Below are 72,089 nucleotides of genomic sequence, written 5' to 3'. Positions count from 1 at the left end.
CATTAGAATATTTTTTTCAATTGCTTTTGTTCATATGTTAGATCTTGTTTATTTTGATGCTAGAGTTAGCTTCTTTGAATTTTATAATTCATTTTTCAGTCAAATAAATTAATGCCTAGCATGAATGCAACACCCATAGGTAAAATTAATTAGGAAAAAATTATAAAGCCATTTTTATTCAAAAATGACAAAAAAACTAGATGAAACTTGGAAAATACCAGGAAAAAAATCATTCTTTTTAGTTAGTGAAAATTATTTACATCTCAAAATAAAAATTCTGAGGTGTGACATGGTGGCCATTGGTGACCGTCTGGTCTTCCGGTGTTATGGCTAGGCATGCCCACATCTAGTCTTTTTGCACTTACCAAATGATTCTGTGGTGAAAGATAAAGAGCCCCAAATCAGCTAGTGATGTCGTTTTCTGCGTCCAAAAGTGCAGCTAGTAATTTCTATCGTTGGGGGCTATATATAAATAATTAAATGTATATTTACTTAGCTATTTGGTATTGTTGAAGCTGTTTGCCTAAGGTGTAGACACAAATATATATGCAAGAGATTCACCGTCCAAGGAGTGATCTTAAAGATTAAGATACTTAGTACTAGGTTTAGAGATTGATTAGTTCTAGTTTAGGTTGCTTGGCGTATTGCATTAGGTATTAGCAGGCAAGGTTTGCACACTTCTTTGCTTGCCAATGCTTTCGAGCACCAGGAGCTGTAATATGGGGTTTGTTAATCCTGTGAGACCCTCAAACCGATCAATCCAAGTGTTCGGCTGGCTGACTGGCCAACCAATTCACGAAAGCACTGTTCACATGAACAGTGTTTTCAGACAGAACAGTACTTTCCTCTCACAACTGTTAGACTAATGTAATTAGGCCCATGTTTGGGGATTGTAAATATGCCAACTGTGGTGGGCTTCCAAGCCACCCAAGTGCGTATATATATGTAATCATGTACACACACATTAATATATCAATATTCCCGAACTTGCATTAGTCTAACACTCCCCCGCAGTCTAATCAGGGGCATCGCTAATGGTCAGACTGGACCGAAACTCCTGAAACAGCGAGGTAGGAAGACCCTTGGTGAAGACGTCAGCGTACTGTGATGTCGTGGGAACATGAAGAACCCGTGCATGACCAAGTGCAACCTTCTCTCGAACAAAATGGAGGTCAATCTCCACGTGCTTCGTCCGCTGATGCTGCACTGGATTGCTGGAGAGGTACACTGCGCTGACGTTGTCACAATAGACCAGAGTGGCTCGGCGAGGAGGGCGGTGAAGCTCAAACAGTAGCTGTCGTAGCCATGTAGCTTCAGCAACGCCGTTTGCCACAGCCCGATACTCAGCCTCAGCGCTGGATCGCGAGACTGTATGCTGACGTTTGGACGACCATGACACCAAATTGTCACCTAGGAACACTGCATAACCAGAAGTAGAACGGCGAGTGTCCGGGCATCCAGCCCAATCAGCAGGCTTCCTACCAAAACCCTCGCCCATTCCACTCCTTATTTTTATCTTTTTTCCACCCAGCCATCCTATGAACACCTGAAAGTGTTTGGGTGTGCTTGCTACCCCAATATGTCATCCACCGCCCCCCACAAACTTGCACCTCGTTCATCCCTATGCGTTTTTCTTGGCTACTCCTCGGAACACAAAGGCTATCGGTTGTCTCGAGCTTGAGTCGAATCGCATCATCACCTCCAGACATGTCGTTTTTGATGAATGCTTCTTCCCTTTTGCCGACATGTCTACCACGCCCATGGCATCCTCCGCCTTGGACTTTCTTACTGACGAGCAAGATCTCACCGCTCCAGTTCCTGGAGCTCGCTCTGTGCTTGCAGGTACACCAGCTGTCACGCCGCTTGATGCACCGTCGCCTGGAGTCGGGTCGCCTGGCCACCACGGCCCAGGCTTGACCGGTCCCTCTCCAGCCTCAACGAGCGCTGCTGCCCCCGTACATCGCCTACGGGTTGCTGCCGGCAGCGCTCCATCGACCTTGCGTGACGCCTCGCCCCAGCAAGCCAGTTCCGCTGCCCCTGCACCACATGTGCAGACTGCTGCCAGCGGGACCTCGGCTGCCCCTGCACGCAGTCAGGTGCCCTCCACTGGTCGCACCCTGGCGACGCGACCGATCTCCATCACCCCCACCGACAATGCGCACTCCATGCGCACACGCAGCAAGGCCGGCATCTCACAGCCTGTGGATCGTCTCAACCTCCACGCTGTGCCCCTGTCGCCGTTGCCGTCCTCTGTTCGTGGGGCTCTGTCAGATCCCAATTGGTGTTCTGCTATGCAAGCTGAATATGATGCCTTGATTGCCAATGCAACATGGAATCTGGTACCCCGGCCTCCTGGGATTAATCTTGTCACTGGCAAATGGATTTTTCGCCACAAGCTACTTGCAGATGGTTCCTTGGATCGCTACAAAGCTCGCTGGGTTCTTCGGGGATTCACACAGCGACCAGGTATTGACTATGATGAGACTTTCAGCCCAGTGGTCAAGCCTGCGACTGTCCGAGTGGTTCTCTCTTTGGCTCTCTCTCAGGACTGGCCTATTCATCAGCTGGATGTGAAAAATGCTTTTCTGCATGGGACTCTTACTGAGACAGTATACTGTGTTCAACCCGCCGGTTTTGTGGACTCCTCCCGTCCCGATTACGTCTGTCGGCTCAACAAGTCACTCTATGGTTTGAAGCAGGCTCCGCGTGCTTGGCACCATCGGTTCGCCTCTCATCTCCTCTCGCTTGGATTTGTTGAAGCAAAGTCAGATACATCCCTATTTATATATCGCCGTGGGTCAGAGACCGCTCTACTGTTGCTATATGTCGATGACATCGTCCTCACTGCTTCCTCTGCTAGACTTTTGCAGCATATTATTGGGGCTCTCCAGCATGAGTTTGCTATGACTGACATGGGTCCTCTTCACCATTTTCTGGGCATTTCAGTGACGCGTTCTGCTGGTGGTTTATTCCTCTCTCAGCGACAGTATTCTCAGGACATTTTGGAGCGAGCCGGGATGAGTGAGTGCAAGCCTTGTAGCACTCCTGTTGATGTTCACTCCAAATTATCCGCAGAAGGTCCTCCTGTTGCTGACTCCACCCAGTACCGCAGTCTCGCAGGTGCTCTGCAGTATTTGACGTTTACCCGTCCAGATATTGCTTTCGCAGTTCAGCAAGTATGTCTCTACATGCATGATCCCAGGGAGCCCCACCTTGCAGCTATCAAGCGGATTCTACGGTACTTACGAGGCACTCTATCACTTGGCCTGATCATGCACCGATCATCACCTACAGAGATCGTCGTTTACACAGATGCTGATTGGGCTGGATGCCCGGACACTCGCCGTTCTACTTCTGGTTATGCAGTGTTCCTAGGTGACAATTTGGTGTCATGGTCGTCCAAACGTCAGCATACAGTCTCGCGATCCAGCGCTGAGGCTGAGTATCGGGCTGTGGCAAACGGCGTTGCTGAAGCTACATGGCTACGACAGCTACTGTTTGAGCTTCACCGCCCTCCTCGCCGAGCCACTCTGGTCTATTGTGACAACGTCAGCGCAGTGTACCTCTCCAGCAATCCAGTGCAGCATCAGCGGACGAAGCACGTGGAGATTGACCTCCATTTTGTTCGAGAGAAGGTTGCACTTGGTCATGCACGGGTTCTTCATGTTCCCACGACATCACAGTACGCTGACGTCTTCACCAAGGGTCTTCCTACCTCGCTGTTTCAGGAGTTTCGGTCCAGTCTGACCATTAGCGATGCCCCTGATTAGACTGCGGGGGAGTGTTAGACTAATGTAATTAGGCCCATGTTTGGGGATTGTAAATACGCCAACTGTGGTGGGCTTCCAAGCCACCCAAGTGCGTATATATATGTAATCATGTACACACACATTAATATATCAATATTCCCGAACTTGCAACAACAATCAGCCGGAACAGTATTTTTTCTTATTTTCCTCTCACAACAATGTTGTGAAATGGAGGAGAGGACTTGGCATTTTGGCCGAAGTTTTTTCGAGTTTCGAGTTAGCATTCTGTGGAAGGTACGATGGAGACCCACTTGCATTGGCGATGGCTGTCAGCTGTTGTCGAGTTGCCAAACCAAGAGTTTGCATTGGTCCTTGCAAGGCGCATTAATAAAGACAAGTGAAAAGTATGAACTTTATGATATACCTCGGTTGAAGTCATTATGCGGTAGGTTGCATTCTCTGACCCTTCTTCATATTCCTCGTTAAATACTTTTTTGCACCTTGTTTAAGCGACTTTTCCTTTTCTAGATTCACATGCTTAATTAGTTGATGATCAGATAGGATTAGAACCTAGATGTATTTTTTTTGTACTGTACTGTAACTGTAATCTCCTATAACTAAAAAAGAATAACAAAAGTAACGCTATTTTTTCGTGCGAATTTTTCTCGTGGGTCGTCTTCGCTCCGCCTCCCTACCCTACGATACCCGCCTCCGTCGGTCCGCCCCCTCGCCTTGCGATCGTTCCACCCGGTCCCCATCCCCTCGCGAGATCCCGCCTCGAATCAGCCTTCCTCCCCCAGTCCCCCTAGCCACGCCGCCTCCTCCTCTCCCTACCTGCCGTGATGCCGTTCTGTCGCACTCACGCCGTGGACCTTGCCGTTCGCGCCCGCGGCGTCATCCTTGCCCACGCCGACGCCGACGCCTCCTTTCCCTCCCTGGCTCGCAGCAGCGCTGCCGCCGCAAGGCTGTGACGGGAAGGACCGCCGATGCCCGTGCGTTGGGGGCTCCATGGAGAGATCTCAGGGACGGTGTGAGGTCCGATGATGGTCGCGTCAGCTGGACCACCCGTCGTCCTACGTCGCTCGGCCATGATTACACATCTCTGACGACGAGGGCATCCCTAGGGACTAGGGGCCACCGGCGCATCGCCTTCTCCTCCGACTATCTGCCTGTGCTGAGCTGTGATCTCCGGTAACGCTGGCGCTATGGCCTGCTGCATCCTCGACAATCTGAGACCTAAAGCAAAGTCCAGGCTCAGGTCATGCGTCATCCGATCCATTCTTGAACAAATATTTTTAACATTTCGTACTTTCGGGCTGGGATTGTGTTCTGATTTTACATCACACAACTACCATCTACTACCAATACCCCATGTCGAGCTTTCCCAATTGAACCAGCGTGGACAGCGGCGGGCCCTTTCCTCCATGGAGCGACGGCAGCAGGACCAACGGGTGGGTGGCCAGTGCCAATGCAAGCCAATAAGCCATGATGTGTAGGCTTTGTGATTTCTTCATGATGACCACCAAACGAGTGTAGGTAATGTGCTTGGGAGAATTCTCCTGATTCTTTTTTGTTTGGATTCAGCCATATGCATCATTTGCAGCCAGATGGATTGTCATCATCTCATATGAATTGTACAAGCTGTGTGATAGTATAGTTGGATCTAGGTTCGAAAATTTTGATTGATGCCATATTGTTCTTCAATAGCTTTCTTCAGTTAATACAACTTTTCCCTGAATTCTTGTGGTACTCATTGTGCCCAAGTTGTGATTGTTGTAGGCAAGCAGGACCATCAAAATTGAATATACTGTGTGATTGATGAGTTGAACAGTATAGAACGTAGTTAGAAAACAGTTGATTGGTATACATACTTAGATAGCAAGGTGACTATATTTCTGCCAGACCCTGATAATTTACTGAAGCATCATCATGTTAGTTAAATGCTACAACTTTCAGCATTCCTTGAACCATCGTAGTTTTCTGACACGGGTAAATATCATAATTTTTTTCGTGTAGTTAAAGAATATTTTGACAGTGCTTCATAAATTTCTGAATTTTGATCTTGTTGCTTAATGAGATTGTTTATCCTCCCAATTTACAGAGAGCATTCATTTGTTTGTTTATCATCCAATGACAGAATGTAGACCTCGATGAAATGGCCAGGAAGGGGTGCCCAAGGACAACGTGACCTACGCCACGATCGTCTCTGTGCCGACGAAAGGCCCGTCCTGCTGCTAACCTTGCCGCAACCACGCTACACACGGAGGCCGTTGCTCGCTGCTCCCTGCCATGACGAAACGTGGTGTCAGTGCGGCAAGGAGTGCCAGAGCAATAAGGCCATCACTGGTAACAAGGTACGTTGTGTGTTCTCCTAAGTTAACCTACATGTTCTCTATTCGCAAATTTGCTTATTAGTGTGCGGTTGCAGCGAGCATGCAATGTAATTCCAGATCCCCACAACACAAAAATAGGATAGCGATTCTGTCAGTATGCATGTCTTTGTACCATTGGTTTTAATTCTTGGCTTCTTTCACATGTTCAACTAAGGTGTTCGTATAGCCAATTTCTTTCGAAAGAAATTGAGAACAAATAGTTCTATCCTATAGCAGAGGCCTGTTATTTTGTGACATGTCATATGCTATCAGTATCCCAAAGAAGAAATACATCATCGAATCAGATATTGAACTGCTTGTGCATCCAGTTACGACGTGAAATGCCTATTTCACATCCTTGGCTTGGAGACGATTTGAACTGCTTTGTCATCTTTTATGGAACAACCTATTGTTTGTAGCTCTAAGCATATGAAATCAAGAGTCAAGATGTCGATTGTAGAATCTCCCACAACTAAAAAGCCTAAAGAGGAGACACCGTTTTGGTGCGACAAAAACTTCGCCTCACCTCGTCGGTCTACCCTGCGATCCTTGGCCACTCTCCCCGCTCGATAGAAAAGGAAACCACCATGCTGCGATTCCCGCCCGCTTTCACCGCGCTTTAGAAAAGAAAAGGAAATCGCCGTCCGCGTCGCTCCCCTGGCATTCGTTGGCAGACAGTTTCTCTCCACGCGCTTTAGTGAAGATGTCCCTTTCTTCAGACGAACAAGTAATTTTGAGTATGACACTATTTATTGGTGTGTATGAAAATTGTCCTATGATGGGTTGACTTAATTCTTTTTCTGTGAAACTCAAAAAGACTTATCGGTCTGTATCCAGAAGAAAGCAAAGTCACAAGGTGCTAAGAAATGGCCTTGATATTTCTAGGTACTTCTAGGTTCTGATCCCGACAAGTGCTGAAGAATCCAAATATATATTTTGTTATTATTATGGTATATTATCCTAGATACCGTGTGTGTTTATTATTTTTCATCCAAGCAGATACTTTGCCAACTTATTTGTAGAGATTTGAGATTTCTTTTTACTCTTCTAGGTCCTTTCAATCTGTGATTGGGAGCTTCAGCAAATATAACATGTTTATGGGACTATGGGAGTTTTGACTTTTGAATGCGGCACCAGTCATACTGAATCAGGTCCAGACTCAAAAAACACAGCAGATACTAATTCTTCAGGTCAAGGCACATCCAAAGATTATGAGGGTTCTTTTATAGTTACTAGGCCTGATGGCATGCCAGCACATATTAGGATGCCAGTGTTTGGTTTTGCCTTGTATGTGTTTCCTCACATCTTATTACTTCTCTTCATTATGTCATTCTTCTACTACATAAAATTTTCAGCAGGTTGCATCGTTGCACTCTGCAGGAACCCTCCTAACTGATGGACATCTCAATATGGACATCATATAGCTAATGACAAAGGATAAACTTTTAAAAAAAAAGTACATACTATGTAGCTGTTTAGTCATGAGATAGCTAGCCATGAGATATCATAGCTATTTCTGTTGTTTGGTCAGTCTGAGGTGTACTGAACCCGCATCATAGAGTGCATGACTATCATACATACTTCTATTTTCAATTCTATTTTCCATGTATGATGATAACCTCAGTTGCCAGTTTAGTGCTGATTGAAAAATACTTTGGTGTTGCCCAATTGAATAGAAAACACATATTTGGAGAGAACTTCATATCATTATTAACACGTTAGTTGTGCATAAAACCTAGAATTGTTATGCTTTTTGTTAGCTGAGTTATCATTTTTCTTAGTATGTGCTCATCTTCATCTCACTTTCAACAATCCTCCCTCCAAATGTTTTGATTTTTCAAAAATTTCAGGGGCTATTCCTCTCTGGAAATACTATCAAATTTATTTCAACCGGAAAGATGGTGAAGATTGCATCAGCTATGATCTCCATACAATTTAAGGTGCAACCAATCTCTTTTACTTCAAAAACAAATTGAAAAGAAACAATACTCAGATTATTGTTTGTTAACAATGCAAGATCGAGCCATCAACAAATAGCTGCACAGTGTATTAATCTCAAGAATAATTGTATCTTTGCCTGAAATCTCGGACGTTCGAAATTGTTTCTGATCCTCTGTTTTAAATGAGCTCATTAAGGTTGAAATAAAGTTCAAGATGCACTTGTATATATTCAAGTCATGGTTCAATGCTTTAGAAAATTTATTCTTTTTGTATGACATTATGATTATGTTGTGGCCCTTTTTAAAGGCAATTCATGTCAACTTTTTGAAATTTTATTGGCTGCTATCCTACTACAAGTTGTTTGTATATTTTAACGCAAGAAAAACAGTAGTTATTCTTCCATTGCATGTGAAATATTAGGCATGTGTGTGTCGCACGTGCATGTCTACTTCAAACTTTATATAATTCACTTTGAACTTAATGTGCGAAAGAACTTCAAATGTTTCTCTGTTACTCTACTTCCCAGTCTTCTGTTCTACTATTTCCCAATGATTACACCATTTTGGTTGTTTAATTTGTGTTATCCTAAATGTTATCGTAGCTATTAGAAATAAATGTAACTGAAGCCTATCTGGCTTCCTGTAACTGAAGCCTGTCCGGCTTCCTCTTGTACAACTATATATGAAAGGTTCACCCCTCCCTCCTAGGGAAATGGTAGTTTTTTTTATAACAGGGAAATGGTAGTTGATGTGGGGGTTTTGATTGTCGATGAGGTCGACGAGATCGACGAGATCGGCACGACTATGTCTCTGGACGCCAGGAAGGTCGACGATGGAGTTGGTAGCGAAGACGGTGGCCGCCGAGGAGCAACAGCACGGTAGCCCGCTCCCAAGAATCAAATAGCAGTTAATGTAAAACAATGCTAGGTTAATTGCAAATGAGACACTTCCCACATAAATGAGGTACCAGAGCTAATTTGATATATTGATAAGAGCATTGTTCTCAATACAAAAGTTGGGATCAAAGTGCTTGAATGCTTGCTCTTTCTTCTGAATGATATAGAACTTACTGGACCAATCAAGCAGGTAACAATCTTTCTTCAAGTATGCTGAATAAATTTATTGCCTCACATTTTCTTCACTATTATTGAATCCTTTTGGCAGATGGATTTGTTCCGAGTTTCAAATGTGTATTGACTGCTGAGTGGCCTATTTGGGAAGTATACCAGTTATATTTGCAGTGGTCTGTTCAGGAAGTGTTTTTTTTTTTTCAGTTGGTCTAAGAAAGCAAGGACACCGTTGTTATCTTATCGTGCGATCCGTGTGTTTTTAGTACAAAATGTTAACTATCCCGTAGCAACGCACGGGCACGCTACCTAGTATGTAAAAAAACATATACCTTGACGTTTGGTCTCTATTTATAATGTGTTTTAAAATATGGTTATCATTCCTAGATAAATGGAGTATTTGTGAAACGTTGACTACGAAGAATAATTTTTATCTGGTTCAAAAACATAAAATTTAACTGTGTAGATTTGTTTGATTTGGGAAAACACTTCTGTAACTTTATAGAGCATTGAATTTCAAAGCAGAGTGGTCCAAGTTTAGAGAGCGAGCCATCCAAAGTACAGCATCAAGTATATTGTGCTTACCATAGGGTATATTGACAAAAATATTGAAGTTAATTTGTGTCAGGGACTACTCATGGTTGGACCTTCATATGGGCCGTAGGCTTGGGCCTAATCGAGCAATGGTCTGCTGGACAGCTGGGCGTTATCTACAAGAGGGCCACAGGGGCAGCAGCGAAGGGGCATCGAATCCTCGAATCATTTACCAAACAACTGAATATTTCTCCTAGGCTACTGCTCTTCTTCCTTCCCAACTCTATCTCCCTATGTACCCGGTTTCCCCTTCTCTGCTCCGACCTCTCTTTCCCCTATACTCTGAATGTTGCTAACAATTTGACTGTTAGGAGACCAAACTAATATTATAGAGACATAGACCACGAGTTTGAAAAGGATGTTCGATACTGGTATACTTCTCGACCATAGAGACATAGACCACGTTTAAACCATGTTCGGTGAAAAAGAGAGATGTTGGTATAAAGCAAGGTAAGGTGCGAGGAAAGGAGCAGCAGGCGCTATCAGGTCATTGTCCTTGCTTCTTTTTTTCGCGATCGGGCGTAGCCCGTTTTTCATTAAAAACGGACAGGAACGTGTTAGTACAATAAAAGTGAAGCTTGCACCAAACATAGCCAGCGAGAAACCGGCTAGGATTGACGTGCTCAAACGCCACCAAAACCCAAACACCGAAACGGACTATACGTCCCCCAAGTTTTGCGACCGAAGCGAAGCTTGCTAGACTCGCCAGGCTTGAGTACCCAGCGTCGAGCCACTCATTGGCTTCCAGCAACAGCTGCCGTGTAATGGCCACCGCCGAGAGCGCCTCTCCTCTGAAAGTGCAGCAATTGCGTCCTTTACAAACCGTCCAGCAGACGAGCAGAACCAAGGTGTCGAAGCCCGGCAGTAGGCCTTTCCCAAGCATGCTTCTGCAGCGCAACCACCACTGACCGAGCTCATCTTCCAAATCAGGTAGCATGGCTGATAGGCCGAGCGGATGCAAGACACGGAGCCAGATCTCCCTGATAACACAGCCAAGCAGCAGATAGATGGTTGGTGGTTTCCGGGCACTGGTCACATAGGATGCAGACATCACTCACCTGGAGAATTGTCCTTGCTTCGAAAACACAAGGTGCTGCGGTCAATAATGTCTAGCTAAAAGTTTTGCTTCAAATAAATCAACCTTTGTTTTTAAAACATCGTATCATCACTGGGTTTGACCGAGACTCCCGAGAGTGCAGAAGAGCACCTTGTTTTAGACTTGCAGGACTACAATTGCCAAATAAGTTCTTTAATTTCTTTTTGACATTATTATAATTGCCAAAGTAGTTCACTGTGTATCCTAGTCCTAAAGTAACCGCGGATAAAATAACCACGAGTGGTGACTCTTTGGTTATGTTTCCCCTAGACTGGCTGGAAGTCCAAAGCATGCTTCTCTTGCTGTTTCCACCCTCCCTCCGTCGGTCCTCATTGAGCTATGCTTCCTTCAAAATCACTAACCATCTGAACCTATATTATTTTATTATTATTACTAACAAATTACAAATGTATTCGTGTAGCACAGAACCCAATACATATTAAAATTAGACGTTGTATCATCGCGCGAACGCGAGTTGTTCCAACTTGTTTGCGTACACGTCATGAATCCAGATCACATACGAGCTATGATGTACGTGAGGACAATTTGGAAAGTAAAAAAGGTAGGAGAAAAAACAAGTTAGAAGAAACAATATGCTCCTCAGCATTAGGTATAGATCATTAATGAACGTCCAAACTTTTTGCATCGTAAAACCGAGTTTTTTTTTGTGATGGTATATTCGAAAGTTCTTATATGTGACCAAATACCATTGACCAATGAAATACGACAAAATGCACTGGGAAATTAGGTTAAATTAGAAGTGGATTTATATTTATGCTAACTAGTAATCGTGTTCATACATTACAACGAGATGTATAATTTGTTGCGTGGTGCTCTTGATAATGGTAACGTGTTGTTAGCCTGTTGTGAATTTAACCAATATAAACTATCTAATTAGACTTGGTCTAATCTCAAATCAAATAAATTGTAAAGTCCACAATAAATGCTAGTGCAATAAAGAAATAATACACATTGACTCAACTAGGTTGTTGTGTCCACCTGCTGTAATTCTAAGGTGAGAAGAGAGCCACACGTACGCCACAACACGAACGAGATTGTGTAGACCGTAGAAAAGCCATGGCATGAGTAGTTCTGCAGCTCCAAATTTTAAGCAAGAAGGATGAAAGAGAAAATGGACCGTGGGATGGAGGGGGTGCGAAAGAAAAAACTCACTCTTTCCCTCTTCAATACTAGATCTGTTTAGATTCATTAGCTAGGCAGTAGCTAATAACTAATATTAGCTAGCTAACTATTGCTGGTTTGAAGGTTTGGCCTAACTAATAAGATAGTTGTTAGTTATCAGCTAGATTATTAGCTAATTTGTTTGGCTTCCAAAGGGCTAATTAATAGCAACAAACTTTAGTTATATGGATTCAAATTCAAAAATGGCCATACGTAAGAAAAAATCATTTCTAAGAGCATCTCCAACGGTTCCTCAATATCACTCATCATTCCTATAAAACTATCATATTGGGGGAGATGACCTCTTTTTTTGTGCTCCAACAATCTCCCAATACAATTCCCTTTTTGTGGTGGCACAATCCCCTTTTTTTTGTGGCCACCAAAATCTCCCCCATCTCTCCTTAAATAGAGGAGTTGTATCTTCCCCAATATGGGGGGTCCACCACTAACTGTCAATCACTGGCTGGAATCGACGGGACCATGCGCTCGTCACCGCCGGGAGTTCATCGTCGTTATGGCGGACCTCGTCGCCGTCGCGGAGCGCGGAAACGGAAAGCATCTCGAACGAGTCCACAGATTCTTCTCCACGTAGCCAGGGCAGGGATTCGTGGCACGAGCCCTTCCCTATCCTCCGCGGCGTCGGGGGCCGGCGGCGGGGTGGAGAGGCCGGCGGCGGGGCAGAGAGGCCAGCGCGGCCGGCCCCCGGCCGAGTCGCAATCAAGGAAACAGTCGCAGGAGGCCATGGGAGCAGTCGCCAAAGGCTGGGTGGTGGCCATGGCCGCGGTCGCCGGCAAGGCGTGCGGTGACCTGGCCATGCGCGGTTGCCTAGAGGCCATGCGGTGACCGGAGGCCGTGCTAGGTTGCCTGGAGAAAGCAGAGAGAGGAGAAAGAATGAGGTAGAAGAAAATTGACAACTAAGTCCCACGTATTGGGAGAGATTATTGGTGATCTGTTGCAACAACTCATCTAATGATCTAAGAAAACCGTATTAGTGGCCACCAATATCACTCTGTTGGGATGAAATATTCACTACTACAGATTTGATATCTTGTCCCGGTTGGGAACTGGTTTTAGTCCTGGTTTCCCAACCGGGACTAGCGATCCGAGACTAAAGTGTTGTTCTTTAGTCCCGGTTTGCCACAACCGGGACTAAAGATCCTCCCGGCTTTAAAAAAAATAATGCCTCCCACCGCTGCGCCCCCTGAGATTCGAACCTAAGACCTCATGCACTGCCTCGCGCGGAGCTTACCACCCCACCTACACAACACATCTTACAATGGATGAGATGCTTTTCTTTTGAACTAACCCATCGGAGGACCTTTAGTCTCGGTTGGTGTTACCAACCGGGACTAAAGGGTCCTTTAGTCTGGGTTGGTGTTACCAACCGGGAATAAAGGGTCTACCTTTAGTCTGGGTTGGTATTACCAACCGGGACTAAAGGTTGGAGGACTTTTTAGTCTCGGTTGGTGGCTCCAACCGGGAATAAAGGAACATTTAGTCCCGGTTGGTATTATTAATCGGGACTAATGGTCCTTTAGTCTCGGGGGTAAAAAAAAATGCCGAGGCTAATGCTAAATTGAGACATCGTTCTAAAGTCTGTTCTCTAGCAGTGATTGGTAAGATGTTGGAGATGCTCTGAACCACTGTCAATACAAATGATTAATCAAGGAAGTGCAGGCTGTGAGAAGTCGAAAACAAGCCTCTCTATTTACGACGAGATAGCATGGGAAGTCGTAAACAAACTTCTTTCATGGGGACAAGCACACGGGCGGGCGCGGCGCCGCGGCGGGTGGCCGAGCCTGGCCGCCGCTGCCGGGTGCTGACTCGAAAGAAACTGCGTCGGGCGGCGGCCAGGCGCTGTCTCGTTCCGCCCACCACCAACCCCGCTCCCGCCTCAACCGCCGAGATCGTTTCCGGCCCGCAAACCAACGGCCGATCGGATCGCCATACGAACGCGCCATCGTTTAATATCGCTCCTCCACCGCCGCGCCGCGACCTACTTCCCCCCCTGCTTTACCCACAATTCGCGTCTCGGGGGTTGGACCAGCCACTCTCCCCGGCGGAGGCGGGCAGACAGGGGCCGCTGCGCCGAGCGACCTGAGCGCCGCCGCCGCCACCGGCAAAGCCACGGCACGGCACCCATGGAGTCGTGCGCCCTCCTGCACGCCCGGCCCGCCGCCCTCCTCCCTCCCCGCGCCGGCCTGCGCCTCCCTCTCCCGCTCCCGCGCCCGCGGGCAGTCTCCCTCTCCCCCGCCGCCAAGCCCGCGCTCCAGTCCCCGCTCCTCGCGTCGAGGGGCCCCTTCCTCCCGCGGCACGATGCGGTTCTGGGAAACGGGTTCCTGAAGCGGAGAGCGGCCAGCGCTGGCGGTGACGTGTCCTTCCGCGCCCAGGCCGCGGCGGCCTCGGCGGCGGTGCCGGCGCCGGCGCCGCAGCCGGAGGAGTCCAGTACAAAATTCCTCGGCATCGACGTGAAGACGCTCAAGAAGATCGTGCCGCTGGGGCTCATGTTCTTCTGCATCCTCTTCAACTACACCATCCTGCGGGACACCAAGGATGTGCTGGTGGTCACCGCCAAGGGGAGCAGCGCCGAGATCATCCCTTTCCTCAAGACCTGGGTCAACCTGCCCATGGCCATCGGATTCATGCTCCTCTACACCAAGCTTTCCAACGTTCTCTCACGGGAGTTGCTCTTCTACACCGTAATCTTCCCCTTCATCGCCTTCTTCGGCGCCTTCGCCTTCGTGCTCTACCCGCTCAGGGACGTCATCCATCCCACCGCGCTCGCGGACAAGCTTCTCGCCGCGCTCGGCCCGAGTTTCCTTGGTCCGGTGGCGATACTGAGGATTTGGAGCTTCTGCTTGTTCTATGTTATGGCTGAGCTCTGGGGCAGCGTCGTCATCTCTGTGCTCTTCTGGGGGTTCGCGAATCAGGTCAGTCTGAACTTTGGATTCTTGGATCAATATTGCCATGTAGTGTTAATAACTTCTTTAATTATAGTGAAACAGCTTGTTTTGAACCATCTGATAGCAAATAATGATTTGACTGGATGGTTTGGTTATTGGACACTGACAAAAGATGGAAGGGTAAAACTTGTCTCTTATCAGTTTAGTTTAGGCAGGTAATGGTTTGTTCGTGGGATAATGGGTTGGTAATAAGACATTTTGGTTTTTAGTAGGCCCTGCATTGTAGCTTGGCTCATTGTATTGCATAACTTTCAGGCTTAAAAAATCTAGGTGCTCGTTGCTTTCTTTTATGAATATGTTGGGCTCCATTATTGTTCACTTTCCATGATCTAAATGAGGTTGAGCTATTGTCAGTCTCAAATTGGTTGTGGATGTCTATTACATTGAACAACTTGGCTGGATATGGTTCACACTTTATAACTCCTTTCTAAAGAAGTATTTATTGGTGGATCTAGACTTGCAAATCTAACGTGTCTCTGTCTTAGGGCTACTTTTATGGACAGAAAGGAAGGGCCCTGGTTGGGTATATTCGTCTGTTATTTATTCGACTACGATTTCTTGTTTTACGAGGGATACGATAGGGGAAGCCTCACTGTGACATACTGACATCAAGAGAATAAATGCATAGTGAAAAAGGCTTAAAACAAGAAAAGAAAAAAGGGAAATCAAAACATGGAATAAGCTTGACTGCGTAGTAAAGAAAGACAACCACCAGTGAGTATCAACTCGATAATAAGTCAATAGACAATACACTTCAAAAAGGTGACACAACGGCACCACTCTTGTAGCATGATTGGTTGATTCCTTAATTTACTTCCGTGCATCTGAGTGAAATCGGCTCAACTACTGAAGACCTTGAAGCAATTCTTTTGCTCAAAAAACTCTGTTTAAACAACGATCAATCATAAAACATTCTGGTTGACTTTTTTTTCTTTGTAACATCACCAAGTACACCCAGTACATGGCAGCATGTGTTTCAACTGTATCTTGCATTGAGCATCTGAAGTTGTCAACACTAAGATTGTCAACCATGTGTCCTTAAGGAGCATTAAGCTCATAATTGTTGATTTCATAATTTGTTTTTCTGGTTAGCAACCTTATTATTATCTCATATGTGTGCTAGTATGTAACCTTTCTACCTCCATATCAAACTCTTGTGGGAGTTTCTTTCCCGTGAATTCCCCTCATTAGCTTGATGGGAAGGTTTCTAACTGGGAGTATTATGAAGAGTGTTCAACTGTTCACAAGTCTGAGAGAGAGAGAGAGAGTTTCCAGCTAGATACTACTCCCTCTAGTTACAAATACTTGAGGCTTTGACCAAAATACGGCCAAACTGTTAAAATTTTGATTGCCAATAGTTTTCATAATATTTAGTTTGGAAACATAAAAATCAGGTGTAGTTTTTTCTTGAAAGCTATCTTCATAATATCATGCTTATTAGATATTATAACTATATTTTAATATGAAAAAATAATGGTCAGAGTTAAAACTCGAAGAACATAGAAAGTCGATGGCAACAAGTGCTTAGAGTGGAGGGGTTAGTGTTTTTCTAATCAGTGATTCAAAGCTTTTTAGCCCACGGAGTGACATCTTAAATGCAGTAGCCATCATCTGATTGATTGAATAAGCTGCACCTTTGAAGAGTATGGACACGTCACCCAGATGTTGCACACGAGGAGCATTCATATTATCTCATATTATCCCTTCTTGTTGACTGGTGGATCCATTTTCAAGAGTTGGTTAAAAGGTTGTATAGGGGAGGTAAGGGGAGGAGTGTCTGCTGCTCTTGGTTGCAGAGTTCTCGGTGGAGTTATTATTAGGTTTTTGGGATGCCATTGGAGAACCGACCAAGTGAAATGTGTGCCTTGCAGCAGCTCTATGTCTCTATATGGCATTCTGGTGTCTGAAATTTGGATTTTTTATATTCGCATTTGTTGAAATTCTCATCAAATGTTGAACCTTCAGGCTCCAGCTTGATCTGATTCATATTTTTTTTCCAGATTACCACAGTTGATGAAGCAAAGGAATTCTACCCGTTATTTGGCCTTGGGGCTAATATTGCCCTTATCTTTTCTGGGCGTACTGTGAAGTATTTCTCAAATTTGCGCAAGACATTGGGTCCTGGAATTGATGGCTGGGAGGTATCTTTGAAAGGTATGATGAGCATAGTGGTACTTCTTGGACTTGTCATAACTTCCATATATTGGGGAGTGAACAAGTTTGTTTTGAATGATCCTTCACTTCCAAAGTCTGATCGTAAGAAGAAAAAGGTTGGTAGCTGTGGTTTATCATGCTCCCTTTTTCCCCCTTTTTATTGCTACTCAACTCAATCTGGTAACGATTTGTTCAACAGGAAAAGCCTAAACTTGGCATGAAAGAGAGTCTGAAGGTTCTGCTCTCCTCGAGGTATGTGAGGGATCTAGCCACCTTAGTGGTTGCTTACGGCATTAGTATCAATCTTGTCGAAGTTACATGGAAATCAAAACTCAAGGCACAGGTAATCTTTCTCAACTATCTGTTCTTTTCATGTTGCTTTGTTCCTACTGTGATCTGTTTTCAGTATTCAGTAACACTTTTCTTATTCACTGCAGTTCCCTAGTCCAAATGAATACTCATCTTTCATGGGTGATTTCTCGACTGCAACTGGAATTGCAACTTTCACAATGATGTTGTTAGGACGTTTTATACTACGAAAATTTGGCTGGGGTGTGGCTGCAATGATCACCCCCACCGTTCTATTGCTGACTGGTGTCGGATTCTTCTCTCTGATCTTGTTTGGACAGCCACTGACTCCTATGCTTGCCACGATGGGTATGACCCCCCTACTGGCAGCCGTTTATGTGGGCGCCATGCAAAACATATTTAGCAAGAGTGCAAAGTACAGTTTATTTGACCCATGCAAGGAAATGGCGTATATTCCTTTGGATGAAGATATGAAGGTTTGTTGATCTTTCCAGATTATGTCTTTCTTCAAACTATGCTCGTGTTACTTAAAGGTATTTTTAACATGATTTTGTATTTGTTTGCTGATCTTTTGTTCTCTTGTGATGCTTACTTTCATCTAATCATGTAAGATAAATTTATATAGTTCTGACCAACAAATTTAATTGATAAAAGCTCTATGTTGACTAGTGAGTTAGTTATATGCGCAGCTATTTGTTAGCCTGTTCAAAATTTCTGATGATGCATATGGTCTTTTCTAAAGCCTGTTAAATATCGTATGTAAATGTACCTTCTCTTGGTCCTGTACCTTAAAAAATGGCATTAGCTATATCTTGCTGCTTGCTACATGACAGATACGATAACTAATACTTTTCAATTAAATCAGGTCTTGTGAACATCGTACCGCTTTCCCCAAATATCTCTGAAATGTCTTGTCCTTGAACTTAGAACCAGGCGTGGGTGGCTCAATGATTCTTGATGTCCCACTGTGTGCACCATTATTCTACTGCACATGCCAACTCTAGTTCCCTCTGTTTGCAGGTAAAAGGAAAGGCAGCCATTGATGTTGTTTGCAACCCGCTGGGCAAGTCCGGTGGTGCACTTATCCAACAATTCATGATCCTGACATTCGGATCCCTGGCAAATTCAACTCCATACCTTGGCGGCATACTGCTGGTCACCGTCCTCGCGTGGCTAGGCGCGGTGAGCTCATTGGACAAGCAGTTCTCGAGTTTGGCTAAGGAAGACCTGAAGAAGGAGAAAGCCCAAGAGAAAGTAGATCCCTCGCTACTCAAGGCGCCTGCAAAAGGCACTGATGATGTACTGGTGGAGCAGACAAATGGATCCGTGACGAGCCAAGCAACTGGAACAGAGAGCTCGCAGTCGAACGCACCCCCCATTCAATAGCTTCCATCAGAAGTTGTAGTTAGGAGAGTGATTACAGTGAGCAGAAATAATTGGTATTAAAATAATTCATGGCTTTCAAGTTTGTAACAGTGTGCAGCTTCAAGCTGCTGGTAATTTTTCTTTGTAACATGAGCAAATTTTGACAGCCGGCAGTGAATGCCGTTCTGGAAACGGCCCTGACCCTTTGTGCCGACGTCAAATGCATAAATTGTGTGTTTTGAATTGAATCATGTCACAGTAAAGAAATTGATGCGTGGTTCTCTTCAGTAGTATCAGCTGAATGTTCAGCAGGACACGACAAGGTGTGTTGTTCGGAACCGCTTGAATTAGGATTCTTGATGAAAACAACCGAGAATGCCACCCAAACTATTTGAGGTGAAAAGAATCTGAAATGATCTGAAATTGAACTGGGAGCCGAGAATAATCTTGTACCATGAGGGGTGAACCGCGTTTTCCCACCGCTCATTCCAGGGCGCATCATGATACAGGGCCTGATTTTGGTGTTTCCCAATGCTCGAGCATGGATCACATCGGTCCGTTCGGCTTACCTTATAATCCGTATTATTTAACTTGTTTTTTCAGCCGAAACAATGTTTTTCTCTCACAACAATTCAACCAGAATAATATTTTTCAGCCAATTCAGCCAAGTTTCAGCAAGCCGAATGCGGCTATCAAACTGATTATCCGATCTTTACTTTCTCACCCTTCCATTGCTGCCATGAGAGGTACCCGGAATTGAACTAACGACCGTCCGAGAGCTGAGAGGCCACCTTGGCTTTGTCAGCACCAGGTCAGCTCAGTACAGCAGGGAACATTGCCGGGGATGGTACAGCAACGGTGGGGGAAACAGCACCCTAGGCTGCCTGTACACCTGGTGAAGTGATTGATTGCCGTTCTTCCAAAACAGAAATGATTGTTTCTTCAGAACGCCACTGTTGCACTCTGTTCTTCCCAATATTTGGCCTACCCATTAGTGGATAAAACTCTGGGGTTTGAAGCCTCAGAACTTTAGAGTCGTGTATTTGCTTTTGTGTCATCAGAAGCAAGATGCAAATCGACGGGGACGGACCACCTACATTCGGATGGATGCACAACGCCCCCATTCTGTCGCTTTTAAGCGAGCGCTCTTCTTGTGTGTCCCCAACTGCTTTACCTGTGCTTTACTCGTTTGCCGGTGGAGTGGAGATCGCATAAGCATGCGACCCGTTTTCTCCCTCCAGTCTTTCTCACTAATCTGTGTTAGGTAGCGACGTCGAGGGCAACAGGCATCTATCGGACAGTCCAGAACTCCAGAAGAAACCCTGGGACCTGAAGTTGACCGCTTCGCTTGAACTTACCAGTCTAGCTTATCGACCATGGTACAGTATTTTTCTCTCATAATAAACCAACGAACCATACTTTTCAGCCTGGCTTTTCAGCGAAGCGAACAAGGAACCACTAGTGTTGCAGAATGACAAGGCAAGGCTGCAGTGATGCAGCTGGAAGAGGGTAGAGTGAGCTTCCCTCTTGACCACAGTCCACAGACCACAGGGCAGAATCGAAGTTGAGACTCGAGGACGATGGGAGAGAGGACCAGAGGAAGGTGCTTTGCCACGTGTTGTCGCGCATTGCCGCGATTTAAGTTGACGACGCGAGTAATAAAGCACATCTAAACTTGCAGTAGCAGCTGTATTATACACAAAATAGAAGCACGCACACACCACTAGCCATTCCTTATCGAAACATTTCACTCTCACGGACTTGTCCCCATCGGCGAAGCTATCATGCGGGATCATGCCGCGCCACGCCACGCCACGGTCCCACTCCGCATGAAACGACGAAGCGCCGCTCAGTGTCACATATCGTGGCGTGGGGACTTTGGGACACGGCCGCGTTGGACTTGGACTTGGACCCCCCAGCACTCGCCCACTCTCGCACGCACACACCTGTACGTACAGCACACGCACGCATCACATGTGAGTACGGGCACCCGGATCATCGCTTTCGCTTCACTGGTGGCTGCTGCTGCTGCTGCTGCTGGACGCCGGCGCGGCCAGCGGCCAGAGGCGGGAGAAGGTGGAGGAGACGGCGATGCCGGCCATGTTGAGCCCCTTGCTGCTGCCCCAGTCCGGCACGGGCACCCACCGCCACTCGCGGCGCGCGCGGTCGTACGACAGCCACACCAGGTCCCACGCGCCCCGGCAGTTGGAGATGAGCACAAGACGGACCACGCCCTCCCGCTCCGCCAGCAGCCCCGTCATGACGGCGTACGGCTTCCGGAACCCCTCCACCAGGTCGCCCGGCACGCTGGCCACCAGCTCCCAGTCGCCGCCCACGGACCCGCCGGCCCCGAACCCGTACAGGTCCACGCCCGTCACCACCTTGACCCGGGTCCGGCTCGTCGGGTCGTCGATCGCCGCCGACCGCACCACGGCCGCGCTCCCGTCGCCGTACACGTGCAGCCGGTCCCCGCCGTGTCCCGCGGCGGCGGCGTTCGGGAACCGGGGGCGGAAGAAGACCGGGCGGTCGTCCGCACGCGGGCCGGCGTACACCATCACGCAGTCCGGCCCGGCGTGCGCCGCGCAGAGGTAGGTGCCGTCTCCGTCTGGGGCGGCCGCCGGCTCTGCCCCCTCCTCGGCCAGGACCGCCTCCGACTCCTGCCACGTGTCGGTCTCGGACCGGTACTCGAAGAGGAATGGCGTGTTGTTCACCAGCTCGGCAAACAGAAACCTTGCAGGGAAAAGCAACCATTTTTACACTGACGTCAGATCGACATTGATGGATTCGTATCGAATTTTACTGCGGGTTAACTGTTGCTTGGGCACTGTTAATTACTCGTACTATATGTGCCGTTTAGTAGTGACGAGGAATAATTGAGAATCCCCGCGTGGTAAAGGTAAAACTGGGAACCGAGAGCGAGGAGGTTAGTGGTGCTTGCAAGTTTTTCTATTTTCTTCCGTAAGAGTAAGAAAGACCCTCTCCGTAAGAAAAGGACGGGTACCTAAACCGGTTCGATCCGGGGGGATCGGCGACGAGCTTGAGGCCGAAGCGACGCCAGGAGGAGGTGCCGCGGGGGCCGAGCGGGGACGGCGGGAGGCGGCGCGCGGCGCGCGCGGTGAGGTCGACGACCACGAGCTCGCGGCGGCCGTTGGCGGCGAACAGGAAGGAGCTGGCGGACGCTGCCAGGAAGTAGAGGTCCTCGCCCGGTGGCACGGCGGGGGCGAGGATGGCCGAGACGGGGATGCGGAACCATCGGCCCGAGGGCCCGTGGAAGCCCCTGATGGCGGCGTCGCGGGGCGGGAGCTTCTTGAAGAGGAGCAGCCACGCGGCGGCCGGGCCGCCGCCACCGGAGGACGCCGAGGAGAGGTGGTAGAGGCGTCGGAAGTCCGGGGAGGAGATGAGGCCGGAGAGCGGGCGCGCCACGGAGCGCACGCGGAGGAGCTCCGGGACGGCGAGGCGGAGCAGGATCTCGTGGAGGAGCTCCGACGGGAGCAGCAGCAGCGGGCCCAGCGCCGTGGCAGCCGAGCTCGCGGGCGATGGGTGGGGGTGCTCGCCGGCGAGGGGGTGATGGTCGGCCATGGGAGGTGAGGAGGGGGTTAGGTGAGGTTTAATTCTGCTTGGGGATCGGAGGATGATGGGCTTCGCTTGTTTGGGAGACAAGTTCTGTGGCGCCGCCCTTTTATACAGACCAGAGAGACGGGGGTTTTCTTGGAGTCTTGAGACTCTTTTGGTTGTTTATTACCTGCGCTCAGCTAAATCTGCATTTTCCGGGGATTTAAGGGGTAGTGGGGGATTTTCTTTTTTTCTTGTTGCTTGCCGTTTTGTGGTGGGGATGAAAAGGATGTGCATGATTTTGTAGGGCACTCTAGGTTTTTCTATTCAGCTAATGTGCATGATTTTGTAGATGATGCATGCCTATGACTTAATTTACTTGCCGTGCATGTTAATTCAAATTTTAAAATCCTATGATCCAGGCCCTACGTGAACACCAATAGTACTTTTTATATTTATATTACATGGGGCCTTTTCAAAATAAAGAGAATTCTCGGTTAGGAGAGTATTATTTCTGCTCTAACTTGCTGTTCAAGTCCATCATTCCCTAAAAGTTACTGTTAGCAATTACACGCATGCGCAATCTGCTCGCAGGTTACCACCGTACCTTTCGTCGCAAGATAATTACTTAGTCTTGATACTCAAGTAAGGATCGTTTTTTGGCCTCACTTGATTCTCTCTCGCAAGAAGTATTTTAGTACAAAGAGAATAAAACATGACCGAAATTTTGGTTCTCTCGCTCTATTCGTTTGGCTTATAAATCGTATTTTTTCAGTCAATAAATAATATTTTTTTTCATAACAAATCAGTTAACAGTAGCAAACAGGGCATCTATCATGGAGGGACTGTGGGGCCGATTCCAAATACTCAAACCACATGAACGGCATGAACCGCATCGTCCGGTTTCCTTTCGTGTACTCTGCTTGGCAAGAGTAAGTGGCTTTTGCTATGGAAGTACATTTCTAGGCCATGTTTAGTTCCACCAAATTTTCAACCTTAACACTATGTAAAAAGAAGATTCTTCATCACATCAAACTTGCGGTACATGCATGGAGTACTAAATGTTGATGAAATCAAAAATTAATTACACAGTTTGGTTGTACTTTTACGAGACGAACGTTTTGAGCCTAATTAGTCAACGATAGGACAATTAGTAACAAAAAAAACAAAACAGCCCTGTAGCTACAGTATAGCTACAGTGATCTATGCGCCGCCGATTCGGTGCACCTAGACACGGCCTAGAACTCCTCCGAAAGAACGAAAGTCTCTATTGTCTTGTCTTAAGAAGTCAAACAATCTCACATTTAATTAAATTTATATAAAAACTACCAATATCTATAATATATAATAAGTATCACTAGATTAATCATAGAATTTGTTCTTATAATAAATCTTTTTGATGAATTAAATGCTGACAGTGTTTTTTTATAAATTTATTTAAATTTGGAATTGATTAATTGCTTTATGTATAGCAGTATATATAATGATCACTTTCCATTTATTTAGCAAAGGAAGAACCGGACTCCAGGATGTTCTAACCGGAACAGAGTGGCCACCACTTGACCAATAGCCATCACAATTCACAAACACAAACTCTGCGCTGCCTCCGCTCACAGAAAAATTTGACGATTGTGCCGTGAACCCGTGACACGCATTCATAGTCTGTGACACTTTAGTTTATTTCATTTCAATACGGAACCATACATCCATCCAAATAGTGGACGTCAGCGAGGGCCTCTCCCAGTTTTCCTATTTTTCTCCGTTTATTAGAAACAAGTACTAGAGGCTTCTAATAATAACACTGTGTGTGAGTGTGAGTGTGAGTCTAAAAGAGGGGAAGGAGAAAGGAAAAGTCACATTCGATCTTTCATTGCATCGATTAAGGCGCCATGGAGTGAGGAGCCAAGAATTCCTCTTCTGCAAGGAAGCAAGCTACATATCAGGAGCTCAGGATCCCTCTTATATCCAAGCAACTGTTCTTTTTATTCTTTTACGGATTAAGTCCACTTTTAGCCCTTCAACTATTATGTCGGTCTAATTTTAGCCATCAACTATAAAACCGTCTAGTACCGGTACCTCAACTGTCAAAACCGTTCACTTTTAGCACCTGAGCGGGGGCAAGGCTGTTTGAGCGGTTTTGACACGCAACCTCCATCTCCGTGACATGTGGGGCCCACGTGTCATCGACTCAATCCCCCCCTCTCCGATGACCACGACGCGGCCATCCGGGATGGCGGAGACGGTTGCCGCAGTGCGCGCGTCCTCGGGCACCTGCGCCACCGGTCGCCACGCCGACGCCGCTCCCGCGACGCCGTCGCGCGCCACGAGGCCCTGCGCCTGCGTCGGGTACCCGCCGACAACGAGGAACCTGCCGCCTCCTCCGGCGGCGACGTAGAGCCCGCGCAGCTCATCGCGCTCGGCTCATCACGCTCCTCCGCCATGTCCGGTGTGGCAGAACCGCCCGAAATAACATGTTTTCAAAGGCGTTCATCTTCCACTAGACACTATGCACCTCGAAATGGAGCTATATCGAACAGTTCGGTTGAGCGCACCCCATGGGAGAACTCGAAAATCCATATTTTCAACAGGATCATAAATGGGAGAATAAAGCTTATAATATTTTAGCTATTTCTTACATCACTTTTCATACAACATCAGAGTATAATATTTATTGTTTATAACAACGGAATATAACCATGTTATCAGAGTTTTAGCGGAAATAAAATCATTTAATGACAAGTCAAACATTAACATGATGATCCATTATATACATCATAACAGGTTATAAGTTTTTCCATTGTAAAATATTTTGGGTGGAAGTTTCAAATAAACTCTATGTCCGCTACGTTAAGAAAATCCTCGTTGAGCCCACCAGGAGGTTTACACACATAAGTGTCAGCTCCACATGTTTCAGTCATCTGCCATAGGGTAGAATAAACCCTGAGTACTCAATTGTACTCCGCAAGGCTTACCCGTCAGGAGAAAAGAAAAGACTCCAAGGATATGAAAGGCTATCTGGCTTGTGGGTTATTGCATCTGCAGGAAGCATTACTAAGAGTGCATCCTTATATTCAATTTTATTAGCAGTCATCATTAGTCCATTAACTAACCATTCTATGTAAGCACCTATGCTACTTTCAAGCAGGTGGTAAGCAATCAGAACTATTTTGCCATCTTTCATATTCCAGTTCTTACTACGGTGCTAGATCATAACCAAGTCGTACCATATCACACGGCGATTCACAAACCAATATATCCTTGCTGGGTACCCCAAAATACACGCCTCACTTGTACCCTAGGCACAAGTAGAACCAACCCACCACTCTCCTGTTAAGGGGTCCAGGTTCTCGTCCAAACTTGGACTCCAAGCCCCCACACCTGAGTCTCGGACTCAGTGTGGTGCTTAGACCTCCATCATCCCCGTCTTCAATCAGTCGGTCCAGAAAAGAGCCGAAACCCACGATAAGAGAGGAACGAGCCTTTCCGCTCCTATAAGCAAGTATGTGCTCAGGATAATAAATCTATGATCTGACTAGAATCCAATGCAACGGACGGTCCTCAATCGACATAGGCGAAACAAATGCAATCCAAGCCTCGCTCGAATGCCTAACAAAGTCCAGATCTAAAGTACCATTCCGCCCAATCTCTATTTATCATTCATATATATTCCATGTGATAGTAATATAATGACAACAATAATATCTTTCCTATCCCTCGTGAGTGACAGGCAATCACTCGACTTCTACCGGAGTCATGTAGCATAGCAATCTATATGATCCTGTCATACTAGTAAAACTCATATGATAAGGATATATATATACAAGTAGGTTTCATCCAACTCTTTAAACTTAATGCACAAGCATAAAATAAAGTGCAGAATAATAGGGGTTATGCACCGGGGCTTGTCTGGGTAAGATATAACCAAAAATTAGCATTCCATCATGGTGACACGATCATCAAGGCACCATCTTTTCCACTACTTCGGTCATCTCCACGATCCACCGTTGTTCCTATTATGATATACGTGGATGCAACGCAAAGACGCAATTAATCAATGGTAATTGCAACTCTATAATACGATTACGCTCCGTGAGCTAACAAGCTAGCTTAATGACTAATGTACTAGTATACGTATCCACGTCGTCAAGTAAGGCTTGTTTCCAGAAAATATTTTCGTTCTATAAACCCCCAATTATTTTTGACATTTGATTGATTAAATATATATTTTCGTACTAGGACTCATTTAGTTACCTTAACAAACTAATTCTTATGGAGCTACAAAAATTACAGTGAGCACCTAATAATGTTAGGAATCTACTGTAAAAATGTCAGGGCCAATACTACTACCAATTCATCATAATAATTCCTACAAATTCATGTTTTACCCATTTTAAGTGCTTCAAATTAATTAGTCTACTCTTGAAAATTCTATTAAACTAAGTGAACAAAATATATTAGCAGATAGGTCATGATTTTAGAAACCTAACAAAATTAGTTTCACAATTTTTGGACATCTACACAAATTTATCTTGAATTTACAAATTTACATTTAGAAACTAAATTAGAAAACGCTTCAGAAAAAGAAAAGGGCCGATGGCCAACGATTCGGCCCGATAGCCGAGCCTGGCCCAACGCAGGACGCGGGCACGCGCAGCAGGGCGACCTAGCGTGGAGCGCAGCCCACGGTGGGGAGCCCGCGCTGGCACTTTAGCAAATGAGCCCTTGGACTTTTCCCGAACCACAACTAGGTCCTAATACTATTTCTTCCTTTCTATGGTGAATTCACTTAACCTCCTAGATTTTACCAAATTTACCCACGCGCACCCTCGGTCATCCCGTGCACGGCGGCGCGGCGAGCGGTGGCACTGGGCCTCCATGTTGGCCACCAAAGGCCTGCGCGGACCCACCTAGCGGGTCAGTTGCCCTCTACGGCTACATGCGCTACGATGGGCGGTGGTTAGGGACTTAGAGACGCACTGGCGCGAGCTGCAACGGCGAGCGGCTATCCGTGGCGGCGGCGTGACTGTTTTGGCGAGCCTACGCCCTCATGGCAAGGTAGAGATGGTAGAGAAGCATCAGTAGCTCACCATGGTGCACTCCCCACTGACGGTTGAAGTAGGGGAGCACTACAACGGTCTAGCCACGGGCGACCGAGCGATGCATCGGCGCTCTATGATGGACACCGACGCGTCACTCTACCGACGATGAGCACCCTAGCCAAAATAGTCTGAGCATCGGATAGAGGGAGTCAAGGCGAGCTTAGGGTTACGAGCAATTGAACTGCTACCATGCCTACATGCCTTACCCCCAACCTTCTGGTCACAGAGGCGCACAAGACCAGCGGCGAGCAAAAATGCTAATTTGCCGGTGGGTAGTGATCGGCCGGACTTGAGGGGAAACGGGCGTCTAGCTGACTACCTATGCTACTCACTGGTGCGAGGAATTGGATTGAGAAGCCTTGAGCTAGGTGAATTGAAGGAGCGAAGAGCGCAGTGCCTCGAATGCGATAGTGACTCCGACCACGTGCTGGCGTGGCACTACCGATATACACGACCCGTCCTCTCCTCCCTATCTCGTAGGCGGGGTGTTACGCATCATTGTGGCAGTAGAGGTAGATGGGATGAGCGGCTGGGATCATGCCAAGGGACACAGCAGCGGTGCGGCGATAGGTAAGGTGCGTGGTCGAGAGCACGTGTGCACGAGAGGGTGGCTACAACCAAGACACAGGACTCGACGTGGTAGAGGAACTGGAGGGCGGAGTGACTACCACGCTGACCTAGCAACGATGGTTGTAGCCATGGCTTGACTTCGCGCACGGCTCAACAACCAAATGGCGGCGCGCGTGCGCGTGAAAGTTGAAACTTGGCTGCAGCCGACCGGAGCCGGCCATCGCGAGGCCAAGGCGTTGCGCGAGCTAGCCAGTGATAGCAGGTCAGCCACGGCATGAACCTAGCGCCAGCAGCACCCACACACGCGGTGTCCATGAACTCGGGCCGAGAGGTATCAACTGGTGCCATGCACACATTTTAAAGCGAAGCAAAAGCTGCTAACGATCACGATCGAGACTCAACTAATTCCCCTAACCTAAGATCGATACTGACACCTAGCTAACAAAGCAAACCTCATGTCCAAAGAGCGACTAGAGGGGGAGATACAAGAATGCCAACTTGGGTTCATCGCTGGAGTGCCGGTTTGCGAACGGAGTGCCAACAACGCGGTTACAACGCGTTCTAACAAAGTTTGGGCAATTTTAGAGCGGACAACGTGACATCCAACACAATGTCGACCTATGCCATGCTCAAGCACTCACTTTGATGCAATCAACAATACCAAAACATGCAACTAGTGTTTAAACATTTTTGTTAGAAATTAAATGTCAAAATAGCATTGTCTTACTACTGTTCCATACTAGGAAAGCTAAGGGTTTCAATTGAGGTTAAGTAACCATTAACTCTTTTGTCGCAATTTTAAATAGATCTAAACCTTGTTAACTTCAACCAACAAATACTTCATGCAATAGTCCATACCTTATACTAACCCATAGAAGCAAAATATTTAAGCACCATTTAACTAATTCTCTCAATATAATTCACCAAAAATGGTATTTTAACAATCGTTCAAGTGCTTGCCGACATAACGAAAAGAGCTTATCTTAACATCAAGTTTGATTTTTGGGCTCCCAAAACACTGGTTAACAACATCTATTTTTCAAAAGTTAATGTTGCATTTCCATCTACTAAACTTGTTCTTTAATTTTTATTTAAGTACTAAATACAAGTTATGTTTTATTCTTGTTTATAGAAATTGCTTTTCGTGCCAACAATTAAAACTACTTTTCCTGGTGCTCTTGTCCCCAAAATAAGAAAAAGGAGGGAGAGAGGGGGAGTCTGGTACAGGGACAAAGGTGTGGGATCGAGAGCCAACAGGAGGGGAAGCGCACAGTACACGGCGGCGGTGAGTGCAGCACAATGTCGCGGCCATGCAAGAACAGGGTGCTAATGGGCCCGACACAGACGGCGTCCGTAGGGCACGCGGTGACAGCGACCCGGCGTGCATAGCCTAGTCTAGCTAGACATAGAGCTTGGGACTTGACATCCACTCAGGCTTTTCCAAGCACTCCCTACTACCCGAAGACTAACTTTTTCCTGGTGCTCTTCTTTTTCTTTCCCTGCTTTGACCACGCCAGTCTTTCATGTGAACTAAGATCATGGCATATGTGCTTCCTCCAAAACCACCTCCTCTTGTTTACTTGAGGGAACACTATTTTATCAACCCATTGTGGATTTCTCATTTGGAACACCCGAATATTTCCAAGAAGAATATTTGTATAAAAAATGGTATGGCGATGTAACTTGGTAAATGTACTTGGTCAACAACCTCGATACCAGCGCGTGTCGAGCAGCGTCACCATGTGGCAGCTGTTGCATAGGGGGCCTCGGTTTCATCGTGGCACCATAAGCTATTGACCAGGTAACTACTACCAACTTACACGTAATGAAGGCGGTGGGATCATAGACCATAGAATCAGAGTATTATAAGGGAAGATTCAAAGAACAAGGGTTCCTTTCACAACAAGGGACAAGGAATTCAAATCCAACAATGGATTTGATTTAAATGATTCAAGTGTTCTGCTGAGACATCCACAATTAGCCGATATAGTGTCCTATGTTATCCAATCACGGCTGGTCTACTGGCATCTAAATGGTAACTTCACTTGTAACCCACTTAACATCGTCTTTGAAAACCGTAAGCATGTCTAATGAGACTTAAGGGTAGATGGACGCAATAAACACAACGAAATAAATAAAATGCACATTCTGAACATTCTCATGCTGGTACGACATACAGACACTCACTCTCCCATTCTTGACACCTCGTTCACCTTTCCTACGATTGGACAACCTCAACAACTACGGATGAAATACAACGGAAAGATTACAATACTGGAGGACAATGACGGAAGACACCACTAACTACTGGTACATCTCCCTAAGGCAACTAATCTACTTTGCTGGACCACACATCTTCATTCTCGGGCTTGGCGGATTCTTCTACCGCCCTGGCTATGGATCTGCCTCCTCTCTTGGCAGTGGCTGAGTGAGGGGAAGCAAAGGTTCTACTTCTGACACTTCCGAGGGTGGGGAGCTGGCGGTACTATAACACTGGTTCTCCTTCTTTCTGGAGGGTGGACAGGGATTCCCTCCATGATCAAGCGATCCTACCATTCAGCAGTCAGCGTCCTCCGCTTAGCCCTTGTGATAAGGTAGGCCTCTCCCAAATGATGGGCATGTCGATCTTAAGCCTCCTTTAGAGCTTCTGACATGGCAGTGTCCCAACTCTCTACGGCTACCGCACTGGCATGCGCTTCGGTAAGCTACACCTAGAGCATCCTGGAGAAGATCTTAGCTTCCTCGGCTCGCCGAAGGCACTTCCTCAGCTCCACGGCCTGCCAGTCATACTACTCATCCAGAGCAAGCAGGTACATGGTTAAGTGCACCACGGTTAGACTGTCTTCTTGCACATCCCGCCCTTGCAAAGCCTCCATGCGAGCCCTCCATGCCCATCGATTCTTTTCTAAAGGTGGAAAGAACCTCATGGGGGTACGAGCAATGAGCTCTTTATAGATCTGGCAAAGGTACCGCAAGGCTTTGCGAGCCACAACCTGGTAGGTGTCGACGAAGCAAAACCCAGTTGCGGTCACATTCTAGGCTTCAGTGATGCCAGGGAACTCCTCACTCTTCCCAATATAGACGGTAACTTCACACCGCTTAGTGCCATGCTTTTCATACTCTCAGCCCTCATACTCGGGATTATCCTTGACTCTGAGCTTTTGTAGGGTGGCATACAGGATTTTGGGAAAACCCTCACTATTCAGGCCGTAACTACTAACCCAGGCTACTACCATCCCTGGCGGTGGTTGCAAGGAAGGACTGAGCGAAAAGCTTGCTCAAAAGAAAAAGCTAGGCGAGCTAAAGTGCATCGAGTGGTGGTACCAATGGCTAGGCTAGGCCCTGCTTATAATGGTAGAGCGGTCAGCGGTCCTGGCGCAGTCCAACAAGGTTCCTGCGCGGGCCACTTCAAACGAATTGACCAAATTTTTCGCGCATCCAAGGCGAGCGATGTCTAAGGCCATTAATGACTAGTACGACTGTAGGGCAAGGGTTCAACAAGAGTTCAGAAAAGAGTACAGGGAGACGTGGGTCACAGCAGGCATGAACAATAGGCGAACACGAAGCACGAAGCCACAGTTCAGCAGTAACTTCTGAATAGGAACGAGTCAGCCGTGCACCATACGACTCGTGTGACATCTACAACGGCAGCATCTACCAGCAATATGGTCATGATGACTTAAAACAGTACTAGCGCGACCGACTTAAAGATCGTATTCTTTGCGAGAGTTAGTCCACTGAAGAAAGCCTAGTTAAACCTATTCCAAAAACTTAACCATAACAATAGGGCTACTTATATATTTCGTAGTTAAATGCCCAAACTTTTTGCAAAAATAGGTTGTCAAATTTTAGTTTAGAAAAGGATTTTGAAGCTTTATTTCCTTATTTATTCATTGATACCACCTGTGGACACTAAGCACCTCAAAAGGGAGCTATATCGAATAGTTCTGTCGAGCACAACCCATGGGAGAAACCGAAAATCCATATTTTTCAACAGGGTCATAAATGGGAGAATAAAGCTTACAACATTTTAGCCATTTTTTACATCACTTTTCATGCAACATCAGAGTATAATATTTATTATTTATAACAGCGGAATATAACCATGTTATTAGAGTTTTAGCGAAAATAAAATTATTTAATGACAAGTCAAACATTAACATGATGATCCGTTATATACATCATAACAGGTTATAAGTTTTTTCATTGTAAAATATTTTGGGTGGAAGTTTCAAATAAACTCTATGTCCGCTATGTTGAGGAAATCCTCGCTGAGCCCACCAGGAAGTTTCCACACACAATGGTTAGCTCTACATGTTCTTATCACCTGCAACAAGATAGAACAAACGCTGAGTACTCAATTGTACTCCACAAGGCTTACCCATCAGGAGGAAAGAAAAGACTCTAAGGATATGCAAGGCTATCTGGCTTGTGGGTTATTGCATCTGCAGGAAGCATTACTAAGAGTGCATCTTTATATTCAATTTTATTAGTAGCCATCATTAGTTTATTAACTAACCATTCTATGTAAGCACCTATACTACTTTCAAGCAGGTGGTAAGCAATCAGGACCATTTTACCATCTTTCATATTCCAATTCTTACTATGGTGCTAGATTGTAGCCAAGTCGTAACATATCACACGGCAATTCGCGAACCAATGTATCCTAGCTAGGTACCCTAAAACACACGCCCCACTTGTACTCTAGGCACAAGCAGAACTAACCCACCACTCTCCTGTCAAGGGGTCTAGGTCTCCATCCAAACTTGGACTCCAATCCCCCACACCTAAGTTCTGGACTCAGTGTGGTGCTTAGAGCTCCACCATCTGCAAGTATGTGCTTAGAATAATAAGTCTATGACCTGACTAGAATCCAATGCGACCGACGGTCCTCAATCGACACAGGCGGAACAAATGCATTCCGAGCCTTGCTCGAATGCCTAACCAAGTCCAGATCCAAAGTACCATTCCGTTCGGTCTCTAATTATCATTCATATATATTCCATGTGATAGTAATATAATGACAACAATAATATTTTTCCTATCTCTCGCGAGTGACAGACAATCACTCGACTTCTACCGGAGTCCTGTAGCATAGCAATCTACATGATCCTGTCATACTAGTAAAACTCATAGGATAAGGATATATATATGCAAGTGGGTTTCATCCAACTCCTTAAACTTAATGCACAAGCATAAAATAAAGTCTAGAATAATAGGAGTTATGCACCGGGGCTTGCCTAGGTAAGATATAACCAAAAGTTAGCATTCCATCATGGTGACATGATCATCAAGGCACCATCTTTTCTGCTACTTCGGTCATCTCCACGATCCACCATTGTTCCTATTATGATATACGTGGATGCAACACAGAGACATAAGTAAGGCTTGTTTCTGGAAAATGTTTTCGTTCTGCAAACCCCCAACTATTTTTGACATTTAATTGATTAAATATATATTTTGTACTAGGGCTCATTTAGTTACCTTAACAAACTAATTCCTATGGAGCTACAAAACTTACAGTGAGCACCTAATAATGTTAGGAATCTACTATAAAAATGTTAGGGCCAGTACTACTACCAATTCATCACAATAATTCCTACAAGTTCATGTTTTACCCATTTCTAGTGCTTCAAATTAATTAGTCTACTCTTGAAAATTCTATGAAACTAAGTGAACAAAATACATTAGTAGATAGGTCATGATTTTAGAAACCTAACAAAATTGGTTTCACAATTTTTGGATATCTACACAAATTTATCTTGAATTTACAAATTTACCTTTAGAAACTAAATTAGAAAACGGTTTAGAAAAAGAAAAGGGCCGGTGGCCAACGATTTGGCCCGACAGCCGAGCCTGGCCCAACGCGGGACGCGGGCGCACGTAGTAGGTCAGGCCAGCATGGAGCGCGGCCCATGGTGAGGAGCTTGTGCTGTCACTTTAGCCAATGAGCCCTCAGACTTTTCCCGAACCACAACTAGGTCCTAATACTATTTATTCCTTTCTCTAGCAAATTCACTTAACCCCTGGATTTTACCAAATTTACCCACGCGCACCCCTGGTCATCCCGTGCACGGCGGCACAGCGAGTGGCAGCACTAGGCGTCCACGTCAGCCACCGGAGGCCTTGCCGGACCCAACTAGTGGGTCGGTCACCCTCTATGGCTACATGCGCTACGATGGGCGATGGTTATGGACTCAGAGACGCACTAGCGTGAGCTACAGCGGCGAGCGACTATCTAGGGTGGTGATGCGACTGTTCCGATGAGCCTACGCCCTCACAGCAAGGTAGAGATGGTGAAGAAGCATTAGTAGCTCACCGTGGTGCACTCCCCACTGACGGTTGAAGCAGGGGAGCACTGCAAATGGTCTAGCCATGGGTGACTGAAAGGTCCTAATGGCTAGAGGGGGGTGAATAGCCTAATAAAAATTTCTACAACAACACTTAACAAAATGGTTAGACAATTATGAGGCGAAGCAAGTGTTGCGCTAGCCTACTCAAAATGCAAGCCACCTACCACAATTCTAGTTTAGATAGTATCTATTCACACAATAGCTGTGACACTACCCTATGTTAGTGTGCTCTCAAAGGCTAACTAAAGAGCCACACTAACCAAGCAAGCAAGCTCTCACAACTAGCTACACTGAAGAGCTTGACAACTAGTTTATGGTAATGTAAAGAGAGTGATCAAGAAGATTATACCGCCGTGTAGATGAAGGAACCAATCAATCACAAGGATGAATAACAATGAAGACTAATCACCTCAGAATCAATGATGAACACAATGATTTTTACCGAGGTTCACTTGCTTGCCGGCAAGCTAGTCCTCGTTGTGGCGATTCACTCACTTCGAGGTTCACGCGCTAATTAGCTTCACACGTCAAACCCTCAATAGGGTGCCGCACAACCAGCACAAGATGAGGATCACACAAGCCATGAGCAATCCACTAGAGTACCTTTTGGCTCTCCACCGGGGAAAGGTCAAGAACCCCTCACAATCACCACGATCGGAGCCGAAGATAATCACCAACCTCCGCTCAACGATCCTCGCTGCTCCAAGTCGTCTAGGTGACGACAACCACCAAGAGTAACAAGCAAAATCCGCAGCGAAACACGAACACCAAGTGCCTCTAGATGCAAACACTCAAGCAATGCACTTGGATTCTCTCCCAATCTCACAAAGATGATGAATCAATGATAGAGATGAGTGGGAGGGCTTTGGCTAAGCTCACAAGGTTGCTATGTCAATGCAAATGGCCAAGAGTGTGAGCTTGAACCGGCTATGGGGCTTAAATAGAAGCCCCCACAAAATAGAGCCGTTATACCCCTTCACTGGGCATAATGCGGGGTGACTGAATGCTTCGGTCCTACTGATCGGACGCTGCTCCTCAGCGTCTGGTTGCCCAATGGCGGCCACGTGTCTCCTACGTTCAACGATGATCGTATCATCTCAACGGTCGAAATGTTGACCGAACGCTCCGACAGAGCTGACCGAACGCTAGACCCTCCGCATCCAGTCGTTTACAGTAAGGGTCCAAAACGTGTTTTTGCCGACCGGACGCATCCGGTCAAGCTTGACCGGACCCTGCAAGCGTCTGGTCACATTGTGACTTCTTACTATGCTGACCGACAACACGACCGGACGTAGCCCTTTAGCATCCGGTCGCAGAGTGACCCAACGTCCGGTCAGTTGACCGACGCCAGCATCATTGCGACCAACTCTATTTCACCTCTAACTTCTTCACCCTTGCTCAAATATGCCAACCACCAAGTGTATCACCTTGTGCACATGTGTTAGCATATTTTCACAAACATTTTCAAGGGTGTTAGTTCTCCACTAGATCCTAAATGCATATGCAATGAGTTAGAGCATCTAGTGGCACTTTGATAACCGCATTTTGATACGAGTTTCACCCCTCTTAGTAGTACAGCTATCAAACCTAAATGTGATCACACTCTCTAAGTGTCTTGATCACTAAAACAAAATAGCTCCTATGGTTTATACCTTTGCCTTGAGCTTTTTGTTTTTCTCTTTCTTCTTTCCAAGTCTAAGCACTTGATCATCACCATGGCATCATCTTCATCATGCTATGATCTTTGTTTGCTTCGCAACTTGGAGTGTGCTACCTATATCATGATCACTTGATAAACTAGGTTAGCACTTAGGATTTCATCAATTCACCAAAACCAAACTAGAGCTTTTAGCGACCGAGCGGTGCGGCGTCGCTCTACGATGGACACCGACGCATCACTCCACCGACGATGAGCACCCTGGCCAAAAAAGTGTGAGCACCAGATAGAGGGAGTCAAGGCGAGCTTAGGGTTATGAGCATTTGAACCGCTACCACGCCTACATGCCTTACCCCCAACCTTCTGGTCACGACGGCGCACAAGACCGGCGGCAAGCAAAAAATGCCAATTTGTCATTGGGTAGTGACTGGCCGGGCTTAAGGGAAAATGGGCGTCTAACTGACTACCTATGCTACTCACTAGTGCGAGGAATTGGACTAAGAAGCCTTGAGCTAGGCAAATTGAAGGAGCAGAGAGCGTGGTGCCTCAAATGCGACAGCGACTCCGACCATGTGCTGGCATGGCACTATCGATATACACAACCCATCCTCTCCTCCCTATCTCGTAGGTAGGGCAGTATGCGCCATTATGGCAGTAGAGGTAGATGGGATGAGTGGCTAGGATAGAACCACGTGACACACCAGCGGCGCAGCGGTAGGTGAGGTGCGTGGCCAAGAGCGTGTGTGCACGAGAAGGTGGCTGCGACCAAGACACACGACTCGGCACGGTTGAGGAACTAGAGGGCAAAGCGACTGCCATGCTAACCTGGCAATGATGGCCGCAGCCATGGCTTGACTACACGCGTGGCTCGACAACCAAATGGTGGTGCGTGTGCGTGTGACAGTTGAAACCTAGCCATAGCCAACCGGAGCCAGCCATCGCGAGGCCAAGATGCTACGCGAGCTGGCCAGCGGCAGCAGGCGGGCATGGCATGAGCCTGGCACTAGCAATGCCCATGCACACGGTGTCTATGAACTTGGGTCGAGAGGTATCAACTGGTGCCATGCACGCATTTTAAAGCGAAGCAAAAGCCGCTAGCGATCATGATCGAGGCTCAACTAATTCCCCTAACCTAAGATCGATACTAACACCCAGCTAACGAAGCAAACCTCATGTCCAGAGAGCGACCATAGGGAGAGATACAAGAATGCCAACTTGGGTTCATCGATGGAGTGCCTGTTCCCGAATGGAGTGCCAACAACGCGGTTACAACGCGTTCTAACAAAGTTTGGGCAATTTTAGAGCGGACAACGTGACATCCAACACAATGTCGACCTATGCCATGCTCAAGCACTCACTTTGATGCAATCAACAATACCAAAACGTGCAACTAGTGTTTAAACATTTTTGTTAGAAATTAAATGTCAAAATAGCATTGTCTTACTACTGTTCCATACTAGGAAAGCTAAGGGTTTCAAGTGAGGTTAAATAACCATTAACTCTTTTGTCGCAATTTTAAATAGATCTAAACCTTGTTAACTTCAACCAACAAATACTTCATGCAATAGTCCATACCTTATACTAACCCATAGAAGCAAAATATTTAAGCACCATTTAACTAATTCGCAAAAATGGTATTTTAACAATCGTTCAAGTACTTGCCGACTTAACGAAAAGAGCTTATCATACCATCAAGTTTGATTTTTGGGCTCCCAAAACACCAGTTAACATCTATTTTCTAAAAGTTAATGTTGCATTTCCATCTACTAAACTTGAACTTTAATTTTTATTTAAGTACTAAATACAAGTTATGTTTTATTTTTATTTATAGAAATTGCTTTTTGTGCCAACAGTCCAACAATTAAAACTACTTTTCCTATTTTCTTGTTAGGATTTTCATTAGCGCATTTAAGTAAACTAACCCACTATATTTATATATCTACCTCTCAGGTTATAATCTCAGAGCTTAGCGAGCTCGTAACACCAGAGGTGTTACATCCGAGAGCTGAGCCCACGCATCGGTGTCCGGGGCGTAGGCGAGCGCCGACCGCGGGGCGTTCTTCTCGTCATTGTGGCCGCCGGCCACATACACGACGCCATCGATGGTCGCTCAGGTAAAGAAGGACCAGCATGGGCCTAGCATGGGCATGTCGCGCCGCCATGCGCCTGTTAGGAAGTCATAGACGAACACCACGTCCGCCGGCGCCCACGTCTCCAGGTGCCAGCCGTCGACCACCACCAGCCACTTCCTCCCCTACTGACCGGCGCGGTCCACGATGGCCACCTGGCAGAAGAGGGGGAGGCTCTCACTTGGCCATGGCAGGGGCGGTAGCAGCGCCTACCGTCCCTCCACCGGCTCCAGCAACACCATCCGGTACGAGTTCACGGGGCCTCCCAAGCCCACCGCGGTCGAGTGCTTGTTGTAACACCCTCAGTGTTACATTATATAGTTTTTGCTAAAACACTGCATGAGCATCATACTTGAGAGTAAATGTGTGTGTTATAGAGTATAAATCAATATTCGGAACTTGAAACGTTCATTTGAAACAAGAAATGAATGTTATATTTCGTGTCGTGGATTATCACTTAGGGTTCTAAATGATTTTTTATCGGACGGAAATGCTACTGAATGCTTCAGTGGAACATAGTAAAGTTGGTAGCCTAAACTTCATAGGCGATGATGAAATATGTGCGGTCGAGGACGAGGTTCGCTAGCTAGTATATCAAGTAGCTCTAAAATGGATTTCGACGCGAAACCGTTCGAGGTTTAGTCATTTCGCTTAAGTCTGTAAATGGGTCGACGAAACCATGTTCGGCAATTTTTGTAGAGCGATCGGCTTATAAAGTGGCGAGATGTCATGGCTTAGGTCAATAGCCCTATGTACCCCCTTGAGGATAGAATGGCTGGTTTGGTTTTTGGATCATTGAATTGGTCGTGGTAGCAGCTTTAAAAGCGTGCACAACACGTCTTCCACTTCCGGTCGTGGTCACCGCCTCCGCTTGGCCTAGCACCTCTGCTTTGGCCTGCCCAGCGTGCGCTACCACGCTGGCCGTGTCGCCACCGTCGCGTGTGTGCAGCCACGTTCACACGTGTGGCTCCCTACGCTGCTGGCCACCGCCTCCTACCACCACGCTCTGGTGTAGCTCGCGCATGCTGCACACGCCCAGTCGCCACTGCCCACCCATCATCATAGCGCGCTAGCCATTTGGCCATCACTGCCTCCCGATCATCACCGCTATTGTGCGCCTGGCTCATGACCCACGCACACACGCACGCACTACGGCCCGGTGGCCCTGGATGCTCTACCCTTCCATCACGTCCGCCTTGCTACTGCTCGCCATCACGTCTATCGGTGTGTTTGGCTCGTCTGAACTGGTGTCGCCACTCACCTGAGCACGCTCACGCGCACCGCCTGCATGGCCACTGTTGCCATTGACACTTTGGCTACACATGCATGGCCTTGCCTCGCCTAACTTTGTTGTCCCATCCACGCTTCATGCCACGCCACTCTGCAGTTTCCTAGACATGTCGGCCTCTATGGTGTAGTGTCGTGCCACCCTCGCATTGTGTGTCACAGAGCTACGATCGCGTGTTGGAGTGCTGAACTGGTGCGCACGTCTGGAGGTCACATTGATGTACAGCATCGTGCCTAACTCACCACAGGTGGTAGTACGATGTTGGGCGCTAATTTAAGCTTTTGTCATCTCTGTCATCACCATTAATCTGAGTGTCGTCGCCCTCAAATTGGCCATGTGCAGTCCATCCCTTTCTAATTCACCGTGCGCCCAAATAGCTAGAGTAGTTCGCTTTTGATTGGGGTCATTTCGATGAGCTTCCTTCCTTCGATGAGGTAATGGGGAGAGTTTTCCCCTCGGTGGTCTGCCATGGCTGGCGAGATGAGTTCTCAGCCTAGGGCACTGCTCCTTGCTCTTTTGTTTCAATCGAGCACGGTAGTTGCCTCTCCTTGACTCGTTTGCCTCGCCCGTGCAGTGACCTTGCTGACGGTGTAGCAGATCACCGGGAACGTCTTCTCCATGGCCGGCATGAACCAGAACCACCTCGCGCGCATGGCCAGCCCATTGCCATTCCTCGTGACTTCGCCCAGCCTGTCCGTCACATTACTGGTGAGGTCCTCTTGCTCCTAGAGTAGCTGGTTGACTCAATTAGGGCTAAGGCTCGCCAGAGTGTGGGGGCAACCGCCGGTGAGCTGGCTTTGATGCCGCTCCTATGGCCAGCTCGGTTGGGCGTAGTAGTTATTCAATTTGGGCTTCAAGGTGGTTACTTTGAGCCTCCAGATGGTCACCGAGTAGTAGAGGCATTCGGTTAGGTGGTTTCATCGGCGTCGGGCTACCGCGGCCAGACCCCGCCGCGACACGTGGCCACGCCTGCATGGTGCGCCATTCTTGGCGTTTGCTACCTCAATCCGTTGCGCGTGACACGTAGAAGCTCATGGGGGTGCTGGTGTATGTCAGAGATGTTTGTGCTCGCCGATGTTTGGCTGGCGAGGCCGCGGCCCTATTAGTCTGGCCTGGGGCTTCATAAAACATGAATTTGAATAGAAGTAGGGTCTTAGATGCAAACTCTATGACTTGGTGAAATAGTACTCGAGTGGGTTGTGCGAATAGGGTAGAGAACGGGGGCTTTTTCGCTAAAGAGCCAACCGCGCGTGGCTCCGCTGTGGGCCGCCTGAGTTGGGTCATGTCGTGCGCCGCCGAGTGGGCCACGCCGGTTGCTGTGCATGTGTGCGGGTGGGCAGCCGGGTGGGCCGAGCCGTCGCTCGCGGGCCACACGGTGAATTCATTTTTCAATTCTCCAGTAAATTACCAATGTTTATTTAATATAATTTCTAGCTGAACTTTGATAAATTATAGTCAATTGTGTAGTTGTCCAAAAATAGTAAAACCAATTTTGTTAGGTTCACAAAAATACCACCTACTTGTTAGTGTAGTTAGATTACAGTTAGCTATAACAATGGTAGGTTCATAAATTCAAACCAAAGAACTTAGTATTGTGTAGATTAATAATTATAGGAATTTTTGTGGTAAATTGGTGATGGCTATGGCTTTGAAAATTTTATAGTAGGCTCACTAGGTCATTATGTACTTGGTGTAGATTTTGTAGCCTTAGAGTGAGTTGATAAATAGAGTAGCTATTACCCTTGCTTTATCGTATATAGCGTAAATCAGCATTGAGGAGTACGACGAACAGGAGTATACTACTAAGTATTGCATCATCATTTCATGCATGTAGATCATAAGTTGGTAGAGTTTGTGCCCGTCGATGAATAGGAGTACGATGAAGTCATTGAGGAGTACAAGGAGGAGATCCTCGTGTAGGAGGGAGCCCGAAGCCTTTTGGTGCTGACCTTACTGACCCGTTGCTTGCCCAAGGCAAGCCTCAATGCATAACCCTTATTTTAAATGATCATTGAATATATATATGTTGTGCATTTACGTTACAGGAATTTTATGGAAACTACATGCATAAATATATCTACCTATGAGTCCTACTAGTATAGGTCGAGTAGCTGCTATGCTCAGGATATCGGTAGCGTGAGTAACCTGCCGTTACTCACAAATAGGTGATAAATATGATCCCTCATGAGAAAATGGTGGAAAGGAAAAATGGTGACTAAGTAGGGATATGGTTTGGGTACTGGTGGGTGTAAGGGGTTGTGTCCTACGGCCAACGGGGCATAGCTTGGTTACACTTTTTACCTATCTGGTCGGTTAAGGACCAATCGTTGCAATGGATGTGAGGCAAGTCACAGATCTATTGTTCCGAGCGTATACTTGGGTATGGGAGTAGGAAAGACTTGTTGCTCTCTTGTTGTGGATCCGACACTTTCTGGACCGACTGATGGGAGGCAGTGATGGTGAAGGTCCTTGCACCGCACTAAGTCCGGGACTCAAGAGTGGGGGCTTGGAGTCCAAGTTTGGACGGGGACCTAGAAACCTAGGATAGGAGGGTGATGGGTTAGTCCTACTTATGCCTGAGGTACAAGCAAGGCATGTGTTTTCGGGGCACCTAGCTGGGCACATTGGTTCGCGAATCGCCGTTGAGTCGGTACGACTTGTCTTACCTCTAGCATCGTAGTAAGAACTGAAAGTTGAAAGGAGAAGAAATAGAACTGACTGCACAACTCTTGCTTCAAAGTAGAACATGTGCTTATATAGACTGGCTAGATAATAACTTAATGCAGCTGATAATAATAACATAAATAAGGACTCACTATTAGTATTGCTTTCTGCTAAAAGAAAACCAGTAAACCATAAAGCTTCTCATATTCCTTGGAGTCAGGAAATTATTCCCACTAGTCGGACAAGTCTTACGAGTACATTGTGTACTCAGGGTTTATTTACCCATGTTGCAGGTGATGCTTGACAAGTACCGTTGTGTGGAGGATTCTTCTGGTGGGCTTAGATGGATCCTCGTTCTTATCGTTAGATGCTTCTTTTAAATTCCACTGTTTATTATTCCACACTCTGACATTTGGTAATGTAATAATGTACTTTTTAAGAACTTCTGATGTATGAAATGGACAAGCATTGTAACTTGCTTTCATTATTGGATCCTTGGGGAAAATGTTGATCTTTCGGGTTCTCCCTCGGGGTGTGTCCGATGGATACCGCCCGCTGTAGCTTGCTTTCGGGGTGCTTAGTGTCTGGTGAAAGGTGAGCACCTCCATAAGCGTGTTATTTCAGGCGGTTCTGTCACAGTTGGTACTAGAGCCAATAATGGTTACGAGTTTCATCACTCTTTTTCAAAACTTAAAAATTTGACCAACAAAAGTTTTGTGAAAAGTAGGATGCGATTACATTATGTAAATAAGTATCAGCCCTAGCAATATGGTCTATCTAGGATAGCGGCACTGGTTTTATCTAATTAGTTTTCTATAGGTACACTGACTTACGTTGCGTAAGGAATCATCTACCATACGGAAAGTGAGTGTGCGATGTGCCGAAAATGTTTGCGAATGCCGCTATATTCCGGCTTGAGTGAACGTATAGGACGATACATGCATCATGATAATAGCATTTGGCTTAAACTAAAATCCCCCCCCCCTACACGTATAATTGGATTAGTAAAGTGATAGGCTTAATTAAAAGAAAGTGCCCAGCAGATCTAGACAGGTGCATTTCATATATACGGAGCAAATATTGCAGTAGGAACCAGTGATGGCTGGTATGTTTACCATCGATTCTCATCCAGCTTATGTGTTGTTCGATTCTGGTGCATCACATTCATTTATGAGTATGAGATTTGTAGATCGGCACAACTTACCACTTATGGCTATACCTTATGCCTATAGAATCCATACTACGGGTTCGCAAATATTCATCAATACCCGAATGGACATAGTAAGCTTGGTATTAGCCACCCACACTTACCACCTATAGTTCATGGTAATGCCTGGGCAAGGCATTGATGCTATTCTTGCAATGAACTGGTTGTGGGTGTATGGGGTAGTCTTGGATTTGAAGCGGAGAACTATCGAGTTACGACTTCCCTCTTCTAAGGATAGGATGTCTCTTCTGGTACCCTTAGATCTAGTCTTACCTGTTGTTGCCCATGCTGAAGCCTCTCCTGATCTCACCCCCATCCCTGTGGTATGTGAGTTTCCATATGTTTTTCTTGAAGATCTTCCTAGGTTGCCATTGGACAGAGAGGTAGAATTCTCCATTGAGCTAGAGCCTAGTACTACCCCTATCTCTAGATGCCCGTACCGTATGGCTCCAAGGGAATTGGCTGAGATGAAGAAGCGGCTGGAAGAGTTGATGGAAAAAGGCTTCATCCATCCTAGTTCTTCACCATGGAGTTGTCCAGCCATTTTTGTGAAAAAGGATGGTACTCTACGGATGTGTGTGGATTACCGCCCTCTTAATGCGGTAACAGTTAAGAACAAGTATCCTTTGCCCTGCATAGATACTTTGTTCAATCAACTAGCCGGTGCCAAGGTGTTCTCGAAGATTGACCTCCGATTAGGCTATCATCAGATCAAGATCAGACCACATGATATACCAAAGATAGCTTTTTCTACTAGGTATGAGCTATATGAGTACCTAATGATGTCATTTGGTCTCACCAATGCTCCTGCCTTCTTCATGTACCTGATGAATTCAGTATTTATGTCGAAGCTAGAAAAGTTTGTGGTAGTATTCATTGATGATATACTGATTTATTCCAAGAATGATGAAGAGCATGCCCAACACCTTCGGATAGTACTGTCTCGACTAAGGGAACACAAGCTTTATGCTAAATTCAGCAAGTGTGAATTTTGGTTAGATCGAGTGTAGTTTTTGGGGCATGTGTTGATACCTGACGGCGTTTTAGTAGATCCCAGCAAGGTGAAAGATGTATTGGATTAGAAGTCTCCCAAGTCTGTGTATCAGATTCGTTAGTTTCTTGGTCTTGCTGGGTACTATCGGTGTTTCATTCCAGATTTCTCTAAGATAGCCTAGCCAATGACCAAGTTGCTCCAAAAAAGAAGCTAAGTTTGATTGGAGCCTAGCCTGTGAAGAAGCCTTCCAAGCTCTGAAGACATTTCTAACCACTGCTCCTGTGTTGGCCCAACCGGACATTAATAGACCCTTTGATGTATATTGTGATGCCTCGAAGATGGGTTTGGGGTGTGTGCTTATGCAAGATGGTCATATGATAGCTTATGCTTTGCGCCAACTGAAAAAGCATGAGGTGAATTACCCCACACATGACTTAGAGCTGGCTATTGTGGTCAACACTCTAAAGATTTGGAGGCACTATCTATTGGGCAACAAAGTGCATATCTTTATGGATCATAAGAGCCTCAAGTATATTTTCACTTAGTCTAAGCTTAATATGAGGCAAAGGAGGTGGTTAGAATTGATAAAGGATTATAACTTGGAAGTCCATTATCACCCAGGAAAGGCCAATGTAGTGGCTGATGCTTTGAGCCAAAAGTCACACTAGGTTGAGGAAACACCTTTGTCTCTGAACCACACAGAGGTGTTGGCTCACATTGCATTGACCTCAGAATTGCTGGAGCAGATTATTCGGGAGCAAAGGGAAGACCCCAAAGAAATTCCCCACATCAGAAAATTGATTGCCGAAGGGCGTGGCCCTCACTTTAGTGTTGATGAGCATGGTGTAGTAAGATACAAGGATAGGCTGGTGGTTCCATTTAGTGAGGAGCTAAGAAGGAAGATTTTGAATGAAGCCTATCATTCAAAGTTGTCTATTCATCCTGGCAGCAACAAGATATATCATGATCTGTGCCACTTGTACTGGTGGTCCAACATGAAGCAGGACATCACCCGACACGTCGCGGAGTGCGACACTTGTGGTAGAGTTAAGGCAGATCATATGCGTACTCTAGGATATCTACAACCCTTGCCCATTCCTGTTTGGAAATGAGAGGATATTTTCATGAACTTCATTGTGGGTTTACCCCACACCTCCAAGGGTTACGACTCTATTTGGGTCATTGTGGATCGCCTCACCAAGTCAGCTCATTTTCTCCTAGTGAATTCTAAATATTTCACCAGACAGTATGCTGAGTTGTACTTGGACCGGATTATGACTTTACACGGAGTTCCCTCACTATCATCTCTGATAGGGGATCAGTTTTTGTCTCTCGCTTCTGGGAGCAACTCTAGGAGTGTCTTGGAACTAGTCTCCTCCACAGTTCAGCCTATCACCCCTAGACTAATGGCTAAACCAAAAGGGTGAACCAAGTGCTCAAAGACATGTTGAGAGCTTGTGCCATTTCTTTTCCTAAGAAGTGGGATGGATGCCTAAAGTTAGCTAAATTTTCTTACAATAATAACTACCAAGAGAGCATTCGCATGGCAACATTTGAAGCTCTGTATGGGAAGAAATGTCGGATGCCCCTTAATTGGGTTGAAGTGGGAGACCATGGATACTTTGGGCCATAATTCATCAAGGAGGCTTGAGAGCAAGTTGTCCTTATCCAGAGTCATTTGAAGGCAGCTCAGAGCTAACAGAAAGCCTATGTAGACAAGCAAAGAAGACCTTTGGAGTTTGAAGTAGGGGATTATGTGTACCTCAAGGTATCTCCTATGAGAGGAGTACATCGGTTTGGTATCCATGGCAAGCTAGCTCCCCGATACGTGGGTCCTTACAAAATTTTGAGGCAATGTGGCCCCATTGCTTATCGTCTCTAGCTTCCTAAGATTTTATCTATGGTACACAAGGTGTTTCATGTATCACAATTGAAGAGATGTTTGCGGGTACCAGATGAAGCTGCAAAAGTTGAAGGGCTTCCCCTGCAACTAGATTTGACTTACGTTGAGTACCCTGTCAAGATTCTGGACGAGAAAGAAAGAGTGACCAGAAACAGTGTGGTAAAGTTCTACAAAGTGCAATGGCAAAACTATTCAGAGGATGAGGCCACGTGGGAACAAGAGAGTTACCTATTGAAGCATTACCCCACCTCCTCTCTAGTTCTGATAATTAGTTGATGCGTTGAAATGTATTTCCTATCTCCTTCTCACACTAGGCACATGAAATCTTGGGTTGAGATTTTGTTTTAAGGGGGTAGATTTGTAACACCCTCGGTGTTACATTGTATATTTGCTAAAACACTGCATGAGCATCATACTTGAGAGTAAATGTGTGTGTTATAGAGTATAAATCAATATTCGGAACTTAAAACGTTCATTTGAAACAAGAAATGAATGTTATATTTCGTGTCGCGGATTATCACTTAGGGTTCTAAATGAATTTTTATCGGATGGAAATGCTACGGAACGCATCGGCGGAACGTAGTAAAGTTGGTAGCCCGAACTTCATAGGCGATGATGAAATATGTGCGGTCGAGGACGAGGTTCGCTAGCTAGTATATCAAGTAGCTCAGAAATAGAATTCGACGTGAAACCGTTCGAGGTTTAGTCATTTCGTGTAAGTTTGTAAATGGGTCGACAAAGCCATGTTCGGCAATTTTTGTAGAGCGATCAGCTTAAGAAGTGGCGAGATGTCATGGCTTAGGTCGATAGCCCTATGTACCCCCTTGAGGATAGAATGGCTGGTTTGGTTTTTGGATCATCAAATTGGTCGTGGTAGCAGCTTTAAAAAGTCTACACGACATGTCTTCCACTTCTGAGCGTGGTCACCGCCTTCGCTCGGGCTGGCACCTCTGCTCTGGCCTGCCCAGCGTGCGCTGCCGCGCCGGCCGCGTCGCCACCGTCGCGCCTGTGTAGCCACATCCGCACACGTGGCTCCCTGCGCTGCTGGCCATGGCCTCCTGCCGCCATGCTCTGGCACAGCTTGCGCACACCGCACGTGCCCAGTCGCCACTGCCCGCCTGTCGTCGCAGCGCGCTGGCCATTCGGCCGTCACTATCGCCCGATCATCACCGTTGTTGCGCGCCTGGCTCGTGACTCACGCACTGGGACCCGGTGGGCCTAGATGCTTAGCCCTTCCATCATGTCTGCCTGTGCCACTGCTTGCCGTCGCGTCTGTCGACGTGTTCGGCTCATTCAAACTGGTGTCGCCACTCACCCGAGCACGCTCATGCGCACCGCCTGCACGCTCGCTATTGCCATTGACACTTCAGCTACACGCACGTGGCCTTGCCCCGCCTAACATTGCCATCCCGTCCGTGCTTCACGCCACGCCACTCTGCAGTTTCCTGGACATGCCAGCCTCAGCGGCGCAGTGCCATGCCGCCCTCGCCTTACGTGTTGCGGAGCTACAGTCGCGCGTCGGAGTGCCAAACTCGTGTGCATGTGTGGAGGTTGCATTGATGTACAACATCATGCCTAACTCACCATGGGCGGTAGTATGATGTCGTGCGCCAATTTAAGCTTTCATCGTCGCCATCATCACCATTAAGCCGAGTGTCATCGCCCTCAAATTGGTCGTGTGTAGTCCATCCCTTTCCAATTCACCGTGCGCCCAAATAGCTAGAGTAGTTAGCTTCTGATTGGGGTCATTTCCATGGGCTTCCTTCATTTGGTGAGGTAATGGGGAGAGGTTTCCCCTCGGTGGTCCGCCATGGCCGGTGAGACGAGTTCTTGGCCTAGGGCACTGCTCCTTTCTCTTTTGTTTCAATCAAGCACGGTTGTTCCCTCTCCTTGACTCATTTGCCTCGCCCATGCAGTGGCCCCGCCGACGGTGCAGCAGGTCATCGGGAACATCTTCTCCACAGCCAGCGTGAACCAGAACCACCTCACGCGCGTGGCTAGCCCATTGCCATTCCTTGCAACTTCGCCTAGCCCGTCCATCACATCGCTGGTGAGGTCCTCTTGCTCCTAGAGTAGCTGGTTAACTCAATTAGGACCGAGGCTCGTCAGAGCGCGGGGGCGGCCACCGACGAGCTGGCTTTGATGCCGCTCCTATGTCCAGCTCGGTTGGGCGCAATAGTTATTCAATTAGGGCTTCAAGGTGGTTACTTTGAGCCTACAGATGGTCACCAAGTAGTAGTAGAGGCGTTCGGTTAGGTGGTTTCGCCGGCGTCAGGCTACCGTGGTCAGACCCCACCGCGGCACGTGGCCACGCCTGCGTGGTGCGCCATTCTTAGCGTTTGCTACCTCAATCCGTTGTGCGTGACACGTAGAAGCTCATGGGGTGCTGGTGTATGCCGGAGAGGTCTGTGCTCACCGGTGTTTGGCTGGCGAGGCCGTGGTCCTGTTAGTCCGACTAGGGGCTTCATAAAACATGAATTCGAATAGAAGTAGGGTCTTAGATGCAAACTCTATGACTTGGTGAAATAGTACTCGAGTGGGTTGTGCGAATAGGGTAGAGAACGGGGGCTTTTTCGCTAAAGAGCCAGCCACGTGCAGCTCCGCTGTGGGCCACCTGAGTTGGGCCGTGTCACGCGCCGCCGAGTGGGCCGCGCCGGTTGCTGCGCATGCGCGTGGGTGGGCAGCCGGGTGGGCCGAGCCGTCGCTCGCGGGCCGTGCGGTGAATTCGTTTTTCAATTCTCCAGTAAATTACCAATGTTTATTCAATATAATTTCTAGCTGAACTTTGATAAATTGTTATAAATTGTGTAGTTGTCCAAAAATAGTAAAACTAATTTTGTTAGGTTCACAAAAATACCACCTACTTGTTAGTGTAGTTAGATTACAGTTAGCTGTAACAATGGTAGGTTTATAAATTCAAACCAAAGAACTTAGTATTGTGTAGATTAATAATTGTAGGAATTTTTGTGGTAAATTGGTGATAGCTATAGCTATAAAAATTTTACAGTAGGCTCACTAGATTATTATGTACTTGCCGTAGATTTTGTAGCCTTAGAGTGAGTTGATAAATAGAGTAGCTATTACCCTTGCTTTATCGTATATAGCGTAAATCAGCATTAGGAGTAAGAATACATGTAGTTGCTATAATAAGGTATACCATACTTCATACTTGCTATTGGAAACAATAGATAACTTAGTACCATGGTCGGTAGCACTAGCTTAGTAGTTAGACAGATGTACTTTATTTTAAGAGTTGTTGTTGCTATATTACTAAGTATTACATCATCATTTCATGCATGTAGTACACGAGTTGGTAGAGTTCATGCCCATCGACGAATAGGAGTACGACGAAGTCATTAAGGAGTACGAGGAGGAGATCCTCATGCAGGAGAAAGCCTCAGAGCCTTTTGGTGCTGACCTTACTGACCCATCGTCTGCCCAAGGCAAGCTCCGGTGCATAACCCTTATTTTAAATGATCACTAAATATATATATGTTATACATTTACGTTACAGGCATTTTATGGAAACTACATGCATAAATATATCTACCTATGAGTCCTACTAGTATAGGTCGAATAGCCGCTATGCTCAGGATATCGGTAGTGTGAGTAACCTGCCGTTACTCACAAATAGGTGATAAATATGGTCCCTCATGAGAAAATGGTGGAAAGGAAAAATGGTGACCGGGTAGAAATATGGTTTGGGTATTGGTGGGTGTAAGGGGTTGTGTCCTACGACCAATGGGACATAGCTTGGTTACACTTTTTCCCTGTCTGATCGGTTAAGAACCGGTCGTTGCAATGGACGAGAGGCAAGTCACAAATCTATTGTCCCGAGCGCATACCTGGGTATGGGCGCAGGAAAGACTTGTTGCTCTCTTGTCGTGGATCTGGCTCTTTCTGGACGGACTGATGGGAGATGGGGATGGTGGAGGTCCTTGCATCGCACTGAGTCTGGGACTCAGGAGTGGGGGCTTGAAGTCCAAGTTTAGACGGGGACCTGGACACCCAGGACAGGAGGGCGGTGTGTTAGTCCTGCTTGTGCCTAGGTACAACCGGGGCATGTGTTTTTGGGACACCCAACTGGACACATTGGTTCACGAATCGCCGTCGAGTCGGTACGACTTGTCTTACCACTAGCATCGTCGTAAGAACTGAAAGTTGAAAGGAGAAGAAATAGAACTGATTGCACAACTCTTGCTTGAAAGTAGAACATGTGCTTATATAGACTGGCTAGATAATAACTTAATACGGCTGATAATAATAACATAAATAAGGACTCACTATTAGTATTGGTTTCTGCAAAAAAACCAGCAAACCATAAAGCTTCTCATATTTCTTGAAGTCGGAAAATTATTCTCACTAGTCGGATAAGTCTTGCGAGTACATTGTGTACTTAGGGTTTATTTACCCCCGTTGTAGGTGATGCTAGACAAGTACCGTTGTGTGGAGGATTCTTCTGGTGGGCTCAGACAGATCTTCGTTCTTATCGTTAGATGCTTCTTTTAAATTCCACTGTTTATTATTCCGCACTCTAACATTTGGTAATGTAATAATATACTTTTTAAGAACTTCTGATGTATAAAATGGACAAGTATTGTAATCGCTTTCATTATTGGATCCTTGGGAAAAATGTGGATCTTTCGGGTTCTCCCTCGGGGTGTGCCCGACGGATACCGCCCGCTGTAGCTTGCTTTCAGGGTGCTTAGTGTCAGGTGGAAGGCGAGCACCTCTGTAACCGTGTTATTTCGGGCAGTTCTGCCACACTTGTCCACCGCCGGACTAGCGTCGTCGTCAGCCGCTGTCGGCTGCGCCTGGACCACATGTGGGACCACCGTGCCGTCCCCGCGTCGAGCGCTGGCCTGTGCGTCGGCCACACTCTGCTTCGCCGCGAGCAGTGCCGACTCGAACATGGCGTATGCGTCCACGAGCACGAGGAGGCCGTCGAGGACCTGGTCGTCGTCGGCGTCGACATCGTGGAGGGCCGCCGCGGCCCGCGGCGTGGCTAGCAGGTCGCCGAGCGCGGCCAGGACAGCATCTAGGAGCACGAGGCCGTGGCCGGAGGAGGAGGCTGCATCGGTGCTGCACCACGCCCTAAGCGCGCGGACGGTGCCGTGGAGGCGCGCGAGCGCCGGGTGGCACGGCTGGCTCGCGGGCCGTGCGTGTGCTACCACGGTCGGCGCCGCGGCCGCCTTCCTCGTCGGCGTCCAGGAGCGCGAGGCCGTGGCCGTGAGGATGGAGAGGGAGGGATTGAGTCGATGACGTGTGGGCCCCACATGTCACTGAGATGGAGGTATCCGTGTCAAAACCGCTCAACGTCAGTCAAAACAGTTAGGGTACCGGTACTAGACGGTTTTGTAGTTGAAGGATAAAATTAGGCCAACACAATAGTTGAGGGACAAAAAGTAGACTTAATCCTTCTTTTATTGCTTATTTTCTTTTCCGAGCCTTCTTCTTTTGAATGTATAGTAGGTTCCAAGACTCTTCTTATCCGCAGACTGGTTGACCATGAGCTCGTGCTTGGATGCTCAATGATTATTTGGAATTATACAGCCCAATAATTGATACTAGCTCCAGCATTAACTTAACTTCTTCCAGGCATCAGCTCCTGCGCTTCATTGTGATGACCATATACAAACAAAGTCATTTGGACGTCACAGGGATCATTTCTTCTTATCATAATGATGCGCATCCTTTTAGCTGATGACGGCAACACTTAACTGCCACCTGAAACTAACATAAACCAAGAAACTTTGAAAGAGAACATACAATACAATGGATCTGTTATGTAAAATAGATAAAAGTACAGATTCATGCATGTCAGCATATACATAATATTAAGGTTGGAAGAACTTCTTCACATTTTTTTAGAGGATGGCATTTATATCAGGTAAGGTCGGCATAGCTTTTGCTGTTCCTGATTGTACGGTTCCGGGGCCCAAAAATATTTGCAACTTTTGACGAAGATAAGCGAGCCAAAGATTATGGTCAAAGATCAGGTGAAGAAGATGCTCTCATGCTTCCCTTGTGCGCCTCTAGCTCTCTCGCTGAGCAAACTGAAGAAGCTCTGTCTGTAGAAGAAGCCGAGCTTAATCCGCATGCAAACCTCCGTAAATCTTGCATCAAGGCTATGAATGTTAGCTCCCCGTTATGTATGTGACTGTCAGTAAATTGCATGCCACGGCATGATAAAATCAGGTTAAACCCTTGTTTAGCTGGTAAAATAAGATACAAGTAGCAGTTAGGACAATATATAGCTTATCCGTCAGTATCTTGTATACGTGTTCAGTTTGTGCACGGAGCAGTTGTCTTTCTCATCAGCAGCAAATTAAAATAACTCAGCCGTGACTCTGAATCATAGTGTAACTTTCAGACAACAACCAACGCAATGGAATCATAGTATAACTACAACTCGCCGTGATTCTTCTGGCTTATATAGTGAACTTTTTCCACAGGTATCTGAGGTCGCAACATACACAATGGATGCCCAGGTTAGGGACCCAAACCGCCTGAGGAGTCAGTCAGAAACCATGGCCTCCAGCTCCAAGAAGAGGGCCAAATTAACCCATGCGGGCACCAAACGGCGGCAGTCACTTCACCCGAGCTGCGGAGTGAAATGGTTTATTTCCTTTGCCGAAAGAACATAGAAAGCGAAAGACTGCACGCGACAAAGTGTTTTTTTTTTCCTTTTCCTTTCTGCGCTATCGATTATCGTTGTAGTATACTCTGAAGATAGTGACAGGAATGTATTATACAGAACAATCGAACATCATCTTAAAAAACATGTATCGTAGAGAAAGAGAAGAAATTCTGATGACAAAAGCAAGCATGCGCGCCCATGGAAACTGATTCGCGGTTGATGCGCGCCAATTAGATTTGGAACGTGCATGATGATGTCAATCAAAGAAAGGCCCGGGATCACTATTTAATCACCCTATTATTACTCCTACGCGCCAAATTTATTGGACAACCTCACAAAGGTTGCGCTATCAGGTTTCAGGTATTTTTCAGGTTCATGCACATGTTGCTCAGAACATAAACTTATTAGTGGATTAGGGTGTGGACTTGCAGCAAATCCATCGCTCAAGTGGAAGGCGAGCGCTGAGCTCAAGCGGATGTGGAATCTCGCTGCTCGATTGGCCGCTCTTGTTTAAGCCCAGCCCGGCCGGATTAACCCTTTGCCTTAAAGGTGCTGCTGTCAAGGTGCGTTGACCTAATTTCCTCCACTAAAGTTGCGTTAGGAGGATCGATCGATGGCTACAGCTTTTTGTTGGCCGGGTCCTCTTGGCCACCCATCCATTCCACGTAGGATTGATTGACGGCTTCTGTTGTCTCGTCCGGGGTAAGGACCTGGTGAGGGGCCCATGTGTGTTTTTGTTGACGAGAGGAGGAGCCGAGAGCATCATCCCTCTGCTTCCAAGTCAACTTAGCACAGGGAGTGGAAGGTGTGGTTCCGGTCGACCATATATGCTTTTTTTTTAATTGGAATTGGAAAACTGTGCGGAAGCGCAAGTTGCTTCCCTTGCCTATAGCTCTGCAACAGGGGCCTATCCGTGATTTGTGTTTCCTCTTTAGTCGTACTCTCCCTTTGTTCTAAATTATATTGGTAGTAATTTGAACAAAGGAAGAGTACATGTTTTTAACTATCCGTAGCGCATAAATGAAATTTGCAATACGCTAGCATCTTGATGGTACTCACCGTTGCAAATTATAAGTTATTTCCTGTCGTACTCCTTTTGTTCTGTTTTTTTTAAGATATAATACATAGCCAAAGCGATTTATAGTAATTTGGATCAAAGGGGGAGTACATGTTTTTAACTATCCTTAGCACATAAATGAAATTCGCAATGAATGGTACAATAATAAAGCTTAAAAATGGACCCAAATAAAATCCATATTGGCTATTTGGGTTTTTTAATCGCGCATGACAATGTTTCCGAGCCAGTTCTAGCTAATGCAGGCTCGGTCAGAGTTCAAACTTTTTACAATGTCGGCCCTTAGTTTGAGTCGAGTTAAGCCCCCACAGAGAAATTGGCCCATATAGACTAGGCTGTGACCACTATCTGAAATCAGCAGCGGACATGCATGCAGCAGGTGGGGTGGGAATGGGATTATGGGATCGTCTCTCCAGCCCACGTTGTTTGGTTGCAGCTACCTGCCAAATGTAGTAGCGCTGGAGCCGGTCCAGTGATCTGGCATGGCCCATATGGTAGCTGCCTTTGCCTTTGCCTTTAAGGATGGCAACGGGGATGTACCCGTCGGATATCGCCGGAACGTTCTCTTCCCCGCTATGGAGAATTCATCATGTCCCCGTCCCCGTTAACTGTCTCGGGTATAGATTCTTGCTCATCCCCGTACCCGTCGGGCATCGGTCGGGTAACAGATACCCGACGGGTACTGCATACCCAATAAACAAGGACACTTGGGGTTGCAGCTTTGCAATCGGAGACGTTTCTTCTTCACCCAAGTATAAATGCCGGAGTCTCAGAGATGCCGAGGAGAAGGAGCGAGGTTGCGAGGAGGACGAGCAAATGTGGCAGAGAGACCGAACTGAGGAAGCGAGGGGCACGAGCGCTCGTGAGGCAGGCGTGCTTGTGTTGCTAGCGGAGATGGTGAGAAAAAATTGAACTAGGGTTCCTATAACACACAAACTATATATATGATTGTTCAGATTTGGGTCAAAATACCTATGTTGAGCTTCTTTGGGCCTAATACTCGCATGACAGCTCAAATAGTCGGGTTCCCCAACAGGTAACGGGAACGGGTAAACAGGGAACGTTCCTGTACCCGCTATACCCGTCGGTGATGGATTCTTGCCTATTTAGATGCCCGCGGGTAAAAATATGATCCAATCCCATCCCCTAATGGATCAAGCCATCTTTATTTGCCTTTGCCTACCCTAGGCGGCCAGGCCCATCTCCTCGACCGGTGGATCCTCCCCACGACGCAAGAATTTGCGGCCATCATCCTTGGGCCGCTTCGCTGCGACACGCAAGGGCCCGCTCGACACGCTGCCATGCCAGCCCATCCGCCCAAGTGTGCCGCGGTTTCAGGAGGCTTTCAGGGCGCTGTGAAACTGTGACCCTGATCCGTCGTGCAGTGCAATGCAGTGTGCAGATGCTGCTGTTTCGCGATTTCGATGGACAGACACATACTAGTAGTACTCACTGTGCCTGCCGTGGAGTGAATCGATCACGGGGTTTCCTCGCTTTTTAGGGCCCCTGCCTACCGAATTTTTTACTTTTGTGGTCTTTTTTCGAAAGTTTCTCTAAAATAGATCCTTGGCGAAAAGAATTACAGAAATAGACCCTTGGCTCGGCGCCAGAGTGAGTGGCGCCGAGCTCGGCGCCACGGTGACTGGCGCCGAGCTCCTGGCCACAGGCAAACGGCCTGCAAGGGGCTCGGCGCCCGAGCGGATGGCGCCGAGCTCGGCGCCGTAGATCTTGGCACCGAGCTCGGCGCCACTCACTCTGGCGCCGAGCTCGGCCTAAATATCTACCCGGCCGGCCTTCTTCCTCCTCTAGTTGCCCTAGCCAGCCCCCGCCGCCGCCGCCGCGCCCACGCCCGCCCGCGCCCTGACGTCGCCCGCAGCCCCGCCTGCGCGCGCCACGCCGCGGCACCCGCCCTCCCTCGCCCGCCGCGTCGCGCGCCGCGCCGAGCGCCCGCCTCTCCGTGCCGCACGCCCGCAGCGCCCGCGCCCCCCGCTCCGCGCGTGCCTGCCCGCGAGCCCGCGCCGCGCGCGCCCGCCCTCCTCACCTCGCCCGTTCCTCGCCCTCGCCGCCTCTCCCTCCGCCCTCGCTTCTCTCGCTCCTGCTCCCTCTCCTCTCCCTCTCTCTCTCCTTCCCTTCCTCTCCTCTGCCTGATTCTCCTCCTCTCCTCTCCCTCCCCTTCCTCGTTCCGCTTCCTCTCCCTCTCCTCCCTGCCCTCGCGCGCCCTCGCGCTGTTGGCCGTTGGTTGGCTGCAGCGCCGAGCCGCCACGCCCTCCACCGTCGTCGTAGCCTTTGTCTCCACCGCCGGCCTCGGCCTCGCCCCGCCTTGCCGACGTCCACCGCTGTCCTCGCCTCGCCCCGCCTCCCGCGGCCGTCGAGCCGGTCTCGCAGCGCGGAGCGCCGGCCACCCCGCGACGCCGCGCGCCACCTCTGTCGTTGGCCGCGCCACCGCAGTCCCGGATATTCGCCTTGACCTACGCCCATCGTCCGTCGACCCGGAAAGGTATAAAATATGAATATGCAATGTACCTATTTAGTTGGTGTATGTTATTGACTAGTTATATTGTGATGACTTTGTTAGTTGATTTAGTTATATATATATGTAGATAGATAGAAATGTAGATACATTGATAAATAGATATAGTTAGATAGCTACTTAGATATGTAGTTATATTTGTAGTTAACTACATATGATCTTGCTATTTAGTGAGTACACTATAAATATATATACGTAGTTATGATCATGATTACTTAGTTTGTAGTTAGAAAGTACTTGTTAGGTACTATCTATCGTATAATTTGGACCAAAGGACATGTGTTTCGTTACGTTTTTTAAATAGATGGACAACCTAGTGACCATATATCATGGAGGCACGGTTAAAAGCGATCGTTATGGATATGTTGAGTTTTTTGACATGCAAAGCGTGCCTGTGCTATTCAATGATAGGCCTTCATTTAGTGATATGGTTGCAAGGACTCAGGAGGAGCTGCATTGCTTTGGAGATGACGACATTGCAGTTGATGGTGTACTGCACCTAGGTTGTCCTCCGAACATCTTCAGGCGAATGATCTCAATTGGTTGTGCGGATCAGTGGGACAACTATGTGAGATCGGCTATGAAGAGCCAGCTGCAATGTTTGGACGTGGTTGTTCGTCGGGTGTTAGTTGATCTAATCCCTCATGGGTTTACCCCAGCAATGGATCATCCGGCACACATCGACCCTCCCGTTCTGGAACCTTACCTGCATGTGCAGATTGCGCCTACGGTTCCTGATGCTCAATCTGCCCCCAATGCGTTATTTGGAGATGGTTGTCATACTCATGTTTTCGTGGCAGATCCTCCTTATGAGATCCCTTTGACACAGAATCATCCGAGTAAGTGTCTTAACCGCATGGTTTTTGGGAGCTCATCAGAATCATGGTATTTTTTTCATTCTTTCCTCATTTCTGTAATGACGTTGCAGGAGACATTCCTGAGAATATCGATGTGCCCCATGTTGCTGCGCAAGTGCACTTTTCAGATGGATTTCGTGGCTCCAATAATGTTGAAATTATGAATGATTCGGAGCCATATGAGATGGCTAGGGCTCTTGATTCTGATGATGATCGACCTGTTGGAGAGCTGACGGAGAGTGATGTTGAGATGATGAGACGTATCTTTCCCGACCGCCGTGATCCTAGAGTTCATGAGTTTAGTGATCTTGCTCATTCTGATCTGGCGTTTGCAGAAGGACGTGATGATGAGCTCCTAGAATCTCCTAAGGCCAGTCCTAACATGGTAATTGAGGAGAGGAGGGTGTTCAATGACCTCCCTGCTTTGAAGAGGTGGTTGCAGGCTTTTTGCAGTGATACGAAAGAGGCCTTACAGGGTATTGCATTCATATGTGGAGCGCCGTTACACAGTTGTGTGTGACAAGGAACGCTGCCCATGGAGGGTTTGTGCAAGGAAGCAACAGGTGACCGAAAAATGGAAGATCACAAAAGTAGTTGGGCCACACAATTGTGCTGACCATGAGCTGACACTGAGGCATCGGCAGTTGACATCTACCCTAATTGCCAAGCGGTTGATGGGAATTTTGCAGGGAGAACCCAACATGAAGGTGAGAACAATTATCAGGATCGTTGAGGCATTGTATGGAGGATATGTGATAACTTATGGTAAAGCATGGAGGGCTAAGCAGCGAGCGTGGAACATGATATATGGGGACTGGGAGGATGGGTATGAGCAGCTGCCAGTTCTTTTCAATGCAATCAAAGCGGTGAATCCAGGCATGCATTATGAGTACATCCCAAAACCTAATGCATGGAAGGATGGGAGGCAGATATTTTTCCGTGCCTTCTGGTGCTTTCCTCAGTGTGTCGAGGCCTTTAGGCATTGTCGTCCCGTCTTCTCCATTGATGGTACGTTCTTGATTGGCAAATACTAGGGCACACTTCTTATAGCCATATCCTGTGACGCGAACAACAAGTTGGTTCCTTTAGCATTTGCTTTGGTTGAGAAGGAGAACAATGACAGTTGGGGATGGTTCTTGAGGCTAGTCCGGATACATGTGGTTGGCCCTGGCAGGGAGGTTGGCGTCATATCTGATAGGCATTAGGGCATACTTAATGCCGTGCGAGAGCAGTTAGAGGGGTATGCACCTTTGCACCATCGTTGGTGTACTCGACACCTTGCCGAGAATCTCCTACGAAAGGACAGTGTCAAGAAAAACTTTGATCTGTTGCAGGAGGCTGCTCGACAGCTTGAGGACAAGTACTTTAGGGAAAAGTTGGAGCAGATCAGAACCGCATCAAATGCAGAAGGTAGACAATGGCTCACGGGTTTGATGAGGGATTTGGAGAAATGGACGAGAGCTCATGACGATGGTGGCTGGAGGTACGAGTTTCAATGCAGCAACATGGCAGAGTCATTCAATAAATTGCTATTGGGGATACGTGGTATGCCCGTGAATGCAATTGTTCAATTCACCTTCTATAAGCTTGTTGTCTGGTTCAACGATAGACACGCCCATCTATTGCAGTTGAGTAGTGATGGAGAGATATGGGCTCCGAAACCAAAGGCACACCTAGAGAAGGCAAGAGAAAGGGCTGGCACACATGAGGTTGCATGCTTTGACCATGCCACAGGGACTTATCAGGTCGAGCATAGGGGCGGTACAACGTCCGATGGCGAGGTCCGAGAGTCGAGGATACATGTGGTTGTCCTCCAAGATTTCAAGTGCACTTGTGGTAAACCAAGGCAATACCACTTTGTATGTTCGCATTTGGTGGCAGCAGCTAGGCATCACAACTATAATATCGAGAGGAGGATACCTCACGAGTTCAGTGTCAACACGCTTGTGAACACATGGAGCCCTCGCTTCGTGCCTTTCCGGGACCCTGGAGAGTGGCCTCCTTATGATGGGCCGAAGTACATTGCGGATCCAGCTTACCGTTGGAACAAGCGTAGATCAAGGCAGAGGACGAGACATAGGATGGTTATGGATCAGATACCCGAAAGAACTAGGCGTGGAAGAGGAACTCCATTTGTTACTGATCCCGAGCAGTACGAGTGCGGCAAGTGCGGTAGACTTGGCCACAACTCACGAAGTTGCCATTGGTAGATTAGTGAGGTAGGACTATTGGTTTATAGTATTATTTTATATTTTGTCGTATCATATATTTAATTATGCATGTCTCAATTTATGCTTGTATTTGTGTCAATTATGTATACATTTATAAGTTCATGTTTCATTGTACATTGCAATTCTAATTCATTCACTTTTTTTGTAGGATGGAGCAATTCCACCTGCTCGACCCGACGTACGAGGAGACCCACAGAGGACGTCTCGTTGCGCTGGGGCAGGTAATAATCTATAAGTTTTATTCGTACATGTGTTCGTGAAGTAACATGTTACTATGTTATCTTCGATGCAGGACCTTCCGCACCTTCGTTCTAGGACCCACAGTGGGTTCTTGGACATTCGGTACGATGATATGGCCGCAATAATGATCTATTCCAAGCTCCGAAGGGACTAGGCCATAGTTGGATTTTACACCACATTCGCACATGACAGGAGGTGCTTTGTAGATTACACGTTCTTTCTTCTTTTCCTTAACCCTCCGCGGTTCTTCCGGCCATTGGTTCTTAGGACCATACAACCACTCCTTGAAACGACACTTTGCCATTGAATACACCTAAATAATAAGACATTAGTACATAAACACATATAGCTCAAGATTTTAACACATACACTTTGCACTTACTTCATGCTTGTTTGGACACACAAACTCCAACATATTCTCAGGGTTTATCACAGCTCGATCTCCGCAACCGCACAGAGGAGGTTCCTCGAGTCGTCTAACGGCGGCTAGGTGCTTCTCCTTAGCCGTCATTGCCGGAGGGTTAGGGGGGGTGGAACCCACCGCTTGAAGTACTCACGTGGATGTCTCCCTCTAAACCAATCGTCGAAAAAGAGGTACCTAGGATCAAACTTTTCTGCACCATCGATCCACTGAAAGAAAAAGCACCTCTCATGGTCCTACACAACGAGATTCCAATAATATATTAGTACCATACTTAAACAAATAAAGAAAAAGGATAGTACAAATAATTTCTTACATTAAACCGACTACATGTGTAGAAGCAACGCGCGGCTGTGTTCGGATGTTTCGATTGAAAAACATGGGCCGGGAAACCACAATCACAGTTAGGGACAGGAAGGTCAGGGGGAACAGGGGCATCTTTGCTAGACGCGTCGGGGTATAATTCGCGAGGACGACCCCGTTTTCGCCAAAACTCCTCCCGAAATATTTCTTGCATCTAACAAATAGGATGTAATTTAGCAAACATAAATAAAAACACCACAACAAAATATCAATGAGAACCATAACTACAATACAATCAATTTCGTTATAAGAACCAAAAGCAGTTAACATTATACCTTAAACCTAGGGTTTCTCATTTCATCCACAACAATAAAACCCATAACATAACTACATTCGGCTTGGTTTGCTAGCATTTTTCACGCCTTGAAATGAACCTACAGTTGTATAATACATATATTGAGGGATATAATGAAACCCTAAGTGATGACGATTCTTAGGTTCAAAAATTCGACTAATATATACCGAATCGATGCGAAAAAAACAAGGAGGGGAGCGAGGATACCTTGCTCTCGAAGATCTACGGATCAAATCAAGGTTTTCAAGGTCCAATATGTCGATTCGTGAGGTAGGATGAAGTGGCGAGAAAAAAACCCGAGGAGAAAGAAGAGGAAGAACGCTCAGGGAAGAAGGCTGGGCGGGGGTTAAATGCAGGTAGCTCGGCGCCATCCGCTCTGGCGCCGAGCCCCTTGCAGGCCGTTTGCCCGTGGCCAGGAGCTCGGCGCCAGTCACCGTGGCGCCGAGCTCGACGCCACTCACTCTGGCGCCGAGCCAAGGATCCATTTCTGGAATCCTTTCCGCCAGGAGTCTATTTGAGAAAAACTTTCGAAAAAAGAGCCCAAAAGTAAAAAATTCGGCCCTGCCTACCCCGGCACCGGCAGTGGGTATGCATCTGCCTCCTGATTGGACGGGCCCTTGGCCTTTCTTTCATGTGTCACGAGAGGATTCATCAATCACTCATGCCAATGCCATCGTTTCAATTGTCCTCCCAACAAAAACAAACTTGGCTACCTGCTGGGTTTTTCCTCCTCCCTAATCATAGAGAATTACTACAGAGTGAGTAGTACTATACATGTGCCCCGAGGTGTTGGTCATGGAAACGTTTATTTAGGAGGGGGGGAAGGAGAGTTGGAGTGTCATGTGGTTCTGGTGGAGCACACTCAGTCAGTTTCGGTACTCGTGGCCGTGGACAACCTGTCAGCCTGTTCGGTTGGCTGGTTCGTATCGTTGCTGGTTCGTGAAGAAGTACTGCTGGCTGGTTTGTGTGAGAGAAAAATACTGTTCTGGCTGGAAATTTCCGATCGTCTACGACAAGCGACAAGGCACAGCCAAACAAACAGGCTGTGTGTAGTTTTGCAGTGCACAAGGACAAATTGTCAAGATCGAGAGCTGTTCAAGTTCAGCACAGCCGCACATAGCCTAGCGATGCCCGCCGGCCGGCCGGCCACTGTCCTCGGTCTCAGCTCTGAACCCTGAAGCACGGCGTCTGCGTGCAGCTGGGTGCTGGGTGCATTGCATTTGCATAGTGAATGCTTTCCTGACCTGTGACGCGTACTACCACGTACGGGGGGTCCGGGTTTCCCTGCGAGAAAAAACCTGTGCATTCACGAGATACCAGTGCCCGAGCCCGGCGCCGACGCTGCTTGCTTGCTCAGCATAGGACGGACGGTACGCGGCCATGCACACCAGATCGATCGGTGGATCCATCCGATCAGACGTCCGGAACTTGACCAGGCAACTCGCTGATGCAAACTGGCCCTCCCTCAAAACAGATGACTGAACTCAACACAACGGTACGTGAAACATACTACTCCTACTCCTCAAACGCTCAGTAGGCGAACAAGTCCACTGAGCGGGTGCCGGACGACAAACAGTGCATGTCCCAGACAGCCGCGCCGAACACGGAGCAGCGCACGCCGCCGCCGGCCGCGAACTTGGCGTCGGCTGAGCGTCGCCTCAAACGCTTCGTGGACAAAATCAAGAAACCACGGCCGCCACCACTGCTGCAACTTCCCTCACCAGAGCAGCCCGAGGCTACCCATGGCCAAAGATCCCGACGCGTAGCAGGCACATTGCAGCACAAAGCCTTTTGCACATCGACCCTGCGTCAAAAAGGGGAGAATTCATTGTGATGAAGCGGCTCGGGGACACTAAAGGACAGGCGGATAGCACGTCCACGGCAAGGCCGACATACGATGAAATCTTCGGCGGCAACCCTAACCATATGCAGGCACTACGGGAGCTATTCCCACCGGAGGGCGCCGTCGGTGCACGCAGGAGGCACCGCCGGCAGACCGCGAGGGCATAACTTGCCCTGGGTTTTCGCCAAGCACCTTGGTTGCCTTCTAGAGCTAGCAATAGGCTAAGCTGCGTGCCTCGCCATGTCGGGGAGACAATGAGCTTTATTGAAAATCTTTAAATCATCCCCGTTGTGATCAAACTATTCTCTCTTGATACAAAAACGTGCATAAAACTACTACTACTCCTACTCCTATGCGTGCTGTGGATTTGCAGCCTGTTCGGCTAAGGCTAAAACGATCGTATACGATCGTGGATTATTACTGCTGGCTGATTTGATGTGAGAGAAAAATACGGTTATGTTCTAACTGAAAAACAGAGCCGAGAAAAACTTTTACATCTACGGAGTACGGCCGAGCCCGCCGGACAGGGTTCGGCTAGTACGCAACAAGCACGTCACGCCATGGGTTGCCGGCTTGATCAGTCAGTGCCCTAATGCTATTTTATGCGCGTCGTCTCGTCCCGGCACAGGCAGCGACGACGATTATTCTGCACGGGTCTTGAGGGCCGTCAACAGAATCTGCATCGACGACACCTCTACCTGAAAGCTGAGAGTTAAAAAAAGAAGTCGCCGTGTGTTTTATATAATTTCAACATATGAATTTTTTATCTTAATATTAAGATCCAACAGCCTTTATTTTTCTTCTATCTCTAGCCTTCTTCTATCTTCAAATAATCACAGATCCACATATTACAAATCACATATTACAGAAAATAATTTTTTTTTCTATGAAGGACAAACACAGAGCGCTTGTTCCCTGCCCGTTCGTGAATAAGAAATACACGTGTGCTGGATTGCTGGTGCACTGCTGCGTCGCAAATACAGGTGTGCTGTGCTGCCCGTTCGCGTCGCGTCATGGGTCCCCTGACCGGTGCTGGCTGCGCGATAAGAAAGCGCACTACTGGACACAGATCTAACTACGCAGATAAACCGAGGTAATAATGTAGTGGACTAAAATTTATATGTTTTTTATGATAAAACATACATATAGCATTTTAAAAAAAGAACGGCAGCAGCAAGTACGCATCTTGCTGTCAGGCCAGCAGAGATACGCACGACACTCCTAGTGCTCGCTCTTTCAACTCGTACTAAGGACTTGTTTAGATGGACTCAAAATTCTAAGTTTTTTCACTTTCTCTTTATCACATTAATTTTTGGACGTATGTATAGAGCATTAAATATAGGTAAAAAAATAACTAATTGTATAGTTTGATTATAAATCACGAGACGAATCTTTTGAGCCTAGTTAATTCATGATCGGACAAAATTTATCAAATACAAACGAAGCATGCTATAGTGTCTAGATTACAAAAATTTGCAATCTAAACGATGCCTAATTCTAATCCCACTGTCCGACCTCGACACGTCACATTCGATTAAAAATTATAATTGATGTACTACTAGCATTGCACCCCGTGGTTTCATTAAGCCCTTGTTTAGTTCGCGAAATTTGGATTTTGGGTCTACTGTAGCACCTTCGTTTTTATTTGGCAAATAGTGTCCAAACATTGACTAATTAGGCTTAAAACGTTCGTCTCGTAATTTCCCACCAAACTGTGCAATTAGTTTTTCTTTTCGTCTACATTTAATGCTCCATGCATGGGCCGCAAACCTTCGATGTGACAGGTACTGTAGCAACCTTTTGGAATTTGGGGTGAAATATACTCTTGTTATATCATCTTTCATATCATTCTACAGTTTTTATTAATGGAAAAAGACAGATCAATAATCTATTGAAGTTTCGTGAGAGTTTAACGAGCATCAAACAAGCTGGCATGATATGATATAAACGGGAGAGATGATAAAAATTTAATGGGATGAAATGAATTTATGAGAATGAAACTTGTTTGCATAGTTTTTAACAACAGAAAGCCCTAGAAATAGGGACGTGAAACCCCACTGAGACTAGTATAATAGTTACACTCCTCTGTTTTATAAAAAAACAAATTGTAAAATTTTGTTTCGAGGCGTCATTGAATCCCAAAAATATCTACTATTAAGTTTATATAAAATAATACCAATATTTGTATCTCTAGATATGTTTATTACGAAATATATTTGGTTGAATTTGAAATTGATTTACAATCTTTTTTGACATGAAGGGAGTAGTACGTTGTTTACTAGACATGCATTACATATATACATTAAAGAGAGTAGCATCCATTGTTGCTCATATCCTTGCCCTAGCACCACATACCCTACCGGGCTACAAGTCGTCACACGAAAGACATGGCAAGAACTCCATTGAACACCTATTGGCTATAGGACAAGACCCTGTTATATTAACACTAGATTCACGCTTGTTCCATAAAGACAAATAAATAAGAGGAACCTCCAAATGACACCACAACACGCGGAGGCAAGAGATGTACCCCTTAAACCTTGACCAATTATGTCCTCTCATCAGCATCTTATTTAGAAATTTGGGCTTGTTCCCTTGAATTTATCAACCGGCTTATCAGCTAGAATTTACAGTATTTTTCTCTCACAATAAAACAACTTCAGCCGGCTTATGTATCAGTCGAACAGAGCCTAACTTCCAACGATACCCCCCCCCCCCCCCCCTCACACACACACAACGACACTGCTAAAATTTTTGTACAACTCCAAAACGGGAAGAGCTCCTAAGCGGTGCCTCTTTAGATTTGGTAGAAATTCAAATCCAAAAGTTTGAGCCCTTACAAGATCTACAACCACACTAGAGAGAAAGTTACCACAACACGCAAGGAGACGCCGGAAAGACTTATTCCTAAACAACCGGCGTAGAACCACACACAGTGTGTGTTTCTTGCAATGTCAAAAAAGACCTAGGGAGGCTTAACGGGAAGTTTTGTTTTCCAACCACTCAATTAAATTTTATATGATGATAAAAAGACACAATGGAATCTTTTCTAAGGAATTATGGAAATAATGGAACAAGTGAGATTTTATTTTTTAGAAAAAAAAGTCTTCAATGATTGAGCTAGTTGCGGAGATGAAGGATGAAGTAAAGATGTTGGATTCATATGCCGGGAACACAAGTTTTGGATTGCTAGCTTCCTTAGGCTCGTTCGTTTCCTTCAAAACGATTACAATGATTCACTAATTTATATAATGTTGATATGTCGGAGTGGTTCCTGGCTCCACTCCAAACTAACCGAACGGACCCTGCCTTAGCCTACTTTTCATCTAGGTAGACACGGTTGTATAGCTTCTATGCTGTTTTCTTTCATCTCTTGTTTCCGGGCCTAAGCCTTTAACTCTTCTATATTACATATAATATACAAATCTAACATATCTCGTGCTAGCTTTATTACATTAACAAAACTAAGAAATCCGACCACTTTCGTCACTTTTGTTCGCCGCAACGAAGGCCTGAAAACCCCACGGGGCCTAACTCAGACAGGTACCGTTGTTCTGACGACTGAAAAACCCACGGGGCAGTTCGGCTGGTGGGAAAGCCAGCCGGATTATACTGTGCAGGATGGTTTTCACTGTTCACTCTCTCGCAATTTTCTCTGCATTCATCTGTATTTCTCTAAATTCATTCGAACGAACAGGGCCTCGAGGTCACATCTCTCGGCAAAAAGCCTAGCCTAAGCTAGAACTGTTCCTATCGTTAAAACATGGACGGATAGATGACTAGTAGACCAATGACCAATGGCGTCGTGCGCCGTGACGCTACTCGGCACCTAATTGATCTCACACTCTGATAGGACACCCGCTTTAAGCTCAGTAACGACAGGTTGAGTGATGCTTACTGCTACTAGTACATTCAGGATTAGCACCACAGCGCCGATGCTGCTTCGTCTGGTCATGTTCCAGCTGCGTTTAGTCCGCGAAATGAAAATTTTTGATATCGTATTGGATGTTTTGATGTCGGAAGAGGTTTTTGGATACTAATAAAAAAACTAATTACATAGTTTACATGAAAACTGCGAGATAAATTTATTAAGCCTAATTAATTCATCATTAGCGTATGTTAGTTACTATAGCACTTATGACTAATCATGGACTAATTAGTTTTAAAACATTCGTCTCGCGATTTCCAACAAAACTGTGCAATTAGTTTTTTTCGTTTATATTTAATACTCAATGCATGTGTCGTAAGATTTGATGTGATAGTTTGGAGTGAAAATTTTTGGAACTAAACAGGCCTGTTTAGTTCCCAAAAAATTTTACGCAGTACCCATCACATCGAATCTTACGGCACATGCATGAAGTACTAAATGTAGACGAAAAAAACTAATTACACAGTTGGGTGAGAAATCGCGAGACGAAACTTTCGAACCTAATTAGTCCATAATTAGACACTAATTACCCCATAGAAACGAATCTCCCTTACTCACCGGCGCGCCGCTCGCGACTGGTGCCTGCCGCTGTGTCAGTAGGCCGTAGAGGTGTTTTTTTAGTAATGCCGTGGTACGACTAGCAGCAGCAGCAGTGGGACACGGACAGCACGCAGCTCAACAGGAGCGTCTGGGCCCTTGTTCAGGCTTGTTTAGATTCTAAAATTTTTTATCTCAAAATATCACATCGAATCCTACGGCATATGCATAGAGTACTAAATATGGACAAAAAAAAACTAATTACACAGTTGGGTGAGAAATCGTGAGACGAAACTTTCGAACCTAATTAGTCCATAATTAGACACTAATTATCAAATACAAACGAAAGTGCTACAGTAGCCAAAACCAAAAAAAATTGCCATCTAAACGCGCCCTTAGTTCTCCAAAAGTGCACTATGCAACACATCAAACTTGCGGTACATGTATGGAGTACTAAATGTAGACGAAATCAAAAATTAATTGCACAGTTTGCTTTAACTTTGCGAGACGAATCTTTTGAGCCTAATTAATCAATGTTTGAACAATAATTCACAAATACAAACGAAATGCTACAGTGGAGAATCGTGCACTATGCCGAACTAAACGCGCCCTGGTTTACGACGTTGAATCCGCATCTGCCGCTGTCTGACAGCGTGTTCGGTTGGCCGATTCGTATCGTTACTGGATCATAAGAAGTACTGTTGGCTGGTTTATAGGAGAGAAAAATACTATTTCGGCTAGAAATTTTCAATCATTTACGACAAGCCACAGCCAAACGAACGAGCTCTGAATATCTGATTGTCATCCACATCCTCTTGCTTGATCCGTTGCATCCATCACTCAGCTTCTTGTTCCACCGTAGCTAATGTTCTACTACACCACGAGGGTGTTTGATACATTAACACTAAAAATTAGCAGCTAAAATAAGCTAATAAACCTACTGATTATTAGCTAAAGGGCTGCTAGCTATTAGTTTCATTAGTAGATTTAGAATTGTCAATATGTGATAATAATTCATATGTACCTTGTGATAATAATTCATATGTACGTTCGACTTACTATCCAATCACCTATTAGCCGATGGGTCCAAACACTGTTCTGCTAAAAATTAGCAATTATTAGCTATCAGCCAGCTAATTTTTAATGCTAATAGATCAAACAGGCTCTATATATGCGGTTAGATCTATAACTGCTGATTGACACCGGACAGAAATGCGAGGCTAATATTAAACCACCTTAAGGCAAGGACCACTTGTTATGCACAACAATCGCTACAAACTTTTTGAACCCACAAGGAGTACGTACTTCCAGTCCCATATATACTCCCACGTACCCAAATGCAACCGTGTTTCGAAAATTTTGGTGAAGTCTTTCGTTTTCCGGCAGTGCTTTTCTTTTTCGTACGTTTGAAAGAGGTAGCTTTCCCTTCGTGTGGGAGGTGATTTTCTTGTTTCTACCTTTCTAATTCATCAAAGTCAGCAGCAGCTCTCCGTTTTGTCAAGACCGATGGCGACCCTTGACGGAGTCACGGGCAAAGTTAGAAGCGCCCGCACGGTTTTACGGCAAGTCGATAGACTTAGCACATCTAACTCCGCCTGCCCTGCCCTGCCATGCCATGCTCTGAAACTTGCACTACAAATCAAGCCCCTGGTACACTCTCGTCTCTCGAGTCTCGACTCTCGAATAATGCATGGAAATCTTCACGGCGGATTCAACCGGCTGGCGCTGTCCGAGATATGTTCGCTGAGTCGTATTTAGCTTATAAACGAATAATATTTTTTTCTCACATCAAACAGCCAACGTTACTTTCAGCCATAACTTATAAGCCATACTCAAACCTACCAGGGCAGAAAGCCGCAACCGACTGGCTGAAGCAACAGCAAGGACCGTTCCGGCTCCGGCCGTGCAGCAGCAGCACGCAAAAAAAGGTCTCCGGGACCATCGCTGCTCGACGCTGAGGCCTGACGGGAGCATCTTCCAGCCTTGCCATCGCCCATCGGTTCTTCCGTGCAGCATCATTTTCTGATTTTCCAGAGGAGAGGAGAAAGAAAACGGAGAGAATGGGAACGTTTCACATTTTTGGAGGGCGTCCTCGCTCGATACAAAGCTCTCTCTGTTTCCGTGACTGGATTTTCAGATGTGGAGACGGACGGTTGCTGAAATTATTCGGTTGGTGCCGTGTGCTCCTGGGCACGGCATGTCTATGTGTGCGCCAAAATGACAAGCCTACATGAGCTTTAATTAGGTGAGCTTGTGCTTTCGGCAGCGCTGCAAGGTAGGAGTGAGTGAGCCTTACTAGGGGATGATGATGATGCAGGGGGAGGGAGTAAGCACGGGTGCATGCGCCCCTGTCAGCAAATTCTTGTTACAGACAGGGTACCCCCGTGCAACGACGCGTCCGGCCGGACCACCTGATCCATGGGTCCAGCCGTCCAGTCCAGCCCTCATTTCGGTTCTGCGTCTGCCCTTCCCTTTTGCATCCGAGGCTAACGACCTGTACGTCCTCCTGTGCTCATGGACCCGCATGACCAGATTTCTGCCCAGTGGAGGGAATCACGGAAAAGACCCGTATGTATATTCTTCTAGTGAAGACCCCATGTGTATTTGTATTTTTATTAAGTATTATTACTGCTCTCTGTTATAACACTCGTTACATATAGGTTTACATGTGAATTCTTGTATTTGTTTTTTTAGAATTACACGGTACAACGCAGACGCTCACAACATACACGCACTCACCCCTATGAGGGTACGTACGCAAACCCTATCACAATAAGCTTCTTCAAAGATGGGCCGATAAATCCTCGAGATTGGCGAAGTCATCACAGACGCATTGCTGTCGACGGGAACGTCGTCTGCCACTGAAGAACATGTGGTGCTACTGAGGCTCTCGGAACCGCTAGGCTAGAGGCCCTTACGCGCATTTGATCTTTTCTTGACTTTATAAGTATGACCATTAATGTAGGAGCAGTGTGAACTGGTAATACACACCTTAACATAGGACCCAGTTAAATTGACATAGTTATTGCACAGAGCATAATGGTTCCGGTGCACTTTCGCCTTTGCGCCGATCTCACATTTACAAAGAAAAAATTAGCAGGCAACACCATCCTTGTTGCTGGTTCCCTCCATCTTTCACAACTTTTGTGTGTGCTCTTTTCTCCGCCCCCCCCCCCCCCCCCCCTCTCTCTATATTTGCAAGTAGAATTCACTGGCGGTCCCTAAACTTGCACAACGATATTCCCTAACTCTCGGGTCATGATTTATGAGTCTGTAAACTTATATGGCAGTGCTATCTGGGTTCCAAACTCTCAAAATTTCATATTTAGGTGCTAGAACTTGTATGGCAGTTTTGCCTAGGTCCCCTGAATTTGCACGATAACACACATGGCACTAATGTGGTATTGCTAGTTTTGTATTGACATGCAATTTCAGGGACCTAGACGACATCACTATACAAAGTTCAGGGACTCAAAAGTCATAATTCAAGAGCTGGGGACCCAGATGAGACTGTCGTATAAGTACAAGAACCTATAAATCAAGATTTGAGATTAAGTGACCCAAATTACACCACCATGCAAGTTTAGGGGCCGTTAGTGAAGTTTACTCTTCTTTGTTCTCCTAAGGTGAACCTTAAGCTTAGGGTGGATTTCAGATAATCTTTGCTTGAGGTGCATTGCCACAATGGCTACGGTCAATTCTCATGCAACACTTATTGCTTAGTACTATCTTTTTATCATATTGTGGATACCCTTACTATACACAGACTGCGGCTATCAGCAAAAAAGAAAAGAAAAAAAAACGGTAATCCTTATTATGGACAAAATGAACGGTACGTGCTAGTATTAAGATATACGTAGATATTGTTGTTAGTGTGAGAACAATATATAACTTTCAAATACCTCACAAACTTTAATATTTAATTACCTTTTTCTTGATCATCATCCAAAAAAAGGTTCACTTGTGATAATCTTGTCGTCACAAATGTGCAAATTGACTGCACCAGTCTAAGTGCTCAAAGAAGAGCACATCAATGCTTTCTCCTCTAGGGACTCTATTGGTGGGCAGTGTGGACTTAGAGCTTGCTTGACAACCACGGGTCATGGCAAAATGGCAAGTGCGTGGATGGAGAAACACGGGGTACGGTCGACACTACCTTTGAAGATAAGGAAGGATGGAACTAGAGCAGCTAAACAAGACACTGATTGAGCAATATAGGAGTACACACTCATATGCTTGTGTATCTACGATAATCTAGGACTCCCATGGAGCATATTCCTATCGGATTTAATGATAATTTCTATCCAACGTTTCTATTTGTTTTCTTTCTTATTAAATTGCTTATTTTCAATATAACACATTCCTTTTGTCTGTAATATAGTATATACTTACAAGATATTTTAAGACGGATCAAGAGAAAATTTATAAAAGATGCATGTAACCTCACTTCATTTTCTAATCTAATCAATTTGATTTCCACATGTATAGATGTTGTCATCCGCTTGAATGCATGAGTAAAGGAGATTGTTTGATAAATGGTAAGTATTGATTTGTTCTTCTATATGCCCCCCCCCCCCCCCCCCCCCCCCCCCCCCCCACACACACACACCACTAAAAGAAGTCCATTCTATTTAGGTGCATTTTTTGAATGTCTATAAACTATATTGCAGGTTGGTGGACGGCGTAAGCAGTTGATTTCTAAATAATTGCCTACCCTTTATTCGCTAACAATTGAGTCAATCAATTGTCTGAACATATATAGAGTCAAAATGTCTCAAATTGGCATAACTTTTCCATGACAAAAATGTTTGTCACCACTCACCACAACAACAATGGAGTTAAATTGAGTAGGTTGCAGCGAACAAACATCCATGTATCAAACAAAGTATGGTCTATGCTCGATGTGAAACAAAGTCTTTAAT

General features: G+C 46.4%; 2 protein-coding genes, 1 long non-coding RNA gene and 1 pseudogene across 9 annotated transcripts; 2 read left to right on the top strand and 2 right to left on the bottom strand.

The window, feature by feature from the left end:
- Positions 1-4,431: 4,431 nt before the first annotated feature.
- On the top strand, positions 4,432-9,213 carry LOC136458603 (uncharacterized). 7 transcript variants are annotated; one of them, XR_010760029.1, is made up of 5 exons: positions 4,432-5,285; positions 5,887-6,103; positions 7,173-7,408; positions 7,972-8,061; positions 8,770-9,213. It is a non-coding gene; the product is annotated as an uncharacterized lncRNA (long non-coding RNA). The 7 variants fall into 7 exon arrangements; XR_010760028.1 differs by having other exon boundaries at positions 7,173-7,272; positions 8,770-9,209; XR_010760027.1 differs by having other exon boundaries at positions 7,173-7,311; positions 8,770-9,209.
- A 4,562-nt stretch (positions 9,214-13,775) lies between these two features.
- LOC136456298 (ADP,ATP carrier protein 2, chloroplastic-like) lies at positions 13,776-19,078 on the top strand. Its single transcript, XM_066456115.1, has 5 exons — positions 13,776-14,930; positions 16,964-17,233; positions 17,317-17,460; positions 17,555-17,902; positions 18,447-19,078. Exons 1-5 carry the CDS (start codon positions 14,142-14,144, stop codon positions 18,810-18,812), a joined length of 1,917 nt encoding a protein of 638 aa, XP_066312212.1. The 5' UTR covers positions 13,776-14,141; the 3' UTR covers positions 18,813-19,078.
- A 1,353-nt stretch (positions 19,079-20,431) lies between these two features.
- Positions 20,432-22,550, bottom strand: LOC136456300 (uncharacterized). Its single transcript, XM_066456116.1, has 2 exons — positions 21,793-22,550; positions 20,432-21,521 (listed from the first exon to the last, which is right to left on the bottom strand). Exons 1-2 carry the CDS (start codon positions 22,368-22,370, stop codon positions 20,801-20,803), a joined length of 1,299 nt encoding a protein of 432 aa, XP_066312213.1. The 5' UTR covers positions 22,371-22,550; the 3' UTR covers positions 20,432-20,800.
- Positions 22,551-24,443: 1,893 nt separating this feature from the next.
- LOC136460808 (F-box/kelch-repeat protein At1g15670-like) lies at positions 24,444-40,059 on the bottom strand (annotated as a pseudogene).
- Between the last annotated feature and the right edge of the window lie 32,030 nt (positions 40,060-72,089).

This window comes from Miscanthus floridulus, chromosome 6, assembly GCF_019320115.1.
Source record: "Miscanthus floridulus cultivar M001 chromosome 6, ASM1932011v1, whole genome shotgun sequence".
Taxonomy (NCBI): Eukaryota; Viridiplantae; Streptophyta; class Magnoliopsida; order Poales; family Poaceae; genus Miscanthus; species Miscanthus floridulus.
This window is presented reverse-complemented; position numbering and strand designations above follow the sequence as displayed.

Bases quoted from the DNA above. Each gene is read 5' to 3' on its own strand.
- LOC136456298 (XM_066456115.1), top strand. From the start codon at position 14,142: ATGGAGTCGTGCGCCCTCCTGCACGCCCGGCCCGCCGCCCTCCTCCCT. The intron at 14,931-16,963 runs GTCAGTCTGAAC...TTTTTTTTCCAG, and splicing joins TCTGGGGGTTCGCGAATCAG to ATTACCACAGTTGATGAAGC. The intron at 17,234-17,316 runs GTTGGTAGCTGT...TTTGTTCAACAG, and splicing joins CTGATCGTAAGAAGAAAAAG to GAAAAGCCTAAACTTGGCAT.
- LOC136456300 (XM_066456116.1), bottom strand. From the start codon at position 22,370: ATGGCCGACCATCACCCCCTCGCCGGCGAGCACCCCCACCCATCGCCC. The intron at 21,522-21,792 runs GTACCCGTCCTT...TTTCCCTGCAAG, and splicing joins CCCGGATCGAACCGGTTTAG to GTTTCTGTTTGCCGAGCTGG.